Consider the following 72089-nt stretch of genomic DNA (forward strand, 5'->3'; position numbering starts at 1 on the left):
GATAAACTAACTTAGAGTTAGTTTAGGACCAAAAAGGAAAAGGTAACCTATTAAGGACCTTCTTTTGTCCAAATCACCAGCATAGTCAGCATCAACATATCCATAAAGCTCTAGTTTTGGTTCAGCTGACCTTTGATAGACTAACTTAGAGTTTTTAGACCAAACTAGATACCTTAGGATCCATTTAGTAGCCTCCCAGTGTCTCTTACTAGGATTAGACATACATCTACTAACTAAGCTAGCTAAATATGAGAGATCAAGTTTAGTAGAAATCATTAAATACATTAGGCTTCCAACAACTTGACTATAGGGTATGACAGCTATCTTTTTTTGGTGCTCTTGGTCAGAATCCTTAGGAGAGTTAGCTGAGGAAAACTTAAAGTGTTAGGCAATGGGTAAACTTGCAAGTTTGGCATCATTCATGTTGAACCTTTTAAGGATCTTCTCACAATAATTGGACTGACTGATACTTAGAATAGACTTCTCTTTGTTCCTAAGGATCTCTATTCCTACGACCTTGCTTGCTTCTCCTAAGTCCTTCATATCAAACTCTCTTTTTAAGAGGTTTTTAACATAGGTTAGATCTTTTTTAGGCCTACCTACCAGCAACATGTCATCTACATATATGAGTAGGTAAACTTTGTCCTTGTAAGAACCCGTGTTTACATAAGCACATATGTCAAATAAACTTCTTTTGAACCCAATGCTAGAAATATAGTCATTGAATCTCTTATATCAGCATCTAGGTGATTGTTTAAACCCATATATAGACTTATTGAGTAAGCAAAAGAGATTTTCTTTTCCTTTAACTTCCAATCCTTTAGGCCGCGTCATATAGATTGTCTCTTCTAGATGTCCATGAAGAAAGGCAGTTTTGACATCTAGTTGATACAATTCTAGATTATTTTGAGCAACTAAGGATAGAAGAAATCTTATGGAAGTCTGTTTTACAATAGGAGAGAAAATTTCAGCATAGTCTATTCCTTCCCTTTGAGTGAACACCTTTGCAACCAATTTAGCTTTAAACCTAGGCTTTTGATCACAGGATACTCCTTCTTTTAGTTTAAAAATCCATTTAGATGCAACAGGTTTATACCTTTTTGGTAAAGGAACCAAGGACCAAGTGTCATTCACTTTTAGTGAATGTATCTTCCCATTCATTACCTCAATCCAATCCCTTGTATTAGCACAACTTGTTGCTTCCTCAAAGGTAGTTGGTTCTTGGCTAGTAAGAGCTACTACAACATTTAAAATCATATTCATATAATTCATTTTAGTAGATCTAGCTGGTGGTGTGATAGTTCTTCTTTGTTTATCCCTAGCTAAGACATATTGGCTTAAATCAGGTTGCTCACATGTTGTCTCCTCATGTTCCTCTACATTTTCCTCAGTTTCTCCTGTGTTACTAGGTTGGCTAGACTCATTTGGCTGCTTCGAAGGTAGCTCCACCTCAAAACCGGTGTTGGATGACTCTCCCTCATCCTCTACCTTTTTCTCCTTTTGCATAAACATCCTATCTTCCCTAAAGGTGATGTCTCTGCTCACCAGGAACTTCCTCTCAATAGGATGCCACATTTTGAACCCCTTGACACCCTCTGTAAAGCCTACAAATATACACTTGACTGCTCTAGCTTTTAACTTTCCCTTATTTTGGTGTACAAACCATACACATCTAAAGACCTTGAGGTTATCTAGGTTAGGAGGATGGTTAGTCCACTTTTCCTCAGGTGTAAGCAAATCTAAAGATGTGTGAGGGCACTTATTTAAGGTATACACAGTATAGGATGCAGCTTCTACCCAAAAACATTTCCCTAAGATGGCATCAGAGAGCAAACACCTAACCCTTTCCATTATGGTTCTGTTTAACCTCTCAGCAACCCTATTTTGTTGAGGTGTATACCTTACTGTTCTATGCCTAATTATACCATTCTCACTACAAAATTTATCAACATATTCATTGCAAAACTCAAGCCCATTATCAATTCTAAAATATTTTAACCTTTTAGATGTTTGATTTTCTATCATGGCTTTCCATTCTTTAAACTTCTCAAATACTTAGTCCTTAGTTTTAAGAAAGTATATTTAGCTTTTCCCTAGAAAAATCATCTATAAAGGTTAGAAAATACCTTGAGCGACTAAGGCTTGGTGTAGGAGATGGTCCCCGTAGGTCAAAATGGACATAGTCTAAAACTCCTTTGGTGGTGTGCTGATATTTTGTGAAGCTTTGCCTGGTTACTTTATCTAGAATGCAATGTTCACAAAAGGAAAGGTACTCATTGATACCTTTGGGCAGTATTCCTTGCTTGGACAGAGCTTGCATCCCTTTCTCACTAATATAGGAGACTCTTTTGTGCCACACGTCATCCTCTATTAAGCTTAATGTTGAAGCTGTGTAGTCACTTGTCATCATCTCTACTCCTCTTACAATGTAAAGGTCATTGACCTTTTCACCAACAAACACAACTTTGGAATCCTTGATCACTTCAAGAACTCACCCTTTTCCTCTGCATTCACACCCAATGGAGTCAAACATGCCCAAGGATATGAAGTTTCTCTTGACCAAAGGTACATATCTAACATTTCTTAGAAGCTTGATTGATCCGTCCTTTAGCTTCAAGGACACTGAACCAACCCCCCTTATCTTGCAAGCTTCATTGTTGCCATGTACATTGATTCTCCATCTATTTCCTTATAAGTATTAAACAAAGGTCTGAAAGGTGTCATGTGATAGGTACATCCAAAGTCTAGCACCCAATCATGCTTCCTAAGAGGACTGATTTGGTTGGTTTGATTTTTGGTGGAGGCTAAGGCATCATAGTAAAAATAGGAACCTTCAACCACTGATGCTTCTAGTTGTTTCCCCTTCTGATCCTTTTCTTTTTCTTAGTTTTTCCTTTTCAGAGTAGCAATCTCTCATCACCTGACTGGTTTTTGTTCCCCTTAGACTAGTTCTGCTCGTTCTTCCCCTTAGCAAACAGCCCCTCTACACTAGGTTGCTTCTTCTTGATTGACTGAAGCTCTAACTCTCTTGTTCTTAATGCTGAGATGATGGCATCAGTTGTGACTAATTCTCTGCCATACTTTAGAGCATTCTTCACCTCTTTATAGGCTTCGAGTAGAAAGTTTAATAGCATGAAAGCCTCATTCTCGTCGTCAATTTTTTCACCGAAGGCTCTTGAACTCTGAGACTATCTACTTGAATTCATCCAAATTGTCTGAAAAAAGCTTGGCAGAATCCATCTTGAACGTGAAGAACTTATCCATCAGATACATCTTGTTGAGGAGATCCTTGGTAGCAAAAAGACCTTCTAGCTTGACCCACATCTTGTAGGTTGTGTCTTGATCAATTACTTGCCTCAGAATACTATCACTAAGATTCAGAACCAGAGTCTCATATGTTGTGAGCTCCATGTCTTCTCTTCTTGTGTTGATATGATGGTTGGCAGTGTTGATGGGTCCAAAAAGGCCTTGTGTGCTCTTTGTTGTACAAGAATGGCTTTGATTTTGCTCTTCCATAGGCCAAAATCGCCCTTCCCATCAAACTTCTCGATCTCATACCTTGCAATGGCCATTTCTGTTCAAACGAGTATCAAGTCTTGATTTCTTGAAAATCTTGAAGCTTCAAGAAAGATGATCTTGATGACGTTTAAATGCTCTGATACCAATAATTGTTGGGCTAATGACCCTTCACAAGTCCCAAATACTCAAGATCAACGTTGAAGAGATGAAGAAATGGCTCAAAACAATTCTACCAAATCCTCGATGCTCGATTGCTTGCTACTCGATCCTCGATCAGAATTCTCTTTTTCTTCTGACTAGTCTCTGTTAAATCCTCGATGTAACTCGATGACAACAGAGTTAATACTCGATGTACTCGATCGTTCTTAAACGATACTCGATGTGACTCGAAGGTGAAAACGATGTACTTAGAGCTACTCGATAACGATGAATTGATGCATGATTGACTCGATAATCTGATTACTCGATGTGAATTGCAATGTAAACGATTGATGTGCAATTTTGCAGTAAAAAATTACTCGATTGGAACAAGAAAGATAAGGGAAGAAGAAATAGACATAGTGTTTACGTGGTTCAACAACAATGGCTACATCCACGGGAAGATCTGAATTCTTTTTCTTAATGAAAACTGCTTACAGATTTGTTGTTTGTAGGAAACTAAGAAATGATGATAACTCATTAATTTGAATTCGAAATAAGTGGTATTTATAAGGATATACTAGCTGACTGTTACAAATGTTAGTTATAAACAAAACAGAAATATGAGGTATTTGAGAAAAAACTTCTTAAAAAATTACATAAAAATTTGGGTTATCACAAAAACAATTTTTAATAAAAGCTCAAATATAACCTACAACAAATTTTAAACTCAAATCTCTAGGTTGAATTCCATTCACCAAATTAACCAACTAACTCTAAGTAATTTTACCCAAAGCGAAGCTTGACCAAGAAAAATTACTTCCAAAGTGTCACTCAACGGCCTCCACCTAAGCACACGAATACCCAATTTCTAGCAAGGAATAAACAATCCAATGGAGTTTTAAGCCTTAGAAACTTACTAAAATCCACCAAAATCAAGCTTCACCTCCACTGGACAGCAGCCTCAACGCCCTCCAAACTACGAATCCAACCCAAAAATCCATGGCATTAACAATTTGGAACAAAGAATTATTGGGTACTAAAGATACACCAAAATATCCTTCAAATAACTCAAAACATGGAGTTACCCAACTCAAACGAAACAAACAGCGGGCTCCTGCGATGAGAACAGCGACGCACCGCGGAGTCCAGCAGCTCGGCAGTGGCGACAGACCTGTGCGACTGGCAGCTTGAAGGACAGCTTGAACGGCGGCAAAACTCGAGCGGCTGAGAGATCGCGCAACTAACGGCGATGACGACTGCTAGTAGATCTGGCACAAACGGCGATTGATGGGGCCGACGAGCGGCAGTTGACGTGCGACTGGGCAGACGGGGCTGAGAGAAGAAGTCTGACGTGGTTCTCAAAAAGGTGTATATATATACACCCTATGAAGCACAGATACTTCATGTGAGGGAAAGAATCCATATCAGACAGTATCGGATAATACTTCTCCCCTACGTATCCTACTCTTATTTTTTGTTAAAGAAAAAAGACAAGCAACTCATCTAATCTATCCCAATCTAAAACTAGGACAACCTATTTAAAAAGCTTACTACTCGAGTCCAAAACTAAAAGGAAAAATAAATAAATAATTGATCAAACCCTAGACTAGAATCATCTCATCTCCATCTTCACATTTAAGTCGCCACAAAGTCCACCAAAATATAAACCATTGGATATGTATCAATGAAGAAGTTCTTTGTTCATCTTCATACTTCTCCCTCTAATCTTCTTCTTCTTTGCAATATAAGTCACTTTTCTATTGCATTTTATTAACTATTGTACTTCAACATCTTAATGTTGTTTTTTTTTTATTGTATTTCAATATTTGTATTCTATTTTGTGCTATTGTTATTACTTATGCTAAATTTATCTATATCTTGGATTTTTTTTTTAAAGAAAACGAAAATGTATCTACAAAATATCAATATCCTTGTTTTTTAGAAATATATATATATATATATATATGTGGTGCATCCTTAGACGTATCCATATTTTAGTGTTTTGGAAATTGACGTATCGCCGTATCCATATTTTAGTGTTTTGGAAATTGACGTATCGCCGTATCCGATCGTATTCATATCGTGTAGTCGTAACTGTATTTGTGCTTCATAGTATACATCTTTTCCTTCATCACATCAACTTAAATCACTTATTTATTATATATAAACCTATATTTTCCTTTGTCCTTCTCAAATTCCCATAAGTCCACCACTAAAACAAACCCAAAACTCAAACTAAACTCAAATCTTCCCTCAAATAAATTTCTATCAATTAACTTCTTAAATTATCTTAGTTTTGACTCTGAATTAAAAATTAAACGAAACACAAAACTAGGAGGTTGAAGTAAATTAAATCATTCTCAATATTTAATTTAAATTAATTAACTTCTCAATTATTTTAAATTGGTTCCAAAATCGAAACACAATCATTAAAGATAATTAACCTCAATTTATCCAGAATTTGAGATTCTATATCTTTTTTAAAAAAATCTTTTACTATAGTCAATCTAAATGTACCCTAAATCTACTCTGGTTAGTTTTCCTCTTTAAAACATTTATCTCTATATATTCTTTATTTTTTTATTTATACGTCTCTAAATATTTCTCTCTGTTAAATATGTCTTCATCTTTCTAATTCTTTTTAAGAAAATCACAAACAGTTATGGGCAAAGTTTCCTTTTTTTTTTTTTGTTTAAAATTAGAAAATAAAATAATTATATTTGAGTTCTTAAATTACAAAAGATGAAATAAAAAAATAAAATTAACAGAAATCTGAAGTAGTTGTCAAAACTTGATTCCCCCACCCCAAAACTGACCAGGGTTTTTTAAAAACAGTTTTAGAAAGAGATAATAATTAAAAAATAAATAAATTCAAATAATTTTATTTTTTTAAGAAATTATTTTTATTTGTTTTAATAGATATAAAATAGGCTTGTTTTAAAATATAGGAAAATAAACCAAAATATTTACAAATATAACAAAATATCACTATCTATATGTGGTTGATCACGATAGACTACTATCTTTATCTATCTATGTCACGATAGACACCGATAGTAGTCTATTTCGTTCTATCGTAAATAGATGGTGATACTTTGCTTTTATTTATAAATATTTTTAACAGTTTTGTCATTTAAAATAATTTCTCTATAAAATAACTAATTTGTAAGAACTAAAGGATTGTTTGAAAAATATGTTTTCAATTTTCTATTTTTGTTTCTCAATCTTTATATATTAGAGTCATTTGATAACTGGTTATGACTTTTGTTTTATTTTTTTAATGTTTTTAAAATTAGTTGACAAAATGTATATATTGCAAAAGTTTAACTGATCCCAAATGTCTTTTAAAAATTAAACTAATATATAGATATACATATTACAAAATTCAAAATTTTAAATTTTAAAAATATATAAATATACGTATAATAATTTGAAATTTGAAATTTGAAATTAAGATAATATAAATATACTTAATAGAAAATTTAATATCGTCAACATGAACATAGCTCAATTGGCATAGTGTTTGTACTATAATTTCGTAAATAAAAATAAATAAAGAAATAATTGTTAATTGTGAGATACTAAATGTTGTCTTGGTAGACCATTAGATTGAATGTAGTCCTTTCAAGACAAGAAACTTTCTTCCAATATTTCAACTTGAAGTAGAGTGTGATTGGAATACATTTTCAATTGTATAATTTAAAAAATAAGTCATTTTAAAAAAAAAATGGAGTGTTTACCATCCACTTAAATAGTTTTTGAAGTGTATTTTAAATCGTTTTTATCAAAAGTGTTTAGATAAAAATGAGTCTTTTGAAAAATATTTTTTCTCAAGTCAATCCAAACGAACTCGAACATTCACATGCTTAATCTCACTAGTGAAACATACACATACAATAGAGAGAATTCTCCAACTATCAGACGACTCAATTCCTAAGCTTATGATGGTTGAATAATAATCATCGAAGACTCGAGTCATTTTGAAGATATGAAAGCTTTCTTCCAAGACTTCAACTACTTCATCTTCCGATTGAAGCTCTCACATATAAGAGAGAGAATCAGATGATTGAGTTTTAGAAATGGAATCGTATCCGTATAAATCTTTTAAGAAAAAAAAACTCAAATTCAACAACATGGACAACATTTCTGTGGAAACCTTGTGTGAACAATAATAAAATAAAAATATAAAATTGGTGATGATATATGAAATTCAAAAACAAAAGAGTTAATAGCTACTCCTGTTAGTTTTAGTTGAAAATTTTGTTTGGGAAGGAATGTATATATATAAGGTATAAAAGAAACATAACAGAAACTATTTTTAATAGTTTTTAAAATTTATTTCAAATTTTGAAAACAAAGATGAGATGAAACTGTGGGAGGTTGCATTATTTCGGCCGGAAAAACTTACTTTGTTTGGCATGAAACGGAAGAGATTTTGTTTCTCCCACGTTTTTGTTCAATGATTTGTTTGTTTTGTTTTGTTTTGTTTTTTGTTTTTTTTTTCTTTTTAAGGTTTTTTTGTTTTTCTTATCAATATACACAAGCTTTATAAATGGATATTTTCAAGATTTTTACGAATATCAATTTATAACTTTGAACTTTGGGTTGTATCAATTTAAACTCTAAACTATCATTGTATTAATATAAATCTCAAACTAATAATTGTATCAATTTAAATCTTATACTTTTATAAGTATATCAATTTAAATTTATCAACTTACGAAAGTTGAGGGTTTAAATTGATACACTTATTAATTTGGAGTTTAAATGACATACTTATAAAATTTTAGGATTTAAATTGATACAATTATTAGTTTAAGATTTAAATTGATACATCCCCAAAGTTCAAGTATATAAATTGATTTTAACCCTTAAAACAATTGTGAGAAAACTTTTAAAAAAAATAAAAAAATCTTATTATTCTTTGGGCTTTCTACATATATAGCCGGAATAAATAGGTCTAATTATATGATTATCTAAATTTTTCTATTTTTTTGTATTAATAACCTATTAAGCTATTAATTTACAAAAAAGTCACACCTTACCATTAAGTTAATATTAATACCCAAATAAGCATGTAAGGGAAGTTTATTGTTGTTATGTACTTTCCAAGACGGTTTTCTTTTCAAAACCTACACAAGTAAGGAAAGTTTGTCAAAAAATTCAAAAATGGCCCTCATAATAGAAAATAATGTATATCTAATATGTACAACACTATATATTTAAATTTTCTAAAACTATGGTATATTTGTTAAGTGCATGAACATGACAATTTATGTACAATATATTATTGTATATACCAAACAATATAAGCTGTATATATTTATAATTTTCAGTATATTTGTAAACATGCAAAAAATAAATAAATAAACTACGGTATATGCGATGTGTATTTATATTTTCTAGCATATTACTAGTATATTTGAAATATACGAATGTGGAAGAAAATAAGCGACATCTCTTCAAATGAAGGAAACAATAATATGAAATATTTTCATCAAATTAATATCAATCCAAATTAATAAATAAGGAAAACAAAGTCAAAATTCGAAAATGATGTTGATAAGTAAAAAATAAATATTTTAAAAATTTATTGATGAGAGATAATGAAATTAATGATATTCCAAAAAATACATTCCTAACATAATTAATAGTAAATTCTAAAATCATATATTTTTTTAATAAAATGATACAAAATTAAAAGATTAGAGATTTAAATCGATATACTTGTGAATGTTTAGAGTTTAAATTGATACAATTATTAGTTTGGGGTTTACATAGATACATTTATGAAAATCCAAGGTTTAAATTGATACGATTATTAGTTTAAGGTTTAAATTGATACAACTCTCAAAGTTCAAGGGTATAGATTGATATTTGCCCTAATTACACTGGAAAAGAAGTAACCTAACACACATTAGCTCTTGTCAAACATGAAAATACATCAATACAATGAACATTAGAAAATAAACGCAAAAAGCATTAATAGAACACAACGTATGGTAACCCAGATCAGTGAGTTGTTGCCTACATTGAGAAGGCAATGTGTCCGTAGAAAGATATTTTCATCAACATAGGAATTAAGAGGAAATAGGTTTAATTTTTTTAAATAAAAAAAAAAAATAAAAGATCAAATAGTTACCAAACAAGCTTTAACTTTAAAATTATTAATTAGTTAAGAAATATAATTCCTCAAAATTAAGTAATTTTCATTTTTGTGGCTATTTTGGGTAAAATTGAAATTATATTATAGTTTTTAAAATATTTATGAAAATGTGGTACTTTAAAAATATTTAGAAAAATATCGTAGTTTTCTAATAACTACATTCTCTCTATTCTCTTCTCTTCCAAATTCCAATAATCTCTACTCATAACTCATATTTTTCTATCTTTCTTCTTTCCCTTTCTCTTTATATCCTCACTCAATGTGACGTTCCAAAATTCTTAAGATAAATTCAATTTTTTTCATCTTGGATTAATTGAGAATTTTGTTATTGAAAAAAATGGAATTTTATTCCGGGTTTAAAAATATGTGATGAGTGATTTGGAACTTGGAATTAAGTTAGTTTTTGGATTTATCTTGTTGTAGGTTATTTAATTTAATGGGGGGGATTAAGTGGTTTTAAGGGGAAAAAAAGAAGGAAAAGAATAAGGTTTATTTAATTTAATAAGGGAAATTAGGGTTTCTTTGAAAAAGGAAATTGATTATAAATTAGGGTTAAAGTGGCCTCGTTATGCATGCAAGGAAAGAATTAAAAGGAAATTCTTTTCTCTTCTTCTTCCCCTCTCAGCCGTATAGTCGCCCCCCTGGTTTTTTTCTTCTTTCATTCACACGCCGCCCACGCCGCCAGTGAGGTCCAGTCACCGGTCTCGTCTCCAACCGCGCGTCGTCGAGACTACACCAGCCGCTCACGTCGGATACAGTCGCGCGACCTCCAATTGTCCACGTCCCCGCTGCTTCCTCCAGTCGTCCACGCCACTTCCCTCCTTCGTTCGCGCATGCTCGTTGAGCTAAATACTAAATTGTTGTATAATTAGGTTCTTGGTTTCACTTAGGAGAGAGAGTTTATTGCTTGGATTAAATTTTCTGTGTCTAATTCTGAGGTAAGCTGGCTACTGCCGTTTCGCCCTCAAACATAAGTTGGTGTAAGGTATTGGATGCATTCTGTATGTTGAATTAAAAGTTATGACCTGCTTTGTTGGATTGCTTGGCAAAATTATGGAGGCCTATATTTATGCCTTGAAACTATGATATTATGTGGTGTTTGATTGATGAATGGATCATGAAACTGTTTTAATTTGAAACCTCTAAAGCAAGATTTAAGACTAAGAATGTATGCCTATGACTATATTAGTGACTGTTAGAATTTCTATTGGACCATGCACATCTTATGTTTTGAGCCTTTGGGTTCACACCTTATGTCTATGATTGTGTCCCTCTAGAGTTGTTACTTAAAAAAACGTGCCTTTGGGTTCGCTTCTTATGCTTTTGTCCATGCCTATGATGTGTACTATGCACTCAAGTCCCGATAGGAAGATTAATAGTTCATCTAGAGGGCCCAATAGTGGGTCATTTATAGGGTATATTTTACTCATTCTTTTCTTTCCACCTTTTTCAGGTAAGGGAAAGGATCAGACGACGAATAACAAGAAGAATTTGTGACTCGACCGTTGGGACATGACGTCACTTCCACATTTGTTCATTTCTTTAGTTTTACATGATTTAGTTTAGGAGTTTAGTTCTTTAAAACCCTTAGTTATTTCATTTATTCATTGATTAATTTATTTATTGGCTCAATTTATTCTAAAATTAGGTCAGGGGTACCCGATAGTAGCATTCCTAGAAGTATAGTAGAAAGTTGGGTGGTTACAATTGGTATCACCGACTTACCTAGTAAGTCTGGATTGTCTCATTGGCCATAAACGGATTCTGTCTTTGCTAGGTATGTCCCTTAAATTAGATGCAAAATTTCTTGTAAGGGTATTTGATAAAGTTATGTGTGTCATTAGGCGATCACACCACGACAAAATTTCTTGTAAGGGTATTTTGATAAAGTTGATTGTGTGTCATTAGGAGATCACACCACGAATGAGATCAAGGGCCATTCGAGGCAAGAATGTTGCAGAAGAGCAGGACCCGCTTGCACGTGAGGACCTCCCACCACTTATAGACCCTTTTGTGTGATGGAAAATAAGTAGAAACATGCTCAGTGAAGAATCATAACGCTCTAATTACAAATAATTAAGGATTAAGCATGCAAAGAGAGTTAGAGATACAACCTTTATAGTTTCCTCGATAAACTTCATCTCCACAAGCAATCAGCACCACCAACGGTGAATCCTCGCTATTCTCCGTGAAGAACACGGTCTTGGGGCCGAAACTTTAGTGAAAAAAAAGGGAATTTCACTAATTAATTTGGAGAGTCGAGGAGAATTTGAGTAAGATTAATTTCAAAAATTACGGAAGCATTAGTATTTAATTTTTTAAAAACAAAACCTATTTATAACCAAAACACGTGCAAAGTCTCTTCTTGCATGGCCTCCAACTCATACTCCATTAGCATGTTAAATATAGGTGTCAAGCTTAGCAAGAAACACTTCATCAACCACTTAGTTAGTGGAAAAATCCAATAATTGGATTTTTCCACTAATTAATGTTTTATTAAAATAAAAATATAATACATCAATTTTTGACAAAAAAATATGAAATACAATTTTCTTATTTTAGAATTTATTTAATTAAAACAATTTTAATTAAATAAAAAAATTAATATCACATATTAAATTGTCTTGTTCATAGTTTTGTTCAAGAGAACCCAATGATTCAGAAAACCCAATTTTTGTTCTAGCAAACAAGAGATGGATATTAGATTCTTTTTCATAGAAGGAATTCAATAAACATTTTTAAGTAAAATGTATCTATCTCCTATAAATAACTTCATATCTCTCCCATCATATCTCCCTATTATTTTTCACTAAACACACTTCGACAACAAGTGTCTTGTTGTTCGAATTTTATTTTCTCATCTATTGAGTTCAAAACTTTAGATGAGTTGGGAGATCGAGGAAAATCCTCTGGAAGAATTCGACATGCTAAAAATTTTAAACAAATTCTAATTTAGTAAAATTGCACCAAAATCCAAAATCAAATTTTATCAAAACAAGTAATAATGTACTCATAACTATTATTTATTTGCAACGATACTATAGTGAATCAAAATAAGTGCTACCAAGGGGCAGTCAAATACTCCTTCACTAAAACAAAAAAAAATTTTGATCAAACACTACCTCGAGAATGACTATTATTCCTATAGTCGTTTAGTTACCGTTTTCGGTCAAAAATTACTAACACGTTAGTAATTCTGTAAGTGTAACCCTCCGTTCTCAAACCTTAGAGATCGGCCCCAACGATACTATCGAAATGGAGAGTTAAGGTTGAGAATGGACTTAAGAAATCTTATCCATTTCTGGAGTTTAAGTTGTTCTGAATCCTATGTTACAACCCTCCGAGGGGATAGTCGTCGTTAAACGACTAGCAAGGGCTGCCTAGCAAATCAACAGTAGCAACATATGAATCTTACAATCTAAACTAACAGAAGAGACTGCAGGACACATTGACACATATCCTTCACCCATTTACTCTTGACTACTTCCCCCATTCACCTTGTTCTTGACTCGTACAAACACTTTTCGAATGGAGGTCACTCCTAGGGTGACACGAAGCGTCATATGAATCTCACGGTGTGAACTTTGTGGGGACATGAAATTTGTAATCAATGTATCATATACTTGATTTTTATTTGAACGACTTCCCTTTATTCACTTGGATCTTGATTTATGCAAATATTTCCGAATGTAGGTCATTCCCAGGATGGCACAAAATACCGCTTAAATCTCGATTATAAACTCTTAGGATGAAGTTGGGTATCTCATCCTAGTAACACTATTGAATGCGGCCTATTTTGTATATTGATACAAATGATGTGATCCACAAATCATTCATGTAGAGACATGTGAGTAAGGGCATCCTATGTAATGAGTCTGCATAAAACTGGATCTTCAAATAGTCACTTTTCTTTATAACAACCGTTTACTGTTAAAACTGACTATTTCATACTAAAATAACCTAGGATAACTCGATCTTAATCCTGAGCTAACTATGATCTCCTGTTTATTAAGGATTATCCTTTGATCGGCATAGGTGAGAGTAGTCCAACAACACTGCTCATAAGCCTCCCATTTTAGGGATACGACTGGATAGATAGCTGCGGATATAGCCTTGCAAGAAGAAATTCGCTCCCATTCATCTTAGGGTTAGCAGATAGGTTGTTCTCTTAAGTGTTGATTTCTGGTATTGAACAACGGGGGCCCACCCTCTCCTGGTAAAGAGGGACATGATTCATAAGTGGTATTATGAATTAGTTGTTTAATAGAGGATCAATGGGAGCTTAACGAGCAAGATGTATTCACAGGGGTAAAACGGTAATTTTGACCCAACTATAAATACAAATGACCTGTGAAGGATCGACTTACTTATTATGGTTACAATTGACAAAAATACATCTACAGTGAGGAGAGTGCAACTATCGAGTTATAGTGATATGTCTTGATAGTTAACGAATAGTAATCAATTCGGTTTACAGAGTTTAACCAATTAATTACAAATCATTGGAGCTCATGATTTGTAGGTCCATTAGGTCCCTCTACTAACTCATAAATTGGATTAATAAATTGAGTATTATTGGTTGAAATTTGAAATTAGGGTTATAAATTTGAAATGTTCAAATTCATGTTTAAGGTTTCAATTAGTTGTATATGATACAATTGAAACGTTTAATTTAATTGAAATTAAACAAAATTGGAGAATCTATTAACATTTAAATTATGATTTAAATATTAATTATATGGAATTGAATCACATTAGTGGAATTGGTATTTTGTTAATTTAATATTAAGATATTAAATTAATATTTTAATTAAAAAGTTTAATTAAAATAAAAATTGGTTTTATTAAAATTAATTAATTTGAATTAATTTTATAAAACTAAATATTTAAATAAACTAATTTATTTAAATAGAAAATTATTTTTTAAACATTTTAGTTAAAAAAAATGATTAAATGAGATTAGTGGATTTTTTTTCCCTTTTTTACGAAAATCCACTATCTCATTTAAGTGGTTAATCATCAAAATCCATTTTAATCTCATTAAATTGTTGAAGCTGGAGCTGGCCTCCATGCTAACACCATTTCCATGCATCATTTGAGCCTATAAATTGAAGTTGATAATTGAGGCATGCATGCTATGGTTTGAACCAAACCTCTGCTAAAGTAAGAACCCTCTTCCCTCTCTCAAATTCATCCAAATTCAGCTCAATTTGAGTGTTTCCTCCACACAATCTTCCTTGAGATTAGTAGAGAAGATCTTGATGGTGGTCTAATTGAATATTCAAGCTCAAATTTGTAAATATCCTGCTGAATTCGTGGAGGTTTCTTCAAACGTAATGTGTAACTCAAACTCTCTTGTAAACTTGTTATGAGTAGCATGTTTTGAACTCAAAGTAAGAGTAGTTAGAGTGCTTATTGATTCTGAATTCTTCTATTACATATTATCTAACTCTTTTAATTGGTATCAAAGCATGATTTAAGCACTTAATTATCGTTAATTTGAGTTTGGTGGGTGAATTTCCAAGCATGTTTGAGTTTATGTCTGATATGATATAAATTCAACTTTGACATTAGATTTCTCTTTGATTCTTTTGTTACATTTGTAATTGGCTCTTGTTTGATGAGCTTATATGTGTGCTCGAGAGTCTGTAATTTATTTAAAGTCATTAGAATTGAAATTAGGCTGTAATTTGGAGATTGAAGAAAGCAAGCAAGGTCGAGCAGAAAAACTAAGCTGAGGTTTTTGTCCAAACAGCGTTGCGATGTTGTTCATCGAGCGTGGCAACGCCATGGGCTCGCTGATGAACAACGTTGCAATGCTAGAATGCAGCATCACGATGTTCATCCCAGATCATTATAGTTCGTGCACTGCCAGTCCGGTTCACAGGTTGAAGAAGTCCGATTTGACCATTTCTTCCTCAAACCAGTTTGGTTCAACCCCTTAAGAAGTCTTGGTGGTCCGGTTCAGGTCGTTCGGGTCCGGTTTAGGCAGTTTGGGCCAGTTCAAGCGGTTCTTCCCCAAATTGAAGTTGTGTTTATACAATTATGTAATAATTTAGTAATTTTGATTTCTTAAAATGCCGAAGTTGAACCATATTAATATTACTTAATTATTTTATGCATATGATGTGTATTATTTTTTAATTAAACATGTTTGTGCATATAGTATGCTATTTTAGATTTAAAATCCGACCATAGGTAAACATGTTACATATATTATTGTATGTTATAATTCGTTATAATATATAGTATGTATGTTTTAGGATTTGTTAAAATTGATGTAATGTTGTATTAATTTTGAATACCTTTGAAGCATGTTATAGTTTGGTAAAGCATGTTTATTTTATAAGTTTGTTATAAAATGAAAATAGACTTTAAAATCCATAAGAAAGATGAACACCACGATCGTTTAGGTTAACAACTTGATTTAACAGTTAAAATAGATTGTTACCTTATAAAATTTGGTTACGAACTCAAAATGGTTCATAAATCTGTCTAAGGCTGGGGGGTACTTTAGTTAATGGTTTATGTAACACCTCCTACCTGGAATTGTTGAGTGCTGTTAACTGCTTTTATGAGTTTGCATGAGTAGTGTGAGGTTTAAAACTGGTTTAAACACTTAAACATTGTAGATTAATATTCAAATATAAATGTTGTACTTGGATAAAAATCACATAGACTTGGGTTGTTTAAAATTAGCCATTTTGAACCTAAGTAAATGAATACCCAATCATTTAAAACACTTCAATGGGAGATTAACAATATATTTGATATAGTTATTAGCTCTCACGTCCCCAAGAGTTCAACCCATGCTCGGCTTTGTGTCGCTTTTACCGCGACTACTCTATTTGGAAAGTGTTTGCATGAGTCAATAACAAGGTGAATGGGAGAAGTAGTTCATAGTAATTGGGTGAAGGAAATGTGCCAACATTGTCCTACGGTCTCCTCCATTAGTTTGAACTATGAGATTCCTATGTTGCACCTGCTGTTGTTTTTAGGCGGCACTAGCTAGTCGTTAACCATGGCGATCCCTATGAAGGGTTGTAATATAGGATTCGGAACAACCCAAGATTCATAATTGAATAGGGTTTTATCTTTCCACCTTGGATATCGTCTTCCAACTCGGGGGTTGAAGGAAATCAGACATGAGGGTTTCCATGAGCAGTGGAGGGATCATTCCAAATTCCATTCGAAATTGAACATCAACAATTACAGTACAAAAACAGAAAAAATAGGTCATGCATAACAAGAAATTACAGCATGCTTACTAAAAGTGTTATGGAATAGAGTATGTATACCTTTGAAGAACCATTCTTCAAACTCTCTCGGTCAGTCTTCAAGTGTCCAAGAATAGCAATGCTCGAACACAACAACTGATACAACAGCACAATCAACAATAAACACCACATGAACAACACGAACATCCAAAAGCTCCTTTAACACAATCGAGTTGAGTGAGAACATCACCACAATGATTACCTTGGTATTCTCGATGTGAGAATCCAAAAGTTGTGGGCTCTATATAAACTTGGTTAGAGGAAGAAACAGGAGGACAACGATCATGTAGACGATTGAGCAAGTGGGAGATAAGAATTGTCTATCGTATAGACGATGTGCTCAATCGTGTAAAAGATGGCAACCTATCGTATAGACAATGCCACGCAATTGTTTAGCTACGACCAACTGAATGAACTATCATATAGTTAATGTCCACTCATTTAGTCTCTCTATTAGCTATCGCTTAGTGAAACATTTTCACTTGATAGCCCTGTTCGTGAGAAAATTTTCGAATCAAGTAACTCTCTTTTTAATGTTAGGAAAATATTTTTCTTTTTATCTCATGGTTACCATACAACCACCAATAACCTCCCACTCAATTGGTTATTAAAGAAAAAGAGATAATTATCAAATAATTAATATTATTATGAATAAATATGATAATCAACTTACCATATTATATTTATAACCTATAGTTTTAATATTTCATCTCATGAAACATATAAACCATAGTTTTTTTTTCTATTTTATGGTACTTAATGTAAATCATATTTACATTAATCCTCTACTTTATGTATTTCATACATCACACCAATTATATCATATATAATTGAATTTTCTCATGTTAATTCGAACATTTCAAATCAACCCCAAGAACTAATTCTCAACTTGAATCCACTGAGCTACCAAGGGGACCTTAGAGATTTGTAGCTTGAAGCTCCAATGGTACGTGAATAACTGACTAAACTCTTTAGCCACGGGATCCACCATCCGTTAACTATCGGGCACTTCACTAAAGATCGACAGCTGCACTATCCTCACTACAGATATATTTCTGTGTCCATATCAACCAATCAACAGTGTGATAACCCTTCACAGAACGCTCATAAGTACAGCTGGACCAATTAACCTTTTTGCCCCTGTAGTTACATCTAACTCCTTAAGTACTAATGATTTCTCTAATGAACAATAAGTCATAGTTCTACTATGATTGGGTCCTCTCTTCCAAAGAAAGGATGTGGTCACTATGTTTAAGACCCGGAATCAGTTCTTAAAAGAGAAATCTATCTACTTACCCCTGCTACGAGGAAGGAGTGAATTCCGTCTTATGTAACTAAGTTCCCAGCTCCCCAATCAGATAAATCCCCAAAAAGATAGGCTTGTTGAGTTGGTAATCTGGCCACTCTCACCTATACTAATCAAAGGAGTGCCCTCAAAGGCAAGAGTTTCCAAAACACTCAAGATAAGGTCATGTCACCTATGGTCATTCAAGTGAGATGTAAGTTTCAAGTATCAATGGTGTTATATAAAGAGACTAGTCATCTTGTGGTTTGGTCTTATACAAACTCTTTGTGTAGGACACCCTCGCTCGTATGTCTCCACATGAACGGTCAAGATCAGACAATCTATAGTAGTTTACAACACTTATAAACCTCTACAAAGCGAGTTGTATCCGTAGTGTCATCAGGATAAGGTATCCCTCCTTTATCCTTATAGTACAAATCTTTTTAGGTTATTACTTAAGGCATGATCCACTTGTGTATCTCAAATACATGTTTAAGTTTACATACAATAACCACGGATCTTTATTTATTGGATATGAGTAAATGCATATAAAATAACTCTTATTTTATTCACAACAATGTGTACGATGTTTAAAAACTAGAGACTCTGAGAGGATTAGGACACCAATCCCAACAATCTTCTACTTGTCCCAATGCCTTGGGAGCCTAATGTACAATACAAGAAAAAACAAGTATAATATACAATAAACTAAGGCATATTCTATACCCCAGTATCATCTTCCACTTGCCCTAGATAAGATGCCTTATGTCCCGTAGACCTAGACTCTCCAGATGACCCTCGAACACTTTAGTCGTGAAAGCCTTTCTAAATGAATCAGCAACGTTGTGCTCCGATGCGATCTTTGTGACTATCACATCACCGCGATGCACAATCTCCCTGATCAAATGATATTTCCATTCTATATGCTTACCTCTATGATGACTCCAAGGTTTCTTTGAATTTGCCATAGCCCTGCTATTATCACAATAAAGAGTTATCGACAAAGACATATTTGGAACAACTTCCAAATCTATAAGAAATTTCCTCAGCCAAACAGCCTCCTTAGCAGCTACGTATTCGGCTTCTATAGTGGAGTCCGTGATGCATCCTTGCTTGATGCTTCGCCATATTACAAACCCTCTATTCAGAGTGAACACTGACCTTGATGTCGATTTTCGAGAATCTCCATCAATCTGAAAGTCAGAGTCTATGTATCCTGTGAGGATCAAATCCTTATCTCCATACATGAGCATGTAGTCCCTCGTTCTTCGAAGATACTTGAGGATCGTCTTCTAGTGATCTATTCCTGGATTGGACTGATAACAATTGGCAATCCCTACTGCATAGCAAATGTCAGGTTTGGTACATAACATTGCATACATTAAGCTTCCAACAACTGAAGCATAGGGAATCTGTCTCATCTCCTCAACCTTTTGAGGTGCCTTAGGACATTGATCCTTAGACAAAATTATTCTATGTCTGAAGGGTAATAAACCCCTCATGGAATCCTACATCCTGTACCTGATCAACATTTGATCAATGTACGATCCCTGAGACAAGATCAACCTATTATTCTTATGATCCCGAATGATCTGCATCTTTAGAACATATTGTGCCTCTCCCAAATCTTTGATTTGGAATTGGGCGGCTAGCCACTTTTTAATGTCAGTCAGAAAGCCTACATCATTCCCAATGAGTAGGATATCATCCACAAATAGTACCAGGAAAGCTACTGAGCTGTTGATGATCTTCTTGTAAACACAAGGCTCATCAACATTCTAATAAAAGCCAAATGATTTGATCGCACTGTCAAATCCAATGTTCCACGATCGAGACATTTGTTTCAGCCCATAAATGGACCTATTAAGCTTGAAAACTCTTTGCTATTGATCTGGAATGATGAACCCCTCTAATTGAGCCATGTAGATGATCTCCTCAAAATTACCATTAAGAAAGGTAGTCTTGACGTCCATTTGCCATATCTCATAATCATAAAATGTGGCTATAGACAGGAGTATCTTGATAGACTTCAACATGACAACAGGTGAGAATGTTTCTTCATATTCACTCCCGTGACCTGGGTATAACTCTTTGTCACGAGTCTAGCCTTAAAGGTTTGCATCTTTCCATCTACACCTCGTTTTCGCTTGTAGATCCACTTATACCCTATAGATTTTACCTCATCAGGCTGATCCACAAGTTTCGAGACATTATTGAAGTACATACACTCCATTTCTTGGTTCATGGCCTCAATACACTCATTCTTGTCAACATCCTCTATTGCTTGCTAATAAGACAATGGATCTTTGACTCCATTATTAGAAATGATGTTTTGGGCTTCAATCAAACCGATGTAGCATTCTGGTGGGTTCACAGCCCTCCCACTATGTTAAGGCAGTCTCAATCTTGAGATTGTTGACTAAATGTACCGACATCAACAACTCTTGTTAATCTGTCAGTCTGTTCAACAACTCTTGTTGAACCCTCAGTAGTCTCACTAGAAGTCTCATGTAATACAAGCTTACTTCATGGTTTATGATCCCTAATGTGGTCTTCTTCCAAGAAGATTGTTGGGGTTGATGCCCTAAAGTCTCGTGTCCTGTAGTTTGCAAACAGTTTGTACGAACGCTTGTGATGTATAATATATGATATTTACTTCACTTCTTGATTTTGCTCATCTGGATGTTTTATTTGCTTTACCACAAACCAATAAACTAAAATCCCTGGTTGTCTTCTTGTAACTTAAGCATGTATGTGGTGACATACAAGTGGATCATGTCTTAAGTGATAACCAAAATGGTCTGTAGTATATGGATAAAGAAGGGAAACCTTATCTTGGTAATGCTACGGATGCGGCCCGCTTTGTGGAATAGTTACAAGTGTTGTGACTTGTCACAGATAGTCTGATCCTGATCATTCATGTATGGGTCACCTTCATAGTATGGGTCTACGGGACCGCTCGTGGCTAGATTAGAGCAAGTTGAAGATTTTTGTACAAGGCCTTAGTGCCCTAGTTTATTATCTAAACTTTCATTGGTTCTGTAGTTTGTAAACACCTGTATTGAACAAACGCTTGTGATGTAATAATATGAGATATTTTCTTCACTATTGTCTATGAAACATGAGATGTTTTAATTGTTTTACCACAAACTAATGAACTAAGATCCCTAGTTGTCATTGTAACTTAAGCATGTTGGGAATGTCCTAGAACTCGCATTTCGTGTTAAACATTCTATTTATCAATAATAATGACTTGTTGATTTTGCCTCTTATTATGAAAATCCAATAAACATATCCATGGATATAGTCTGAATACTGTAACTTTATGTAGTGATATAAACAAGATCAAGTTGACAGTATATAGCCTAAATGGTCTAATAAGTATATGGAAAAAAATGGGTAGCTCATCCTAGTAACACTATTGGATGTAGCCCACTCTATAGTTGTTACACTAAGTTGAAAAATGCTACAAACAATGTGATCCACAAATCGTTCATGTTGAGACATGTGAGTGGGGTCATCCTATGCAATGAGTTTACATATAGACTGGACCACGAAAATAGTCATTTTTCCTTATAAACAACCGTTTACTATTAAAACTGACTATTTCATTTATCAAATAACCTAAGTTAACTCGATCTTAATTCTAAGCTAGCTATGAACTCCTATTTGTTCGGGATTCTCTTTTGATCTGCAAACGGTAAGAGTAATCCAACAGCACTGCTCAATAAGCTTCCCATTTTGGGGATAAGACCAGATGAATAGCTAAGGACATAGCCTTGCAAAATGGAATTCACTCCTACTTCCTCGCAAGAAGCTTTATAGTCAGGGGTGACACAGCTTGTTTGCCTTTCTTCTTTCTTTTCCGTACGTTAGGGTCGTTCGGGCGGAAAACCGAGTTGCGCCCAATTTAAGGTTAGCAGATAGGTTATTCTCTTAAGTACTGATTCCAGGTCTTGAACAATCGAGGCCCCACCTTCTCATGATAGAGAAATGATTTGATTCATAGAGATTATGAATCAGAATTGTTCATTAGAGGGTTAGTAGAAACTTAAGGAACAAGATGTATTCACAAAGGTAAAACGGTAATTTTGACTTAGCTGTGATTACAAACAACCTGTGAAGGATTGACTTACTGATTATGGTTATAAAGTGGACATAATATATCTACAGTGAGAGGAGTTCAACTATGGGCTATAGTGGAGTGTCTCATTAGTTAACGAATGGGGGTTAGATCAGACTAATGAATTTAGTCGATTAATCTTGAATCGTTAGAGCCCATGATCTGTAGGTCCATGAGGTCCCCCTACTAGCTCATAAATGGTTATGCTTTAGAGTAGCTTGAGAAATTAATTTGAAATGTTCAAATTAAACGGATTTGGAGAATATATATTTAAATATGATTTAAATATATGAAAATGATTATTGTGCAAAAAATAATTTAATATTTGATATTAAATTAATTAATATTTTAAATTAATTTATGAAATTAATTTTAGAAAATTATTTTTCAGTTTTAAAAAAGTAAAATGGTTTTTAATATCAAATTTTGGTTTTAAGGAAAAATTGAAAAATTAGTTTGCATGCACAAAATGGAAAAACTTGGTTTTCCATGATCATCTTCTTCATGCTCACACAAAGCTCACTTCTTCTTCTTCATTAAACTCCAAGCATGAGCTGTAAGCCATGTACATCTCTTCTTTGCATGTTCATCTACAAGAAATAAAAAAGATTGGAGTGAATTGATGGCATGCATTACAGAGAAATTTTGTGAGAAAATTTATGCTGGAAGAAGGGTTCTTCAGAAGTGTGTTGCTGTGAACTTTTCTCTGTTTTTCATCACTTCAAGCTGTTCTTGAGTCCCACAACTCGATCTAAAGCAACAAGAGGGTGAGGAAAATCTTGAGGTAGTTCATGGTGATCTTTGGTGAAGACTACTGCTTTTGATCAAGTTCTTGAAGAATTCTACAAAGGTATGATCTAAAACCCTCTTATTTAGATGAGTATGCTTTAATCTTTGTCAAAATTAGTGAATTTGAATGCTTTTGGATCCTTGATACTTCCGCTACATGTTATCTTATGTAACAAAGCATGTATGTGGAGACATACAAGTGGATCATGTCTTAAGTGATAACCAAAATGGTCTGTAGTATATGGATATAGGAGGGAAACCTTATCTTGGTAACGCTACGGATGCAGCCTACTTTATAGAATAGTTACAAGAGTTGTCACTGGCTATAGATGGTATGATCCTGATCATTCATGTGGAGACATGCGAGCGGGGGTGTCCTATACAAAGGAGTTTGTATAAGATTGTACCACAAATTGTTTAGTCTCTTTATATATCGTTGTTCATGACAGAGACTTCACTTCACTAGGATGACCATAGGTAACATAACCTTAATCCTTAGTGAGTTGGGAACTCTTGCCTTTGAGGGCGGTCCTTTGATTTGCATTGCAAAAAGAAGGAAGCCCCAATTCCAAGCGAGTAGCCAGATCGCCGACTCAAACCTACCACTTTGAGGATTCATCTGATTGGGGAGCTGGGAACTCAGCTACACAAAATGGAATTCACTCCTTCCCCGAAGCAGGGGTAAGTAGATAGATTGCTCCCTTAAGGGTTGATTTCAGGACTTGAACGATGTGGCATAACACACCTTCTCAAGGCCCGAGAGGTGTCCACTCATAGTAGGACTATGATGTATTGTTCATTGGAGGGATCAGTGGTGCTTAAGGAGTTAGATGTAACTACAGGGGCAAAATAGTAAATTAACCAAGCTTTATTTACGAGCATCTATGAAAGGTTATCGTACTGTTGACTGGTTATATCTGATTGACATAGAAATATATCTGTAGTGAGAAGAGTGCAGTTGTCGGGCTTTAGTGGAGTGCCCGGCAGTTAACGAATGGTGGATTTTGTTACTAAAGAATTTAGTCAATATTCATGTACCGTTGGAGCTTCAAGCTACAGGTCCATAAGGTCCCCTTGGTAGCTCAATGTATTCAAGTTGAGAATCAATTTTTGGGTCAATTTGAAGTGCTCAAATTTACAAGAGGATTTTATATGATATGATTAAACTGGTTCAATTATATATGATATAGTTGACATGATGTATGGATACATTAATTGGAGGAATTTAATGTAAATATGATTTATATCAAGTATAGGAGAAAAGGATTGTAGTTTAAATGTTGCATATGATGTGTTGTTAAAACTATAGGTTATAAATATAATATGATAAGTTAGTTATTATATTTATTTATAATGAAAATAATTATGAGATAAACGATCGTGTACATGAGCATTTGTCTAAACGATCGTGTAAACGATCAACCTGTTTTACTAAACGATCATGTACCTTTACTAAACGATCAAACACCACAGTCTATATGATAGACAGAAACCTCTCCCACTTGTTTGGTCATTGAGTGCGATCGTTGTTTCCTCCTTCCCTCTACCAAATCCAACAGAGCCCACACTTCCTGGATTCTCACTCCGAGAATACCAAGGTGAGTGGTGGTGTCCCAGTTATTACTTGTTCATGGGGAAGGTTGTTTGTGATTGACCAGGTGATATACTAGACGATTGCATTGGTGCTCGTAGCAACAGTGAGAGGTGTTGATCCAAGGCTTCACGAGAGCGAGAGAAAGACAGAAAAAGAGTTCTTCAAAGGTAAGTCTCTCGTCCCTTTGTATTTATTTGTGAAAGCATGTCGTAATGTGTTCTGAAATGCATAACTTCTTTGTATGCTTGTGAATGCTTGTAATTCTGTCACAATGAATTTGGAACGATCTTGCTTCCGCTCATAAGTTCTCTTTGATGAGAGTTCCTTCAGGGGCTCCATGTTCAAGACTTGGATTCAGTACTTAAGAGAACAACCTTTCTTCTATCCCTAAATCGGATAGACGTGAACTCTTTATTGCACCCTATGTCCCCAGCTATTTACCCAATCTTACCCCTAAAATGGGAGGCTTATGAGCCGACGTTGTTGAACCAACCCTTACTTATGAAAATCTAAGGATAATCCCGAATAAACAGGAGTTCATAGTTAGCTCAAGATTAAGATCAAATTACCTAGGTCATCTAAGCGAAATAGTCAGTCTTGAATAGTAAACAACGTTATAAAGAAAAAGTGACTTATTTCTTGATCTGATCTTATGTAAACTCATTGCATAGGATGCCTTCGCTCCTCATGTCAATACATGAACAAATCATGATCACTTCATTGTAGCACCTTTACAAAACTTATAACCGTTATAGAGTAGGTCGCACCCAATAGTGTTACCAAAATAGGGCACCCAACCTTATTCGTATACTACAGATCATTTTAGTTATTTACTCGAACTTGATCCATTTTTATGTCTCTACATAAAGTTTAAGTAATTATGTAATAGCCATGGATATTAGTTTATTGGTTTTAGACTTTATGTATGCAATTTAAAGATTCAATAACAACTTTATTGAAGAAATGTTGAATAACATCTTTATTGATAATAGAAAATGTTACTTTACAAACTGCGAGTTTTAGGACATACAACCCATCAAATAACAATTTCGAACTGATTTTAAATAATGTGGGGTTGTAATCACTTACTGATTTGAAATATTGTAGCCTCAAGTGCATCCACTCATATCAATCTTTAGGAAGAATAACTGTTTTTTTATGATCATACCTCTTTTTCAAAAATTTTCACAAGATACGGGGATCTTTTATTGTAAGATACTTCATTTTCAATCCTCGTGGATATGATAATGAAGGAAAAACATAGTTTTTGCTTTGTCCTGACTGGATGTCGCATTTCCTTCTTTAATTATTTCTCCCAAGTTCATAGCATCCAGGTGAATTTCGACATCAAATACCCATGACAAATAATTATTGCCGTTAATATCAAAGGCGGCAAATTTTAATTTTTTGAGATTTGTCATGGTAGTACCATCATAAAATATTGTACTTATGTTAGAAATTTAATAGATATTGAATATTCAAAATAACATTAAATTTATTAATTATAACGAAGAGGGAAAAACTGACATATTTTTAGGGAGTACCTTTAGCGGAAAAAACGACAGAAGCTCGTGTTGATAACGTGTTGTGAATTTGATGAGTACAACGGGAATACGGATATAGAGAAAATATAATATAATAATATTAAATATATAAAATAAAATAATTAAAATCATGAAATTGGATAATATGAAAATTAGTGGAAGTAGAATTCTCCCATGTATGATTTTAAGATCTACCAAATGTCACTATTTATAGACAAAGTGGACTTACATAGACACCAAACATGAATAACTACAAGCCATATGGACAATATGAAGGGTGACACATGGCTTTGGGACACTAAGCAATAGACATCTATTTATTATTATAATATTCATAATAGATATATAATTTTATGAATTTGTTTTATCCAAAGTCCTTACAAGTTTTTGTTTTTTCCCCATAACTTTTTATTCCTTTTTTTGTAGTTATTTGGTGTATTCTAAGTGTTTATTTGATCATATACATTCATTACATAGAGATGAGCTTTTAAAAATCAACGATCTTTGGGTATTGAATTCAATTTAAGGGCCTATTATTTTCAAATTGTTTATTATGTTTACCGTTAGTCTATTTTAATTAGTTTATTATTTTCTAAAATTCTTAGTAACTCTCTATAGAAAAAGTTGGTAGAGGTGAGAAACATGGAGAAAAGATGAAAAGTAAAAATGGAAAAAGATGGAGATATAGAGGAATGACATGAGAAAATTAGGTATGGAAGAGATAGAGAGAGGAGCTTAGAAATTTAGAGAGAAATTATAAACAAAATATCTATTTTACATTCTTTTGAAAAAAAAAATATATTTATTTTACATTTTAAATACAATACAATATCAAAATCGTTGTAAAAAAATCTTTGATGATCACAAGATTTTTTTTTTCAAAAAAATTAATTTTTCGGGTATGATTTTAACTATAAAACCTGTAAAATATATTTTAGAAAAAGGATGCTTGCAAAAAAGGCAAAGCAAATTACAATAATTAGTCTCCTAGTCCACACATATGTTATTTGTAAAAATGACAAAAAAATGTAGCCCAACTCACATATAAAGATGTAAAATGTTGCAAATGTCCTCACTATTTATAGAAATAGATATACATTTGATATACTTGACCGATATACTTGATAATGATACACTTTACTGAAATGCTTGTTATACTAGTGAATTATGAACTCATTTATAGTGTTGATAAACTTGATACACTTGATTGATATACTTGATAATGATGCACTTGACTGATATATTGTTGATAATTTTGTCAATCATGCACTTGTATATACTACTCATAAACTTGATGCACTAGATTGATATACTTGATAGATATATTGTTGATAAACTTGATAATGATACACTCCTTCATCCTGTTGATACATTTGATTGATATACTGCTCATAAACTTGATAATGATGCCCTCATTCATACTGTTGATGCATTTGTTTGATATACTATTTATGAAGGTTAAAAAAATAAAAACGACACTAAAATTTCTTTTCTTCGTGCACAGTAGACCCCTCCCTAACATTTTCCTCCCTTCGCCATTCACTGCCAGCCACCGCTCCGCCTCCCCCGTCGTAACCTCGTCGCACGTCCGATCGTTGTCACGTGAATTGTCACCAATAAGGCTCCTCTCGTCTATTTCTCTCTCCTATTTTCTCTCTATCTTTCTTTTCTCTCTGTTGCTGAAGAGGAATAAAAGTGATTCATTAAAAGAACAAAATTGGAATACAAAATAAACAAAACATCAAATTTGAAAATTTTGCCATATATGCAAATTTTCTTACATTGAAGACATGTTTGCAATTAGACATTCTAAATGTGTCACCATTGTAAATACCATAGAAAACCCAACAAAATCTTTTTTTAAAAAATTAAGTAGCTCAATGAATAAATATATTCTGAATGAATACCTAATATGTTAGAGTAATTGACGTTATTTAATTTTATTTTTTTAAAAAAATTTATATTTTTTTATCAACAAACTATGATATAATTTTAAAATTAGGATTTCATTAATCTTGGAAGTAACAAATAAGTTTAAAGTAAATACCTAATCCCATACAAACGTAAATAATTTTAAAATATTAATATCTTTTAAACTAAATAATTATAAAGATGGGGTTTTAGTCAAATTTGTGGTTAAAAAAAAAAAAAAACTTTACTAAAATAAATTGGCATATTCACAATTTAAAAAATAAATAAACTTTTAACATTCACACAACAAAACTCATAAACATGTGCATCCCACATAATTCATTCCTAATTAATACAAAAATGAAATGCAAAATTTTTTTTTTTTTTTTTTTTGACAATATGAAATGCAAATTGTTTATATAAATAATATATACCTATGAAGCATATCTTATCGCTGCCCATTCTCCTGTCGTTGTCGGTACATTTTGTGTTACATTTAAGTTGGTTTACATTATTTAGAGGCGTTGACAGGATACATTATTTGAATAGTTATATTTTCTTGGGCTGATAATATAAATAGCAAATTTTAAATTTTCATTTGAAAGTTTCAAAATATTAAAAATAGTAAAATGAATTTAAATAATAAAAAATATTAATTAGTAAAGGACCAAACTATCCTAAAAACTAACAAAATGAGTACAAGTAGATAATGTTTAAAAAAAAACTTGAAAATCGCAAATACACTCTATCTAAACATTCTAAAAGCAAAAAAAGAAAAAAAAAATTACAATCTCAACCAAAAATTAGCTAAAAAACAAATAAGATGACCAAAATCTTAGAAATGGTTCCAAAATCCAAAAACCAACCAATATGGTCCTCATCGACAACCAATTGACGGTTTCTTTTTCGGTGGACGACCACGATGGTGTGCCTACAATACGATAATCACAGGTGATGGCATGTGGCTATTTAGAGAACTAGTTGGTGATGAGCAAAAGAAGACTTGACAGTCTTGCAAACTGAAATGTAGCAGAGATGGTGATGATGATAGTGAGAGAAGAAAGAATAGAAGGCTCTAAAAGAGGAGACCTAAGATGCGACTGTGGTGAAGAGGGTGTGTTGATATCAATTTTAAAGGAGAGGTTGTGGAGATGTTATGACTACAAGTTTGATGCAAATGGGAAAATAAGAGAGAGAAAAGGGTGGGATGAGAGAGAAGTAGAATTAGTGTTTTTAAAAAATATATATATTTATAAATTTGTAAGGTGGAGAGTGCTTAGATTTTTTTTTTATTTTCCACAAAAAATTATAAATATATTGAAACTTGGAATGAGAGTTAGGTTTTCTTTTTAATGGAACAATGGAGAATAAATCTTATTAAAATAATAATTAGGTATATAAATATGTTTTATATACCAATGATATATTATTATATCACTGTATTACATTTTAAAAAGTATAAAATATATAAATAGTAATAATATAAAAAATATGGTTATGCTAACAAAACATATAAAAAATAAAACAGAATCCGATAAAAAAAGATTTATTCAAATGGATATTAACTTGAAAAATGATAATTAAAATCACATAACTTCATATTACAATTATAGTGTATATTAAATGTAGATTAATTAATTTCATAACTTCATATTACAATTACACTGTATGTGAAAATTTATATTAGTTAATTTCCAGAGTTGACCGAAGAAAAACTAGAAATACGTTTAACTTCATATCACATTTTGAATCTGATAACATTTTTAAACAAATGAAAGAAGATTTAGATAAAATTAAATCTGGTAACAAAAAGTGAAATCAATTTAAAAAGAGTTAAATAAACCAAATTTGATAATAATGTTCTCAGAAGGTTGGAGAGAATGATATGTTTCTATTGAATTATTACTCAAATGTATATTTGAAAGATTCACAATAAAGAGTAGTCAACCATCACGTAAAAATTATAACTTCTGATTTTCTAACGTCCAAGTTGTGGAAGTTTCAATTTATTATAATATCAAACTATGGTTCTCTCTAATGAATAAGATTTCATCTTCTTTTATGAGAAAACGAAGAAAGTTGAATATAATAATAAAGTAAAAGAAGATTGGATCGTCATACAAGAACACATGAAGAGGAAAATAGGAAAATCAATGGATCAATGGATAGAATCGTTTGGTAAAATCAAAAGATGAAGATGAAAAAAAAATTGAAATTAAGAAGAAAAAAAAATAAATTTGTAAATTCAATCTTATTTATGCGTCAATAACAAATACATGATTTTTAGATAATGAAATGTAAATAATTAAAATTGTATTTCGAAACGCTAACAATGGTAATATAATAATAAAATATAACATAAAATAAGATAAAAATAGTGACTAAATATAAAATATATACAATTGAATCTAATAACATATGCAAAACAATTTAAACCTTAAAAAATATGGAAAAAGATCTAATTAATTTATCAAAAATATGTATAAAATAATGAAAAACAATTTATATATCTTTCCCTTTTTTAGTACTGAATGTAATACTTATACTAAAAAAATTTGTGGATCCTCATATATGCCTATATCATTTAATCTAATAGATATAGTTCGTTGGATAATTATTTTGATTTTTGGATTTTGATTTTTAAAATTAAGTCAACAAACACTATATCTATTTATTAGTTTTTTTATTACTTTTATTTTGTTATATACATCTCGTTTTAAAAAGCACGTCAAATTCTAAAAATTAAAAAGAAGAAAAAAATCAAAACATATTCTTGTTTTGTATGATTTGATTAAGAACTCAAATGTTTACTTGGAAAAAATAAAAATATGATTAAGAAATGGTGGAAAAACAAACACAATTTTAAAAGCAAAAAATTAAATTATTACCAACCGAGTTTAATTTACATGAAAAAACTTTCAACTTTGAGGTTAGTTTAAATAATATTGCATTTCAAAAGGTTTAATTTTTACCATTAAACTTTAAATGGTCTTCCAAAAATACATTTTAGAGAGTTTTGTTTTTGTTAAAATTAGATGAAAATTGACCCAATGACTAATGTGTAAACATTGAAATGCATTATGTAAATAACCTAATAAGTGAAGCATAAAAATTGATTATGTAAATAATCCAATGATGTCTATTGAGATCAAAACAATCCTTTTAATATTTTATATAGTTACAAATAATATCACATATTTTTTTTTTATTTTTACATATATATAAGCTACTTGTTATCACGTCAATTTTCATCTTTTTTTAATAAAAAACATATATGCAGTTCGAAGTTTTCCCGTCAAAATGAAACTTTTCAAAATCTATCTATATTATTAAAATATAACCCAATGTTTAAGGCTATCTTGTATAATTGGATCATCATAATAAATACACACACAACCTAATATCATTCTAAACCCTATATTAAAAGGGTTTAATTTTAATTCTTATATCTTCCATAAATCTTAAATTTAAAATTATTTTTAAATAAAAAAATGAGTCAACTTATTTACAAATATAACAAAATTTCACTATCTATCGCGGTCTATCACCGAACAGTGACAGTTTACTATACTTAAAAATATTTTCAATAATTTTATAATTTAGAATAATTATCTTAAATTTAATTTTATTACTGATTTTTTATTAAAAAAATTTTATTATCTATTAGCATATTCACTATAAATCTTGTATTTTCTTTTATGAAAAAATATTTATAGTATTTAACTAATTTCGATTAAAATTAACTTTAGGCATTAAAACAAAGTGTAAAGTACAAGAGCCAAAATGAAGTTTTAAACTAGATAGGTTTACTCCAAATACATAATATTATATAACAAATTAACAAAAAAAAAAAAAAAGGTTAAAATTGAAAGTTATAGATTTATCACAAGAAAATGTCAACTATACATGGAAAGTTAATCATTCTCACTCTATTTTCTAACACAAATCACCAAATGTCCAAAAGGAATCTAAATTTAAACCCTATTTACATTAATTTTCTACAATAAAACCCAAAAAAAAAGGACAAAATTGTTTACAAAAAAAAAAATTCACAATAAAAAAGAATTTACCTCCAAAGCATAATTCATTTTCAACTTCATCAATTTCCTCACAGCTTCTCCATAGACTCCAAGTTTCTCCCGTTCTTCATCATCAAATTCATCTCCTATTGAATCTAATCCATCCAATCCAATTCCTCCACCACTTGGCCTAATCACCACCAGCGTCGCAGCCGTCATTACGAATCCGGCCGCCGGCAGATCCAACACCGGCACATGCCACATCTCCATCTTCAGATCTGGAATTACAGTCCTCTGTACCGAAGAAGCTCCAATCGAAGAACTCAAAGACGATTTCATCGATTCTCTGAGTTCCATCACTTCTTTCTCTTCCATACACAATCTTCCTTGTTTTGTTGAATCAGTAATCAACACAGTTTTTAGCAACGGAAAATCATTCACCATCTGTTTCACTAAGTAATGTCTCATGGAAGCAGCAATTAACGATGAAATCGTCCATATAATTCGTAACTTAAGCTCTTCATCTCCCATTTCCGATTCTGAATCTAAATCTAATCGATTTTCCTCTGTTTCTTTAACTTCTAAATCAGATTCAACAATCGATTTCCTCCGTAAAGACGACGCTCCGAGAACAACGCAACTCTTCAATTCAGAACCAAACTCGGCTTTCCATTTGAGTAAAGCACCGCCGTTATGATTCGAACCGATTTCATCGCCGCAGCAAGGGAGTTCCATATGAACGAACTTAATTCCTTTCAATTCCTTCAACGCAACGCTTGGCCAGTAATACCACTCGCTGAATCCAGAACTGGATTGCGAAGTACGAGCAATCAGACGGCGAATCAAACGAAAAGGCGTAAACAGAAACCTACGAACGAAAAACCTAATCGTTGAACTGGATTGCGAAGTACGAGTGATTCTGGATTTCGACTTGGAATCGAGGAGGAGACGAGGAATGGCGAGGAAAACGGAATCGGATTGTGAAGTGAGAGAGGCGAATCGTTTGGAGACGGTGAGGCATCGAATTAGAGAAGGAGCGTCGGTTAATTTGGTGAAGATGAGATGAAGAATTGCATCAGGTAGAAGATCAAACAAGTCTTGGTCTACATGTTGTTCTTGATGATGATTTTGAATTGGAATTGGAATTTGATTGTTGGTTTGATCCATGAGGAATATGATGATCTTGATTTTTGATGTTGTTGGTGGGGATTTGGAGAGGGATTAAGAGGAAGTTGGGTGAAGAGTTTGATTAGATTAGACGGCTTATAGAGAGAGAAAAAGGGATACCGTGGGTTTTGAGTGGGTTTCAGTTTGACCGATTTTCTCATAGATTTGTAAGAAAGAAGTTTTATTTATTTATTTATATTTGCTGACTATACACAAACATATCTCTTCGTCTTCCCCCATTCCTTAGGATATTCTCTTTCCTTCAAATAATAATAATAATAAATAAATAGAGACATTCTCGCTTCTTTGGAAAGTGCCTTTCCAATCCGGGCCAAACCATATATCTATAACCATGCAACTAATCATGATGTTTGTTGTTCGGATCTTCATCTTATAAAAAAACTACATACCTCTAAGTCACTAATATTAGACATTCAAATAATTTAAAATAACAAAGATAAGAGTTAGGTTGGATTAATTTTGTTCTTGGATTAGGTTAGGTTAAGCTTTTGGATGAGTTGTATAAATGGTATTCAAATACAAAATAATAAAATATGTAGTATAAAAATAAAATAATTGTATATATAGAAAAAAAAAAGGTAAAAGACTAAAAAGCCCATCCCAACAACCATTTCGAACGTTGCTTCTCGGTTTTATCAAATTGAAAGTTATCACTGATAGTTGCTATCAATGGTAAGTTTAAATTTGAGAAATGTGCTATTAGTGAATATCACTGATAGCTTCTATCAATGATATCTTTTGATTTGAGAAATGTGTTATTAGTGAATATCATTGGTAGCTACTATTGGTGATGCTGCATCAATTGCTATTACTAATAGCTCCTATCAGTGATAACTTTTAATTTGAAAAATGTGTAATCAGTTGCTATCCCAAACACTGCCAAAATCCTCCATCATTTATGCTGAAATGCTTATCTTTTAGTACAGTTGCAACTTTTGTTGAAATAAATTATTGATTTCAAGTTATTGGTATATGTGAGAGAAGACATTTATATCATTTAGAAATTCATAAATTAAATTGATAGTTAAAGTTGCTTAAACGAATTCTTCAACATGTTGTTCAAAAATTAAACACTATCAGGTTGTTCAAACATTAAACACTAGAGATTAGTGATAGAAGCTATTACTGGTAGCATGATATTTGTGACAGAAGCTATCATTAATAGCATGATATCAGTAACAAAAGCTATCACTGATAGTACGATATCCTTTTTTTTTTTTTTGCTTAATCCCGTCAGTTTCAACGTCGTTCGATCCAATCGTCTGATCGAGATCTTTGTCGTGCAATTCGGAACCCTAACAAAAACACGTTGAAGTCTTCTGTCTAGTTTAGTTTTCTTAGAGCCCACAAAAATGGAAGCTCTGAAAGCTCCACTCCATGCGTGATCTCGTGAATTTGATCCCTCGTAAGCTTGCGTTCCCTTCCGAATTCGAAAGTTAACACCATCGATTGGGGATTTTTGTTGATCGAGCCACACAAAGGTAGACTTCCATGGAGAATCGCCCTTGTACCCTAATTTTTTGGGGCTTCTCTAAAGGAAGAGCTATGGGAATCGTTCATCTCAAAAAATCCAACACGAACTTTGGCCACTTCATGCCGTAGGTATGGTTACTTTGTATTGATTAATTTGTGAATATCAATATTTTTTTTCTTTTAAAATTGTTATGATATTTGTCTTTGTCTAAAGTCTGCAATAAATATCATAGATGTTTGGTATTTAGCATTTGAATTCTATGAGTTTTTAGTTATTAGTCATGTGTTATATATAAATTTATATATTATTAATTTTTTTAAAAAAAGTTATAACCCGACAACCCAACCCAAATTTTAAGGGTTGGCTTAGGTTCGGTTGAGATTTTATTTAGGTTCTTTGGGTTGTCAATCGCAATTTGAATTTTTAGGTTGGTCCAAATTTTCGGATTGGTCAAAAAACACCCTCAACTCAATTCAATCTATGTATACTCCAAACTAATATATGTTGTATTTTAGATGATTATGTTTGTTTGGACAAATTTTACACAATCTGTTGACGAGCGTTTCATTAATTAAATATATTGATGGCAAAGAATAATAAAAATAAGTTAAACTAAAGAACAAAAAGACTTGAAAATTAAAAACATATTTGGTGATTATTTTGTGTTTTAAATTAAAATGTAAAAATTTTATACAAGAATAAGCTTTTAAAATTAAGGAAAAATTGCTCCAACCACCATGAACTATGGGCTTGGGTAATTACACCCATGAACTTTTAATTTGACATCTTATGAAATTTTTTTTATAATTGTAATCAATCCATTTTGTTAACTTAAATTTTATTCGTGGATAACTCACACATGGATAAGAGGACAAACTTATCATATTGAGAAAGAAAAAAAGAATCTTGTTGAGGAAAATTTACGTTTACAAGAACATATATTGTGGCCATCTATTCCACACTTACTATATTGAATTCGACTTGATCTTCTATTGGTTTTAGATGCTAATGACTCATCGACATATTTTTTACGTAATCTCTTTGATCTCTTAGGTGGTCTCTTAATGAGAGGGGAAGTATGGGTTCTATACCGACATAATTTTATCCTATTTACTGGTTTGATGTAATATGAATAAGCAGTCTCAAATGTAAGAATATGGTAAAATATATACACATTATTATTATAGACTTGGTAAATAAATAAAAACAATTATAACTTTTGTTATTTGGTTGTAACAGAGTTATTGCAATTAGTTGGAATTTTGGTTATTTAGTTTTCATTGTAACAAAGTTGTTGCAATTGATTTCATATTGGTTATTTCTCAGTCCCTATATATAAAAGGGTTCTGTGTACTATATTTAGTGTGGAATAGTTATTTTTCTCTCAATAAAATAGAACTTTCAACTCTTATTATGGTATCAGTCCACTAGAAGAATTTTGGGTTTTAATGTCGGTTAACAACCGACATTAAAGATAGTGTTATTAAAGCCCTTTAATGAAATTTCAACCGACATTAAAGCCCATAATCTGTCCATTTTATCAATTATTGTCCGTTTTTTTAATTTTGTTGCCAAATCCATTTTTTTGGTAAAAAAGTATAACAGGACACATCATCATCGAACACTATGGCTATGACATATTATTGGATTGCAAATCTATTACATTTAATCCACAAATTCTACTATAAAATTATAATTTAAAAGGTCGTACAGTAATTCAACCCTTGAAAACACAAATTATAAGTAATACAAACAATATGATTTTACAAACATTATGAGTTTAGTGTCCCTCTCCAATTTGTAAGTATGGATCCCTTCATAAGTATTTTTTAACAGACCCCCCAGCACAGTGTCTGGTTATAGGCATCTTTATTGACCACTGTTGTTCAAGGATCACAAACAAAAAAGGTTTAAGACAAAGGATTGAAAGTGAAAATGTGATCAAAATTCATATTCAACTAATCATGTTTATTGGGAATGTGTATAAATGGTACATTCATGGCAAAATTCTTTACTAGAGTTCCACAAGAAAAAGCATAAAGAGGTTACGATACCAAATCCTTATTCCTTTGTTGCACCTACAAAACAAGAAAACTCAATAGTTGAATAAATGAGAGAATCTTCTTTTTAAAACTGTGAGTCATCAACTAAAACTTATCAAAACTGTGAGTCAAACATTATTTTAGTGTATTTAATTAGCATAATGCACATGTTCTCAAGCCAATCAATCGTTTAGTTCCTGCATCTATCGCTTAGCTCCAGCGGCCCATCGTGTAGCTCAATCGTTTAGTAAACGATCTCGAGCATAGGCTCTCTTTTAGCTACCGCGCCATCGTTTACCTCCATCGTTTAGCGCTGATGCCTTATCGTCTAACGCATTTGCCTATCGCTTAACGTCATCGCCTATCACTTAACGTCATTGCCTATCACTTAGCATTTCACCTATCGTGTAGCGCATCTGCTCATCATCTAGCGCAGCATGGTTATCGTCTAGTGCTCATGCTCATCGCATAGCGCCATCGTGTAGTCTATCGCTTAGCGCTCGCGCATCTGCTATACGATCGTCCAACGCTCATCTACACGATCGACGATCGTCCAGCACCCACGCATCTGCTATACGATCATCTAGCGCCCGTCTACACGATCGACAATCGTCCAGTGCTCGCCTACACAATCGTTCAGTGCTCCCGTATATCTACACGATCGTCTAGCATCGCTTAGCTTCGCGCATCTGCTATACGATCGTCTACCTCATTGTTTAGCTCCTCACGTTGCTACACGATTGTCCAGTGCCCGCCTACACGATTGCCTAGCTCATAGTTTAGCTCCCCGCATTGCTACACGATCGTCTAGCGCCCGCCTACATGATCGCCTACCTCATCATGTAGCGCTACCCATTTGCTACACGATCGTCTACCCAGCGCCTTGCACTCAACATTTCGCTTTCACTGCTCTTGCTCACACATACCCAACGCAGGAGCAACTCTTGGCAACGCCTCTTGCCAATACTTCAACAATTATATCATATACAACAAAACCATTAATCAAATCGAATTTTAAAGACCATAGACACGTAAAAAGACCCAAATCTAGGAGTAAAAAGACATATTGAAGTGAAACTGCAACTGGCTTTCATTGAGACATTTACACAAACAATTGAGAGGCGTAACATAAGAACAAAAATTGCTGTGAGTTTAAGAAAGGAAAGAGAAGAAGAGCATACTGATATGGATGAACGATGAATGGTAAACTTCAGATCTTCAAATCTGGACTTCAGATCGAACGACGAACGGCAACACACGGATCCGGGAAACTTCAGATTCGAGTGATTGGGTGCGGCCGATGACGGACGAACGAGAGGATCTACACCACGGACAATTGGGTGCGACTTCAGATCCGAGCCAGATCTACACCACGACAGACTCTTCACCCACGATCGACGAACGAATGGCAGACTCTTCACCCAAATCTACACCACGATGGTCGATCGACAGACGGGGATCTACACCACGGACGACTGGGTTTGGAAGAGAGAAGTGAGAGAGAAGAGGGAAGTGTGAGAATGAGAGGAAAAAGAAAATAGGGGGAGAGTGAAGAGGGAAAAATTAAGCAGGTCTTTAATGTCGGTTTAAAACCGATACTAAAGGTACCCCTACAATGTCGGTTTAAAACCGACATTAAAGATCCGCTTTTAAAAAAAAAAAAACCGACATTATACATCCGATTTCACTTTTTTCAATCGACATTATACTATTTTGGTTCATTCCGCAATTGTGTTGATTTGTTTGACGTCTTCTTTATTGGTGCTTTCTTCGTTCTTCCTCTTGGATTTTTCAATCTAGATCGTCTTCCATTCTTGTCAATTTTTATTTGTTCGGACTCTGGGACTAGCGTATCGTAACCGCTCCCAGTCCGAGCAAAGATAATTTATTTTCACCGATCCAAGACTTATACTACCAACGAAGAAAAGTGGTAAGATCGGGGTCGAATGACTGTTGAATTAACTTAGACCAATTTATTTATTCTAAATAAAGGGGTTTTCGATGGTTCTTGATTTTGTTTATAAAAATAAATTAAAAACCAAACCGGGAAAAATAAATAAGAGCTAGCAAAGAAAAGTTGATTGAATTAAATTGATGGAAAATCTGGGGATTAGTTTGTATGCTTTTTTATTTTCTATCATTAGATACTAGTTAATTTCTTCAATTATGTGAATCCCTCAACCTATTAGAAAGTAGAATAACTCAATTAGCCAATTTTGATAAAAATCTAAATCAGTCCTAATTCAATTTAAAACTTTTCTTTCTCGACATACAAGTTAAAACTAAAAAGCAGTGACCACATCTTATAGCATGATTTATTTGGGAAGGATTATACTAGGGCATGCATGAATTTGATTAAACAAAGTCTAGACCCTAAACATGCGATCCTAATACGTGCAACTTAATCAATCAATTATGCACATGCTAGAATGATTTTGCATACAAGAAATTCAATAAATTAATTTGTCAGAAAAATTTACCGAAATTCCATTATTAATAAATTAAATTCACCCAAAGGGTTCACAATAATTTAATAAATTAAATAGTAAACTTCAAGAATTAAGACATACAAACTATCCCAAGAAAATCAAGGCATATTGGAATTACAATGATCAAAGGAAAGTGTCGAGACTGACTAAGACGATGATCGGTCGGCAACTTGGCTTCAATGGCTCCCAAAACTAAATTAAACTCTCAAAATTAACTCTATTCGGAAGTATTTAGCAACAGGAACGCGTTGGAAGGCTACTTGATTTCTTCCTCTTCGAATGTTGAACACCAACGTAATATTTATAAGTCGCGCGCATCATCGCGATGTTGGGAAATAGCATTGCAATGCTGCGACGCGCATTGGAAAGCGTTGTAATGATGCATCCAACGCTTGCTTGTGTCGCACGCTCAATAATTTTTCTTCAACCGTCGCAGCATTGCTGAGAGTTCTGCCTTACAATGTTGAAGCTCAAGCGTTGAAATGCATTGCAACGTTGGCAATGATTCAATTCCGAAGCGTCATGACGTTTGGGACAACATTGCAATGCTGCCCTGCACTTGATGCTACTGCCTTCCAATGTCGAATGAGCATTGGACTAAGGCTTGTGAAGAGTGTTACGGCGCTGAGTGTTCTGCCAGAAATTCGCTACTCATTGCTTGCTTACTCGATACTCACTACTCGTTTTCTCGGTGCTCAATGCTTGTTTACTTGGTAGAATTTGACTCGATGATACGATAGCTGACCATACTTGATGGCAATTTGGCAATCTCAATTCCTTTGAATCCCGGATGCTTAAATCAACTCCTAATTGCTTCAAATTGACCTCGTTCGGCCTCAAATCGTCAATTCTACCTCATGATTGCTCAGTACCTATAAAATAGGGAAATAAACATGTAAAATCTGATAACAAAACCAGAATTAAGCTAGGAATAATAACTTTTTTTAGAGCTAACAATGACTAAACTAGAGAACACAACGATTTCTATAACTTCAGTTCCTGCATCTACCGATCTTGAAGTTCAGTTGAATCCTTATGTGTTGTATCACTTGATCATTCTGACTACCAATTAGGTTACATAGCCTCTTGTCGGATCGAGCAATTACTCCTCATGGAGTAAGGTGATGTGTCTTGCACCTTCTGCTAAGAACAAATTAAAGTTTATCATTGAAACTATCAAGAAGCCTACAATGGAAAGAAATCTCCTCCCAGCTTGGCACTGCAACAACTTTGTTACAACCCATCAATAAAATTTACAATTATTTTATTTATTTACAAAGTTCTTAACAAATTATCTTCTCGTTTTCCTCGTGAACCAAATACATTGTATAAAAAAAAAATCAGCCTAAGTTGTACACTACATACTTCCATTGTGAGCGATTGGCTTTGCATGTGACGGGTTTTCCACGAATCTGCTAAGCCAAACCTTTGTCGCTTGAACTAAACGAGAATGATGTCTCACTACTAAACGTAAATCCCTTCATCTCCAAGATTGTCTTTTTTTTCTTTTTTTCTTCTTTTTTTTTTAATGACAAATTTACACTCCTTATATACTGAGTTATCCACAAATAAAAGTTGATTTAACAAAACAGATTGATTGCTACTATTAAGAAATGGTAGAAAGATAATTGATCGAATTGAAAGTTCAACCCTCCATAATGCAGAGGTAGTTTATCCAATGTTTTCTACCACCAAACCTTGAAAACTTCTATAATGTATTCATTTTTAGATTATTATTACAGATTTTAGTATTATAGAATAATTAAATAATACTTTTTTATGTTCTGGAAAAAAATTTGGAAAAGAAAACACAATGAGAAGATTTTGTTGTTTCTACAATTTTTATATAATTTTGGCAAGGTTTTTTTAAAACATTTTCGGAAAATGTAAAACTAGAGTAAAGAAGTAGCGCGAACAAATATATTTCTAAAAAACTAAGAATAAAAGAAAAACATCTATTTATACCACTAAATTTAGAATGTTTTATCTATCTATAACTGTATCTCGAAAGTATATCAATTTTATATTCTCCATATTATGTTCAGTTTTTATCTATTTAATTTTCATAAGTGAATCAATTTAGATTTTTAGTAAAGATTTTAAGAGATCACATATGAATGAGAGAGATCCTGAGGATATGCATGATTTAAAAAGACTTAAAAGAATTTAGAGCTACTACGTATACCAATAAGATGCACCTTATTTTTCGATGCCTCAATCTTATGATTTCCAAGAAAATTTCTTAGCAAACATGTGAATTGAGGATAAAATATGTTGAAAGGATTCCGATTGGTTTGTAAGGATAGTTTTCACGTTACAATGTATAGACAATTTTCAAAGGTATATTTTTCAAATGCATAAATTGATACGCTCGCAAAAGTTTAAAATTTTAATTAATACAATTATTATTTTAGTGTTAAATTAATATAATCCTAAAAGTCAAAAATATTAATCGAAAATTTTGTAAAATAAAAATAGAAATGTTATTAAGCGGTCGAAACTAAATAACCAAAATATTGAAATTAGAGAATTACTAGGTAGTTTAAGACGACGTCGTTTTTGGGTTGACAAATTCAAATAAAGGAAACTTAATTGTGTTGACAAAGTTTGTATAGGAAATTTCGAAGAAGGAGGGAAAGCTAGCGTATGTGGACTGCTAAACATTAACTTTAAGGGCTCATTCTTTAAAAGTTGACTTTCAAGTTGACTTTTGTAATACCACCTGAACAATGATTTTAAATTTCAACTTCTTAATCTTACACAAATTATATTTATTTTAATTTTTTTAAATACTATTTTAAGACTTGTTTAATTTTAGTCCATGTTCTTATAATAAATCTTAAATTTAGTCTACTACTAGGACCTTTTTTTTTTTAAAAAAAAAAAAGAAAAAATTATGATCTATTAGCATTTTTACTATAAATTTTAGAAATGTATTCACATATTGTATTTTCTTGCATTAAAGTTACTGTTGTAATTAATTTTTTTTTTTTTTTTTTTTTTATCAAAATTAGCTTTGAATGACTAAATTTAAGATTTATTGAAAGTATAGAGATTAAAATTGAACATTTAAAATTATAGGAACTAAAATTGAACAAACTCTAAAGTATATAAACCAAAATGATATTTTAACCTATTAGAATACTCTGTGGAGATGTATAGTTTGTGCTTGGGGTATAAATGATTTTAATCTATGTTTGTTTGGGGTACATACTATTTTAGCATGGGTTCAAGAAGTGTATGTTTGATGTGAAGATTATTTTAGTCCGAGTTTAGAGTTTATGTGTCTTTGTGTTACTGATTTGTTGAACATGGAGTTTTTACTAAAATATTAAAATTATACTTTGCAAATAGAAATAAAAACAATTCACAAATTTTTAAAAATGTTTGGACTTTAAGTTACGTTATTCTTGGTCCACATTTTGGCCATTTTGGGATGTGTCTGTTGGGTTTTATGTCCTAAAAATCGTAAATAGAAAATGTAAATAAATGAATGTCATCAATAAGTTATCGATGTTATTTCAATAAGTGTTATTGATTATATTATTTTTGTTTTGTCTTAATAATCCTAAATCCGATAAACTAATATTTTAGGTCATCTTATGAGTCTTGAATTGTATGTGGAGACATACGGGGATTAATCTTCAAGATACAACCTAAATGGTCTACAGTATAGGAGAAATGATGGGTATCTTATCTTGGTGATCTTGGTGACACTACAGATATGATCCATTATGTATTTGATACAAATACAATGATCAATCGCGTTCATGTACGTGACATGTGAATAGGAGTATCCTATGCAATGAGTTTGCAAAAGACAAGACTGCGAAATAGTAACCATTAGATGTATCTCCATTGACTAGTTAGATTTTTATTTCAAAAGGATGACCTAGGCAATTTAGTTTTAATCCTGAATGTATTATATGAAGGAAAATCGATGAAGGTCCATGTGCGTAAACGGGGATCGTTCCCAATTTTAATTTTTTTACATAACTTTAAATTGTAGAAACAAAACAGTTATACATTATCAAAATAAATTACAGCATGCTTTTTGGGAATAAATTATGGAAGAAAACGATGTACTGTTGAAGCCAATTTTCTTCACGTATTCCCTCTTGATCACGATCTCTTTCAATTCAATATTTCCAATTGGACATCACCACTTGAGAACCCTCTAGTATTCTCTTTAACGATTAAGAATTCAAGCAAGAGTTGTGGGCTTTGCTTGAATTCTTAAAACTGGGAAAAGAGAAAGGAGAAGGATTTTTCCAGAGGACTTTTCTCTCTTATCCCTAGGAAGAAGATGAAAAGTACACCAAAAAAATAATGTTCAGAGAAATTAGGGGGAGGGAGTTGATTAAATTAAATTAAAATTAAAATTTAATTTAATTTAAATAATATATATACAATTACTACCTTATTATATATATACAATATGTTATATCAAATAGAACATATAACTTATAATTTTATATTGTATCAAATACAATATAACCTATAGTTTTATTTTCTCTCAACAATACATGGTATTTAATATAAATCATATTTATATTAAATTTAATTATATGAACCTCATCCATACAATTAATGTTTGAATAATATTCAAATATTTAATTACTTTCAATTATTTATGGTATTTAATATAAATCATATTTATATTAAATTTAATTATATAAATCACATTCATATAATTAGTATTTGAATCATATTCTCAAAATACTTTATTATAATGTAACAAATACATTATATTAGTTATATAACATAAATTAATTTAATTAATTATATCTTATATAATTAATTCCCTCAATTAATTTGAACAATTCAAATTAATCTAAAAAATAATTCTCAATTAAAATCCTGTTGAGCTATAGAAGAGACCTTATTGACATGTAGATTGAAGCTTCAATGGTACTTGGATAATTAATTAAACTCTTTAATTAAATTACCCAACTTCCATTAATTGTCAGTCATTCCGCTAAAGATCGACAGCTATACTCTTCGCACTATAAATATATTTCTATGTCAATTGGATATAACCAATCAACAGTGTGATGACCCTTCACAAATTGCTCGTAAATAAAGCTAGGCCAAATTACCGTTTTGCCATTGTAGTTACATCTAACTCCTTAAGTACCACTGATCCCTCTAATGAGCAATAAGTCATAGTTCAACTATGACCAAGTCCCTCTCGGGCCAAGAAAGAGTGTGGCCACATTGTTCAAGCCCCAGAATCAGTCTTTAAGGGAGCAATTTATCTACTTAACCCGACATCAGGGGATGAGTGAATTTCGTCTTGTGCAGCTATGTTCTTAGCTCGCTAATCAGACGAATCCTCAAAATGGTAAGCATATTGAGTTGGAAATCTGGCCACTCTCACCCATACAAATCAAAGGACCGCCTTTATGAGTAGGAGTTCACAACTCACTCAGGATTTAGGTCATGTCACTTATGGTTATCCTGGTGAAATGTAAGTCTTTATTATTAACGGTGTTATATAATGAGACTAATCATTTCGTGGTCCGGTCTTATAAAAAAATATTTGTATATTATACCTCCGCTCACATGTCTTCACATGAATGATCAGGATCAGATCATTCGTAGCACTTTACAACAGTTGTAACATCTACAAAGCAGGCCGTATCCGTAGTGTCATCAGAATAAGGTACTTAGTCTTATCCATCTACTACAGACCATTTAGGTTTTTATTTAAACAAGATTCACCTGTATGTCTCTACATACTTGTTTAAATTACATAAAATAACCTAGGATCTTAGTTTATTGAATTGAGTATATGCTCATAAAATAAAAATTTATTATTAACAATTTGTTTATACAATGTTTACAAATTATGAGAATACAAGAGATTTAGGACAAAATCCTAACAATCTCCCAGTTGTCTTAAAGCTTAGGGAGCTAATGTACAATACAAATAAAGTACAAAATAAAATAAACAAGGGAATTCACTATACCTTAGTAACATCTTCCACTTGCCCTAGAAAATATGTCGTATATCTCGTAGACCCTGACTTTCTAGATGATCCTCGAACACTTTAGCCATGAGAGCCTTTGTAAACATATCAACAATGTTGTGCTCCAAAGCAATCTTCATGATAGTCACGTCACCTCGATGCACAATCTCCCGAATTAAGTGATATTTTCGTTCAATGTGTTTGCCTCTACGATGACTCCTAGGTTCCTTAGAATTTTCCATAACACCACTGTTATCATAATAAAGTTTGATGGGCAAAGACATATTTGGAACAACTTCTAAACCAGTAAGGAACTTCATAAGTCAAACAACCTCTTTAGCAGCTTTACAAGCAGTTACGTATTCGACTTCCATAGAAGAGTCTGTAATGTATCCTTGCTTGATGCTTCGCCAAATTATAGCTTCTCCATTCAGAGTAAACACTAATCCTGATGTGGATTTCTGAGAATTCCAATCAGTCTGAAAGTAAGAGTCTGTGTATCTTGTAAGAATCAAATCCTTATCTCCATACACAAGTATATAGTCACTTGTTCTTCGAAGATACTTGAGGATTGTTTTAACCGCTGTCCAATGATTTAATCCTGGATTGGATTGATATCGATTGATAATCCCTACTACATAGAAAATGTTAGGTCTGGTACATACCATTGCATACATAAGGCTACCAATAGCCGATGCATAGGGAATTCATCTCATTGCCTCAACCTCTTGAGGAGTCTTAGGACATTGTTCCTTAGATAATACAATTCCATGCCTGAAAGGTAATAAACCCTTCTTGGAATTGTGTATCGAATATTTGACAAGCATCTTGTCAATATACGATGTCTGAGACAAGGCCAATCTTTTGTTCTTACAATCTCTGATGATATGGATCCCTAAAATAAACCGTTCCTCTCCAAAATCTTTCATTTGGAATTGGGCGGCTAACCAATTCTTTACATTAGTCAGAAAACCTATATCATTCCCAATGAGTAGGATATCATCCATATATAGCATGAAGAAAGCTACTGAGTTGTTGATGATATTCTTGTAGACACAAGGCTCATTAACATTCTGATCAAAGACATAAGATTTGATCACAACATCAAATCTTATATTCCAAGACCGAAATGCTTGTTTCAATCCATAAATGGACCGATTAAGTTTGCAAACATTTTGCTCTTGATCTTGTTCAATGAGTCTTTCTGGTTGTTTCATATAGATGGTATCTTCAAGATTACCATTCATAAAGGCAGTCTTGATGTCCATTTTCCATATTTCATAGTCATAATATGTGGCTATGTAGAAGAGAATTTTGATAGACTTTAACATGACAACAAGTAAGAAAGTTTCTTCATAGTCCACTCCCTCAACCTGGGTATAACCTTTTGCCACAAGTCTAGCTTTAAAAGTCTGTACCTTTCCATCTATAGCTCTTTTTCTCTTGTAGATCCATTTACAACCTATAGGTTTTACCCCATCAGGTTGATCTACAAGCTCCAAGATAGAATTGAAGTACATTAACTTCATTTCTTGATTCATGACTTTAATCCATTCATCTTTGTCAATATCTTCCATTGTTTATTTATAAGACAACGGATCCTCAAGAGCATCATCAGCTATGATATCTTGGGCTTTTGTTAAACCCATATAGCATATAAGCGGGTTCATAACCCTGCCACTACGTCGAGGCAATCTCAACTCTTGAGATGAATGACTAGATGAACCCACATCAACAACTATTGTTGATGTATCAGTTCCTTCAACAACCCTTGTTGAAGTCTCAATAAATTCATTAGAAATTTCACTTAAAACAATTTTACTTTGTGGCTTATGATCTCGCATGTTGTCTTCTTCCAAAAAGGTAGCATTTGTCGACAAACACTTTATTCTCACTTGGATCAAAGAAGTACCCACCTCTCGTTTCCTTGGGATAGCCTATAAATAAGCATACTTTTGAATGAGGTTCCAACTTTTTGGGGTTTGCCATTAGCACAGGGTTGGGGATTCCCAAATTTTGAAGTGGCATAAACTACCTTTATGACCTCCCTATAACTCAAAAAGTGTTTCAGAAACACTCTTTGAGGGAACGTTGATCAAAATATAAACTGCAGTCTTTACTATATGTCCCCAAAACGGGCCAAAAAGTGGAGCATAGCTCATCATCAGCCAACCATGTCTAACAGGGTTCTGTTTTTCCTTTCCAATACACCATTCTATTCAGGTGCACCAGAGGCTAAAAGTTGGAACATAATTCCATGTTCTATCATATAGGTTTGGATTCTTAAGTCCATATACTCTCCACCACGATTAGATCGTAGTGTTTTTATCTTTTTGCCTAACAAGTTTTCAACCTCAGTCTTGTACTCCTTGAACTTTTCAAGTGCTTCAGACTTATGTGGCATTAGGTATAGATACCCATATCTAGAATAATCGTCTATGAAAGACCCTCCTCGTACTCTTACATTCATCGGACCACAGGGGTCTGAATGTATAAGCTCCAAGGTCTCTTTAGCTATATAACCTTTTCTAGTAAAAGGTCGTTTCATTATTTTGACTTCAAGGCATGACTCACATATAGGTAAAAAAATTTTCTTCTAAACCATTTAGAAGTCCACTTTTTACCAATCTCTCAATCTTATTAAGATTGATGTGACCTTACCTTAAATGCCAAAGATGGGCATTTTCTTTTGGAGAAACTCTCGGTCTTTTAACAGTTGTCGTTTTGAACATTTCAGTATTTAGCATGACTTTTGTAACTAAAGACCTTAGTACATATAAGTTATTTTCCATTGAACCAAAGCCTAATTCCATTCCATTCTTAAAAAGAAGCACTTTATTTTCAGAAAAGGATAAGGAATACTTTTGTTCAATCAGACAAGAAACTGAAATTAAATTCCTTTTGATTTGAGGTACTACATATATGTCATTCAATAACATATATCATTTCTTGTCCAAAAATAACTTAAGCCTTTCTATGGAAATAGCTGAAACTGCCGCACCAGTACTGACTGTAAGAGTCATCTCTCTAACTACTAATTGTCCCTAGGAATTATATCTTTGATAAGAAGAACATACGTAGCTCATGAATCAATTATTCAGGCAGAATCATCATTCTCTACTAAGCACGCTTCCAAGACAAATAAATCAGATTTATTTTCTTCGGAGTTCTTTCTTTTCTAGAGAGTAGTGGGATCAACTCCACAACTCATATCATAAACTTCAAGTTTTATCTTAGAGGACGATCCTCGTTGGTAAACTTCATTAGATTTAGCAACAGTTATTTTCTTTATTTGTCCCTTGACATTCAATATGGATTGGAGTTTATCTAAGGAGCTGACATTACTGGTTTCATTCTCATCAACCCTATTTTTCTTGAATTGTGAGAACTTTCGTTCAAACAATTCTTGCATTGATTGCATGATCTGATGTGTAGTGACCATGCTCTCAAATCTTTTGGCTAATGTATCAGGTATGCTTGCCAAAATGTAAACTCGGGCCTTTTCATTAGCCTTCGTCCATATTTCATATGCATCACGAATATTTCGTGTTGTATCAAGGGTTGGGACTTGAGGATAACCCTCAGTATGATAATGTTGAGGTCGTTAATCACGAAAAAAGTTTTAATTGAATCTTTCCACGTTGTATAATTAAAACCGGTCAAATTAGAGGCAACTAACGGGAAAATATTGTTTAACATTTTTGCTAAAAAATAAACAAATTGATCTACATTAGATTTTAGCATAACTCTAAAACATCTAATCAGTTTTAGCAAAATCTAAATAAACCCCATTTAACATTTAATTTTGCAATTATACTTCAATGATTTAGAACAAAAGCCACCGAAGAGTAGTCAGTTGTCCCTTCATTGAACTAGGACGCTCTCAACCAATCATTATACTAGAATTTTTCTTATTCCTATAAAAATCAGTCATCATTTATTTGGTCAAGAAATCATTAACTAGCTTAACAATTTCTCATAAGTATGATCCTTCATTTTAGACTCTAAAGTTTCACCCCAATGAGCCAACCAAAGGGAAAAACTGATTGAGGTAAAAATTAAAACTATCATATCCATTCCTAGAGTTCGCCTTGATATTGACCTACTGCACAAACCATTCGAAGGGGAACGCTCCCAGGGTGCCTCGAGACCATTCAAGAAGTTCAAATCAATGAAGGCGATCGTAGGACATGTTAACACATATCCCTCTCCCATTTACTATAAATACTCTCTCCATTCACCTTGATATTGACCCATGCAAGCACCATCCGAAAGGGGACGCTCCCAGGGTGCCTCGAGGCCAAGCATGAGTCTCACAGTGTGAACATAAAGTATCATATACATCTTTTTCCTTCCATTGAGTATTTTAGTAACTAAGTGAAAAATACAGCTAATTATTTTTACTAAGTGACTGTTTAAGTTTGCCCAAAAGTTTCACTTACTTTGGATAGTTAAATTTTTTTTATTAACGTTTGTTAAACACTTTAACAAACCTTAATCAACAATTACATGCTTGTAGAAAATCTATCTAATTCACCTTTTCAGATCAGTTCCCAGGTAGGAGTGTTCCGTTTCTGTCAACTTAAATACTCCAGCCTAAACAAAACTAACCTTAGACAAAAGGTCCCTTATAGATATGTTTACTACAATTTTATCTTTTATTAGAACCAATTTAATCCTATTAAACTAATTTCTAATCTCATTAGAAATTTATGATCTTAGGTCTATATGAATCAAATTTTAAAACTATTTTAAAAAATGATTTTACCTAAGTTTGCATGCAATTCTGAATTATTGATTTTAATTTTTAATTTAATTTAATTATAACTATTATAAAAAAATTAAACAAATTAAACAATACATTGCATCGTATGACATACTTTATAAAATATAACATTTATAAAATTTTCTAATGTAATATCATGCATCATGCAATTCCCATTTCATTACTATGTATATATAAAACCTATATACTAAAGTAATGAAATAATAACATATATTGCAACCATATATCCAAACTATATATTATAACTATTATAATATAAATGATGCATGACTATGTTATTTATGCATGCAAGCATATTAACTCTTATATTATATATGTATGAGCATGCTATAAAATAAAATCATGCAACTATATATTATAACATTTATAATATAAATAATACATGAATTAAATGCATAACCTATGGTGGGATTTTACTATATGACATACTTTATGACATATATTTCAAAATTAAATCATACATCATATGCATAATTTAAACAACAATTGTGGACCAGGATTGGACTTCTAAAGCATTAATTAAATTAATATAACGTTTATATTAATTTAATTAATAAAAAAATTACCTATTACAAAAATAAATAGCTCAATCGGTTCGAAATAAGTGAACCAGGTCTTGAACCGCTTGACCTAAATTGCCTAGCAACGAACTCTCAGGAGCAAACGTCCAATGCCAATGCCTAATGCTTAGTGCCATCACCTAGCAATGGTCGCCCAATGCTATCACATCGATCGCCTAGTGATATCGTATAGCAACAATCTCTTAGTGTTATCGCAGAACAACAATCTCTTAGTGCTATCGCATAGCAACGATCACTTAGTGATATTGCATAGCAACGATCTCTTAGTGCTATCGCATAGATACGATCACTTAGTGGTATCACATAGCAACGATTGCCCAATGCCATGCCTAATGATCGCCTAGCAATCTATAAACGATCGGCTAGTAATTACTCATCGATTGCCTAGTACACATCAAGCGATCGCTGAACAACAAGATCTTCCTCCTCGTAGCGTTGCTTTGTTTTTCCTTTGAAAGACACTGGAAACAGCACGAGCAAATCAAAACACAAAAAAAAAAAAAAATAATTACAGACTCGATAACTTTTAAAGCCCAAAACAACGGCCCTTTACAAATCGAATTTGTAAAAACAAAGTAGGAAACAGAGAAATCCAACCCCGAAAACATCCATAATTATAAACTATTCAATAAACATTCATCAACCATGAAAATTTTTATAGAATGCAACCCGCCACTTGTAATTAATTTCTGGAAATAATAAAAATTGGGATTGAAACTTATACAATCTGGCTCTAATACCAATTGAAGGAAAACCGATGAAGGTCCCTATGCGGAAGCGGGGATCGTTCCCAATTTTATTTTTTTACAAAACTTTAAATTACATTAACAAAACAGTTATGCATTATCAAACATAAATTAAAACATGCATTTTGGGAATAAATTAGGGAAGAAAGCGATGTACCCTTGAAGCCAATTTTCTTCACGTATTCCCTCTTGATCACGATATCTTTAGTTTCCAATTCGAAATTCCTAATTGAACACCACCACTTGAGAACCCTCTAGCATTCCCTTTAGGGATTAAGAATTCAAGAAAGAATTGTGGGCTTTACTTGAATTCTTGGAAGCGGGAAAAGAGAAAGGAGAAGGATTTTCCCCGAGAACTTTTCTCTGTTATCCCTAAGAAGAAGATGGAGAGTACACCCACTGTACGTAATGTTTAGAGAAATTAGAAGGAGGGAGTTTAATTAAATTAAATGAAAATAAAATTTAATTTAAATAATATATATACAATAACAACCTTATTATATATATATATATATACAATATGTTATATCAAATATAACACATAACCTATAGTTTTATATTGTATCAAATACAATATAACCTATAATTTTATTTTCTCTCAACAATGCATAGTATTTAATATAAATCATATTTATATTAAATTCAATTATATGAACCTTATCCATACAATTAATATTTGAAACATATTCAAATATTTAATTCCTTTCAATTATTTATGGTATTTAATATAAATCATATTTATATTAAATTTAATTATATAAATCTTATTCATATAATTAGTATTTGAATCATATTCAAATTCCTCTCAAAATACTTTATATTATAATGTATTAAATACATTATATTAATTATATAATATATAATCGATTTAATTAATTATATCATATATAATTAATTCCCTAAATTAATTTGAACAATTCAAATTAATCTAAAAAATTAGTTCTCAATTAAAACCTTGTTGAGCTACTGAAGTGACCTTATGAGCCTATAGATTGAAGCTCTAATGTTACTTGGATAATTAATTAAACTCTTTAATTAAATTACCACCATTAACTACCGATCATTTCGCTAAAGATCGATAACTGCACTCTTCGCACTACAAATATATTTATGTGTTCATTGAATATAATCAATCAATAGTGCGATAACTCTTACAGCTGGGCCAAATTACCGTTTTGCCCCTATAGTTATATCTAACTCCTTAAGTATCACTGATCCCTCTAATGAACAATAAGTCATAGTCCAACTATGACCAAGTCCCTCTCGGGCCAAGAAAGGGTGTGACCACATTGTTCAAGCCCTAGAATCAGCCTTTAAGGGAGTAATTTATCTACTTATCTCGACATTAGGGAATGAGTGAATTTCGTCTTGTGTAGTTGTGTTTCTATTTCCCTAATCAGAAAAATCCCCAAAATGGTAAGCATAATGAGTTGAAAATTTGGCCACTCTCACCCATACAAATCAAAGGACCGCCTACATGAGCAGAAGTTCACAACTCACTCAGGATTTAGGTCATGTCACCTATGGTCATCTTGGTGAAATTTAAGTCTTATTATTAACGATGTTGTATAATGAGACTAATCATTTTGTGGTCTGGTCTTATATAAACTCTTTGTATAGGATACCCCACTCACATGTCTCCACATGAATGATCAGGATCAGATCATTTGTAGCACTTTACAACACTTGTAACATCTACAAAGCGGGCCGTATCTGTAGTGTTGCCAAGATAAGGTGCCTAATCTTATCCATCTACTACAGACCATTTAGGTTATTATTTAAACAAGATCCAACAGTATGTCTCTACATACTTGTTTAAATTACATAAGATGACCTAGGATCTTAGTTTATTGGATCGAGTATTGATTTTATTAATAAGAATATGTTTATACAATGTTTACAAACTATGAGAATACAAGAGATTTAGGACACCACTCCCAACATTATGGACTCTTATTCATGAGAGATTGTCCATTTATTTGTACGGGTGAGAGTGGCCAGTTCGCCGACTCAATATGCCTTCTATTTTAGGGACAAGATCGAGTGGGAAGCTAGGAACATAATAATACAAGATGGATTTCACTCTTTCTCGACTATAGGGTAAATAGATAAGTGTTTCCTTAAGTTATGTCTCTGGGACTTAAACAAAAAGCCCTACCCTCTCACTAGCCCAATAGAGGTTTCTGTTTATTGGTTGGACCATAAACAAGTTGTTTATTAGTAGAGTACTGGCACTTAAGGATAAAGAAGTAACCCAGGGGTAAAACGATAATTTTGACCCAGTTGATGTTATGAACACTTGTGAAGGAATAACTTGTTGTTATTGGTCTATATCCATGGACACAGAATTATATCTACAATGAGAAGAGTGCAGCTGCAGGTCTTTAATGAAGTATACTCACAGTTAATGAATATTGATTAATGTGGTTAATGAGTTTAACCAATTAATTTCATATCGTTGGAGCTTCATATTTGTAGGTCCATGAGATCCCCTTCCTAGCTCATAAAGGGTATTGAAGTAATTATGTCTTGAATAGAATTGGAAATGTTAAAATTTACTTAGGGAAATAATATAATGTATAACGATACACTATAATATAAAGTTTATACTTTTTTAAAATATAAATTTAACTTTATTTTGGATATGATTCAAAATTAATTTATGAGAGAATTAAATACTTGAAGTAGTTCAAATATTAGTTTAATATGATTTAAATTCATATTAAAACTATAGGTTAAAATTAATGTGTATTAGATGCACATTAAAACTATAGGTTATGAGAGAAATACAATTGAATATGATTCAAATGTAGGCTAAATTGAATATTAGATATTTAATTTGATAATTAATTAATTGAAGAATTAATTTATTATTTAATTTAAGTTGATTAAATTAAATTAATTAAATTAAAACTATAGATTATGTGAGAGATGTTCATTTAAATCTGATTTAAATAAAATTATTAATTAAATTAGATTTAATGAATTATTAAGTATTTTAAATTAATTAATTAATAAAATTAAAATGAATATTAGATATTTAATTTGATAATTAATTAATTGGAGAATTAATTGATTATTTAATTAAATTTAATTTAATTAATTAAATTAAAACTATAGGTTATGTGAGAGATGTTCATTTAAATATGATTTAGATAAAAGTATTAATGAAATTAGATTCAATTAATTACTAAATATTTTAAACTAATTAATTAATAAAATTATTTATTTTATTAAATCAAATAAATAACTCCCACGTAAGGGAGTTATCAGAAATGTGGGATAGCTCCCATGTTTTCCTCTCTCTTCATTGGTTGATAAAACCTGCAAAAAGTATAAAAAAGAAGAGATTTTTTCAGAATGGTTTTTCTACAAAAAGGTTCTGTGTGAAATTCTCTCTAAACTTCTCTTTGAAAATCACAAAATTCTGTTGATTTTCTTTTTCCTTCTCGAGATTGGTTCCCACAAACTAATACCACAATTACTCAGAGAATAGGAAGGTTCCCAAGTGGTGGTGTTCGAGATATACATCCCAAAGGAGAATTGGCGATTTTCCATTCGAATCATCAACAAAAATAAGTGACTTTCTTTTTTCTATAGAATTAAATTCCTAATTTTTAAAGTATGTTTAATCTAAATTTTGTAGTAGCTTGAGATTTTTAGGTCTATGTGTTATTCTGTAATTTTTTCCAATGTATTGGTATTTTGGAATTTAAAATAATTACAAGTTGGGTCTTCATTTTATCCGTTGTATTAGGGTTTTTATCCATACAATTAGTATCAGACCAACTCGTATAATTAATTTAGAATTTTCAAAATTTACATTGGTTTGGTGGGTTCCATTGCATTCTGGAATGCGATTTTCGAATGAATGTATACGATATTATTTGGCCTTCCTTCAATGTACATGTTTTGATTTGATCAATTTGTAAAGGTGATAGCTCTAAAAAAGAGCTATAATTCCTAGCCTAATTTAGGCTCCTTAATTGATTTTTATATTAATTATCCTATTTTGTAGGTATTGAGCACCTAATAGGTAGAACCGAGCAATTGGAGTCAAACAAGGTTAATTTGAAATAATTTGGAGGTGATTTGAGCATCCGAACTTCAAAGGAGGAGAAATGACCAAAATGCTCTTGACTGGAGCACTGCAACGCTCATACATGTATAAATCCAACGCTCGCGCAACGCTGAGAGGTAGAACCTCAAGATATAGAGTAGCGTGCAACACTACCCTTAACATTGTAACACTACGATGATTAATGGAACGCCAAAACATCCGCACGTGTGTGCCCATCGCAAGCAAATGTCGCACGCAACGTTGAACCTCTGCTCCAATGCTCGAGGGCTATTATCGACAAAAGCTTTGCAACACTGCACCTGTGGTATAAATGCTTTCTTTCTGAATTAGGTAAAGGGGAGGATGCAAAATCTGATGGAGCCTGAGGAGTGGCTGCTAGTTTTTCCTCTTCCTTTATATTTTTTGTATCTTTAGGATAGATTTTATTTTCTTTTGGATTGTAAACGATGAATTGGATCTTCTTCTTCGATTTTTCTATGGATTTCTCGTGGTAACGATTTTTTATTTAGTTTATGGAGCTTTAATTCTTTGCTAATTTCTTGAGAATTATGTGTTCTTGAATAAATTGCATGCTGAATTTGTGTCTTCTTCGAATCTTTTATAATTTCTAAAAGCGTGATTGTGAGTTTGATATTCACATCTTGAACAATGTTCACTCAAAAAGTGTGTCAGAAACACTTTTCAAGTTATGAAGGGAACGTAAACCTAGATTGCACTGCATCGGAATTTGGGTTTGTCCTACACATGTTCTAGTGACAAATCCTAAGAAATTGGAACCTCATTCAAGGTTATGCCAATTTGTTGGTTACCCTAAGGAAACAAGAGGTGGTATTTTCTATGACCCACAAGAAAACAAGGTGTTTTTATACACAAATGCTACATTCTTGGAGGAAGACCATATGAGAGACAATAAACCATGAAGCAAATTAGTATTAAATGAAGTTACTGAAGAGTCAACAAGGGTTGTTGATGAAGTTGGTCCTTCATCAAGAGTTAATGAAGAAGCTAGCACTTCAGGTGAGTCTCGTCCTTCTCAATCGTTGAGAGTGCCTCGACATAGTAGGAGGATTGTATCACAACCTGATCGTTACTTGGGTTTAACTTAAACTTAGGTTGTCATACCAGATTATGGGATTGAAGATCCATTGTCTTATAAACAGGCAATGTATGACGTAGACAAGGATCAATAGGTCAAAGCCATTTACCTCGAAATGAAGTCTATGTACTAAAGTTCAGTATGGGAACTTGTATATCTACTTGAGGGGGTTAAACCCATAGGGTATAAAAGGATCTATAAGAGAAAGAGAGATGTAGCTGGAAAGATACAAATCTTCAAATCTAGACTTGTGGCAAAGGGTTATACCGAGAGGGAAGGGATTGATTATGAGAAAACTTTTTCCCCTCTTGCTTTGCTTAATAAATAGAAGTTCATAGTTAGCTCAAGATTAAGATTAAGCTACATAGGTCACTGTATTGAAATAGTCAGTTTTAACAGTAAACAGTGTTATAAAGTACAAGTGACTATTTCTCGGTCCGATCTTATGCAAACTCATTCCATAGGATGCCCCCACTCACATGACTTCATGTGAACAATTTAGGATCACATCATTTGTATCAAATACAAAGTGGGCTGCATCCATATTGTTCTCAAAACAAAGTACCCAGCCTTATCCCAATACATAGACCATCTTGGCTATTGCTCGAACTTAATCCACTTTTATGTCTCCACATATACTTCAAGTATTCATTCTATAGCCAAGGGTTCTTAGGTTATTGGATTTAGTATTTTTAAATGCAATTCATGTATTCAATAACATCTTTACTGAGTAAACCTCAATAATAACTTTATTGTAAAATAGAATCCACTTATTGTTAACCACGAGTTTTAAGAAATAAAACCAAACATGAACAACTTGTTTATGGTCCAACCATTAAACAGAAATCCCTCTCGGGCCAATGAGAGGTTAGGGCCCTTTATTCAAGTTCCAAAGACATCACTTAAGAGAACACTCATCTACTTACCTTATTGAGAAGGAGTGAAATCCATCTTGTATTATTATGTTCCCAGCTCCCCACTCAATTTTGTCCCCAAAATGGTAAGTATATTAAGTTAGCATACTGGCCACTCTCACCTATACAAATCAAATAAGAATCCCTCACGAAGAGGAGTTCATAATTCACTCATGATTAAGACTAAGTTGCCTAGGTCATCCTTTTGAAATAGGAACCTAACTAGTTAACGAAGTAACATCTAATGGTTACTATTTCGCGGTCCAGTCAAACTTATTGTATAGGATACTCACACTTACATATCACCTACACGAGCGCGTTGGATCATTGCATTTGTATCAAATACAAAATGGGTCGTATCTATAGTCTCACAAGGATAAGGTACCAAGCCTTGTCCCTATACTATAGACCTTTTAGGCGGTACCTTAAACATTGATCCCCGTATATCTCCATATACAGTTCAAGACTCATAAGATAGCCTAAGATGTTTGTTTATTGGATTTAGGGTTATTAAGACAAAACAAAAATAATACAATCAATAACACTTATTGAAATAACATCAATAACTTTTTATTGATGACAATCATTTATTTACATTTTCTATCTACGAGTTTTAGGGCATAAAATTCAACAAACTCCCTCTTGAACTAACACTCTAGTTGGTAGGATGTACATAATATCATGAACCCAAAAGAACGAGAATGGTAAGTAAATACAATAAACTAGGGAATCCAAATACTCATTACACATCTCCCACTTGCCTTGCATTCTATAATGTACATGTCTCGTAGACCTAGACTCTCTAGATGACTCTCGAACACTTTAGCTGAGAGACCTTCGTAAATGGATCAACGATGTTGTGCTCCGAAGCAATCTTTATGTCAATCACATCTCCTCATTGCACGATCTCCTGTATTATGTGGTATTTTCTCTTAATATGTTTTCCTCGTTTGTTGCTGCGAGGCTCTTTTGGGTATGGCCCCATTATTGTAACAGTATAAGGTGATAGGCAAGTCCATGTTTGGAATGACTTCCAAATCACTTAGGAATTTCTTTACCCAAACTGCTTCACAAGCAGTTACATACTCAGCCTCCATAGTGGAGTTTGCAATGCATCATTGCTTGATGCTATGCCATATTACAACTCTTCCGTTCAGGGTGAACACTGATCCTAACATGGATTCCTTAGAATCCCCATCAATTTGGAAATCAGAATCGGTGTATCCCATAAGGATCAAATCCTTAGCTCCATACACTAGCATGTAGTCCCTTGTTCTCATACTTGAGGATGTTTTTAACCGTAGTCTAGTGGTTTAAATCTTGATTGGACTGGTACCTATTGACTATTCCCACTGCATAATAAATGCCTGGCCTAGTGCAGGGCATAACATACATTAAGCTGCCCACAGCTGAGGCATAGGGAATACGTCTCATATCCTAAACTTCTTGAGGTGTCTTAGGACACTATTCTTTAGACAAGTGAACTTCGTGCTTGAAAAGCAATAAACCCTTCTTAGATTTCTGCATCGAATAACGGGCCAACATTTTGTCGATATAAGTTGCTTGAGACAGAGCCAACATTATGTTCTTACGATCCTTAATAATTTAGATCCCAAGAACATACTACACCTTTCCCAAATCCTTCATTTGGAATTGGGCTGCTAGCTATTTTTTAACATTAGTAAGGTACCCTACATCATTCCCAATGAGTAGGATATTATGTACATAATGTACCAAGAAAGCTACTTCATCGTTGTTGATTTTCACGTAGATACAATGTTCATCAACATTTTGGTCAAAACCAAAAGATTTGATTGCAGTATCAAATCTAATGTTCCAAGATCTAGATGCCTACTTATACCCATAAATGGATCGATTCAGCTTGCAAACGTTTTGCTCCTAGATTTGGGCTATGAATCCCTTGGGCTGAGACATAAAGATGCTTTTTTCAAGATTGCCATTTAGAAAAGCAGTATTGACATCCATTTGTCATATATCATAATCGTAATATGTGGTTATGGATAAGAGAAGTCTACCATTTTAGGGATAAGACCGGGTAGATAGCTAGGGACATAGTCATCCAAGATGAAATTCGCTCCCACCCGATTCTAGGGATAGTAGATAGGTTGTTCTCTTAAGTACTGACCCAGGGTCTTAAACAAGGGGCTTCATCCTTGTTGGCCTGAAAGGGATTTAGTTTGATTGTTGGACGACAAACAAATTGTTCATTAGAGGATCAGTGGGCTTAAGGAACAAGATGTAATTATAGGGATAAAATGATAATTTTGACCTGGCTGTAATTACAAACAACCTGTGAAGGATCGACTTACTAATTATGGTTATATCTACATTGAGGAGAGTGTAGCTACTGGGCTATAATGGAGTGTCCCGGTAGTTAATGAATGTTGGTTAATTAGGTTAAAGAGTTTAGCCAGTTAATCTCGGATAGTTGGAGCTCATGATCTGTAGGTCTATTAAGTCTCCCTGCTAGCTCATATCGAACCAAACTTTAGAACAATATGATGAGAAAATTTGAACCGTTCAAATTTAATTTAGAAAGTAAATGTTAATTATATTTGATATATTTAACGTATTATCGTTTAATTATGAATTAAATAATATGGAGAATGAGAAGTATTTAAATATGATTTAAATAATGTACACATGAATAAGGGAATTCATGATTGAGATTGGTGTTAATTATTAATTTAATATTTGATATTAAATTAATATTATTAATTAAATTGTTTGATTAATTATTTAAAATAATGATTAGAATTAATTCTATTTAAAATTGTTTTTAAAATTAATTATTTGAATTAATTTTAAGAAAACTAATTTTCGTTTAAAAATTTGATTTTTGAATATTAGAAATTCAAAAATGGAGTTAGTGGATTTTTCCCACTTTTCTCCTTCATAAAATACCTCAATCCCCACTATAATTAAGCTTCAATTTGCTGTCACTTTAAGATGTTTTTGTTATATAGGATTTCTTCTTTAAATAGAGGAAGGAATTGTTGAGATTGGAGTTGGAAAAATTGGCTTTTGAAGCTGAATTTTATCTCTCAAAACCATAGCTCTAAGTTTTCTCAAACTCCATTTCCCATTAAAATTCATCACAATTTTTTATTCCACAATCCGTTCTGGGGCTAAAGAATAGTGGGGAAGACTCTAGCGATGGTCCACAAAGTGTTCGTGATATAAAACATCCAGAGGATTGCTTCAATTTTTAGCTACATCAAGGTTTGTTATTCAAAACTTTGTTTTGCAGTTTTGAACAAGCTCGCTTCCATAAAATTAATGTAATTAGAGTACTTTAGATCCAATTTGCTTTCGCTTGCATGTTTTTATTCTTACAATTGATATCAGAGCATATTTTAAGCAGTCAATTTGCATTAATTTATGGTTGGTGAGTAAAATTTCATGAGATGAATGATATGGTTGCTAAAGTTGGATATATTATGGCCTTGGCATCAAATTAAGTTTCATTTTGTTGAAATTATTGTAATTGCGCGCTTGTATATGGGCTTTAATGTGTAAGGAATGATCTATAATTTTGCTAGTCATTAGAGTTGAAATTTAGGTTTTAATTTAAAGAAATTTGGAGCAAAGCTGAAACAGGGAGCTGGGACCCGAGGCGGAGCATTGCAACACTCTTCAACAATGTTGCGATGCTGTTTTTCATTTTTTCAGAAATGCACATTCGAGGAAGAATGGTTCAATAGGATCGATTCGGATCGGTTCAACCTAATTCCAGTCGGTTCTGTCCTATTTGAAGCCGTGAAGGTTTGGTTCAAGCTATTTTCATCTTGTTCGGGACGGTTCGAAGAGTTCGGGAGCAGTTCAAGTCAGTTTTTCAATTATTACTGTAATAATTTAGTTGTTTGATAGCCTAGGATGCCAAAACTGGTCCACTTTAGTGTGTTTAATTAATTATGGATTATGAATTTATGTTTTAATTAAATTAAATTTGTTTGTGCATAAAGTATGCCATATAGGTTTAAAATCCTACCATAGGATAAACATGTTTCATGTACTAAAAGTATGTTATAAGTGATATATATATTGTATGCATGTATAGGTAATCATGAGAATGAATATAAGTTGTTAAATTAATTTATGAAATGTTTGATGTTTGTTATAGATATTGTCTAAGTTATAAGTGATGAAATGAATTAGACTTTTAAAATCTATAACAAAGAAATTTTCATGGTCACATAGGGTCAACAAACACAACCTTTTTTAATAGTTAAAATAGGTTGATAACTTGTAAAACCAAGGTTACAAGAAAACTCACCCCACAAGATCTTGTCTAATGATAGAGGTACTTAAATTGACAGTTTACGGAACACCTGCTACATGGGGATCGAGCTGGTACTTGAGTTAGGTTAACCCGGTTTTATGAGCATGCTTAAGTAATGTGAGGTTTTAAAGGGTTTATCACTTAGACATTATATGTTAAATCCAATATAAAAGCTATACTCATATAAACACCTAAACTTGGATATATTTACTTAGTGAGAATATGCCTAAGTAAAAGTATACCCAAATCGTCTAGAACACTTCAGTGGGAGAAAAATGGTATATATGATATATTATTTTTAGCTCTCACGTCTCTAAGAGTTCACGCCATGAGATCCATGCTCAACTTTATGTCATCCTGGGCGCGACCTTCATTCGGAAAGTGTTTGCATGGGTCAATAACAAGGTCAATAGAGGAAGTTATACATAGTAAGTGGGAGAAAGAAGCGTGTCAACACATCTTATAGTCTCCTCCATTAGGTTGCACCATGAGATTCCCGTGTTTCGCCTGCGTGTCATCCTAGAGTGACCACCCATTCGAAGGGCCATAACATGGAGGTCAGAACAATGCAAACTTCAGAAATGAATAAGGTCTCATAGGTCCATTCTCAACGTTGTTTCCATTTGGTAGCTTGCTGGGACCGATCTCTGGGAACTGAAAATGGAGGGTTACACTTATAAAAATTACTAAGTGTTAGTAAGTTCTTGACCAATAGAGCGATAACTAAATGCTATAGGAATAAGAGTTATTCTGGTATTAGTATTTAGTAAAAAATGTCTTGGTTTAATGAAGGAGTAATTGACTGCCCCTCGGTAGCAGTTATTCTAAGTCATTTAAGTATCATTGAAAAATTAATAAATTATATGGGTACGTTATTACTTTTTCTAAAACCTGATTGGAATTTATAACAATTCACTAAAAGAACTTGTTTATTTTTTTAGCATGTTTAGCTTATTAGTTCAACTACTATCTTTTGAAAAGTTAAACGAAGACAACTAAGCAACTTGGAAATCAAATTTTGAACACAATACTTGTAATTGATGATCTTAGGTTCATTTTAACAGAGGAATGTCCTCTGAATCCCGGCTCGTCAACTAATCAAAATGTTTGAGAATCCTATGACAGATGGAATAGGGCCAGTGATAAGGCCCGAGTCTATATCTTAGCGAGCATATCTGATGTTCTAGCTAAGAAATACGAGAGCATGGTCACTGTTGAGGGGATCATGGATTTGTTACAACCGTCCTCATTTGTCAGGAACGATGCTCTCAAATATTTTTACAACTCCCGCATAAAGGATGAAACCTTTGTTAGAGAACATGTTCTAGATATGATGGTCCACTTCAATATACCAGAGGTAAATGATGCTGTCATTGATGAAAAAAGTTAGTTTAATTTCATCATGGAGTCTCTTTCGAAGAGTTTCCTACATTTCCACAAAAATATAATGACGAACAAGATTGAGTAGAATTTGACTACTCTCTTGAATGAGCTCTAGACATACTAGTCTCTCATGAAGACTAAAGGACAAGAAGGGGAAGCAAATGTTATTACCTCAAAGAAGTTCCAAAAGGAACCATCCTCAAGAAATAAGTTTGGACCTTCCACTTTAAATAATAAGAGTATTCAAATGAAAAAGAGGGAAAAGGGAAAGGTAAGGCTCTTGCAACTTGCAAAAGCAAGGAAAAGCTGCAAACAAATAAAAATGTTTCCACTGGAACGAAGACGAGCATTGGAAACATAATTGCCCAAAATAACTTGCCAAGAAGAAAGTTGAGAAAGCAAAACAAGGTGAATATGATTTACTTGAAACATGTTTAATGGAGAATGATAACTCTGAAGGAACTCTTAAACAAGAGAACCATTAGCGGAAGTAGATTATTCCAAACCCATTGTGAAAGAACAACACATTTACAATCAAACAAAAATAATTATGCATTATCGAGTAAATTACAACATGCTCTTAAGTTAAAAACAAAAGGAATTGAGTGATATACCTTTGAAGAACTATTCTTCGAGTATTCTCTCAATCAACACCAGTCAAGCGTCCAAGAAAACTCGATCAAGTGCACGAATGCAACGAACAACCAGTGAATAACACGAACTGTCAGATCCTCGAACACAATCGAGTAACACTCAATCCTCGACCCTCAAACAACAAACTCGACACTACCAAGAGGCTACCTTGGTATTCTCGATGTGAGAATCCAGGAGGTGTGGGCTCTGTGTGGATTTAGTATAGGGAAGGAGGAGCTATATGATTGTTTAAACAATCGAGTAAGTGGAAGAATGAGAAAGTCTATCGTATAGACTTGGTACTCGATCATAGAGTAATGAGGAACTAACGTCTAGCAAACTCGATGCCTCGATGCTTGATCGTTCACTCTCTCAAAGGCTATCGTATAGCTATTTTCTTTACGCAATTGGTGAATGCATTCCATTATGAAAAATGATTTTTTTTTTTCATTTTTATCCATCAGTTATCAAAGCTGATTAAAAAACTTCCCACTCAAACGGTTAAAGAAGAAAAATTAACCACCAACAATTATCTCATAATTGTTTTATTATAAATAAATATAATAACTAATTCATCATGTTATATCTATAACCTATAGTTTTAATATCACATCATATGTAATATTTAAACCATAGTTATTTTTCTCCTTTATTGCAATTAATATAAATCATATTTATATTGATTCCTCTAATTAATGTATCTAATACATCAAATCAATTATATCACATATAATTGAATCAATTTAATGATATCATATATAATCAAATTTCATCTTGTTAATTTGAACAATTCAAAATAACCCAAAAATTGATTCTCAACATGAATCCATTGAGCTACCAAGGGGACCTTATGTACCTGTAGCTTGAAGCTCCAACGGTACGTAAATAGCTGACTAAACTCTTTAATCATGATATCCACCATCAGTTATATGCCAGACACTCCACTAAAGACCAATAGCTGCACTTTCGCACTATAAATATATTTTTGTGTCCAACGGATATAACCAATCAATAGTACGATGACCTTTCATAAATCGCTCGTAAAAATAGCTGGGCCAATTTATCATTTTGCCCCTGTAGTTACATCTAACTCTTTAAGTACCACTGATTCCCCTAATGAACAATACGTCATAGTCCCATTATGAGTGAACTCTTCTCAGGCCATGAGAAGGTATGACATCACATTGTTCAAGCCTTGGAATCATCCCTTAAGGGGACAATTTATCTACTTACCCTTGCTTTAAGGAAGGAGTGAATTTCGTCTTAATTTATCTACTTACCCTTGGTTTGAGGAAGGAGTGAATTTCGTCTTGTGTAGCTGAGTTTCGAGCTCCACAATAAAAGGAATCCCCAAAGTGGTAGGTTTGAGTCGGCGATCTGGCCACTCGCACCCATGCAAATCAAAGGACTGCTCTCATAGGCAGGTGTTCACAACTCACTCAAGATTAAGGTCAAATTACCTACGGTCATCTTAGTGAAATGAAATTCTCTGTCATGAATGATGTTATATAATGAGACTAAACATTTTGTGGTCCGGTCTTATACAAACTCCTTTGTATAAAGTATCCCTGCTCGCATGTCTAATACATGAATGATCAAGATTGGACTATTTGTAGCACTTTATAACATTTGTAACACCTACAAAGCGGGCCACACTCGTAGCGTCACTAGGATAAGATTTTCCTCCTTTATCCATATACTACAGACTATTTAGGTTATCACTTAAAGCATGATCCACTTGTATGTCTCCACATACATGCTTAAGTTACAACGATAACTAGGGATCTTAGTTTATTGGTTTGTGGTTAATGCAACTAAAATAACTCATATTTCATAGACAGTAGTGAATAAAATATCTCATATTATTTCATCACAAAGAGTTTGTTCATACAGGTGTTTACAAACTACAGGACTCTATGAGATTTAGGGCATCAACCTCAACAATCTCTATCTGGATACTAGATCTAGGGACCACTAACCATGTTTGTATTCTTTTCAGGAAACTAGTTCCTAGAGTAGCTTAGAGAAGGCGAGACAACTCTCAAAGTTGGAATAGGAGAGGTCATCTCAACTAAAGCAATGGGAGAGTTAATATGAGAAGGAATCTAATATCTATCTCTTGTTTGTTAGAACAAATGTACAAAGTATCTTTTGAAGCTAATGAAGTATTTGTTAGCTCAAGAGGTGTTCAAATTTGTTATGCAAAACTTGAAAAAACTTATATGTGTTAAGACCAACTGATAACTTATAGAAATACAAGTTTTTGTAGCATTTTTCTTAGAATAATGAGGTTAGATAAGCAAAATATGCATTAATAATACTAGAAATTCATGCTAAAAATATACTTGCGCTGAAGTACATTTTAAAATCCCTATTGATCGCATATCATGAGTTAATTTGCACCGAAGTGCTATATCTTGCAGTTGATCGCAAAAATTGTCTGCATGCGTCAAGCTCACACCCGAGGAAGAAGCGGTTGATCGCATGTCTTGGGATCTCTAACGTAATTGATAGCTTTTAGAAATACAAGCTATTGTAGCCTTTTATGTAGAATTATGAAGGTCGATCTGCAGAATATGCACTGATATTGATAAGAATTCATGTAGAAAAATGAGCTTGCGTTGATTAGTATTGAAAATCTCCGCTAACCCTATATCATGCGTTATCTTGCGTCAAAATGTCTATTTTTGTACTTATCGCAAGAATCGACCATATGCATTGATCTCGGACTATTGTAAAGTTGATCGCATGCATTGATTTTCATGAAGAAAGTTCGTCGCATGGAATGCTACAACTACAGAGTGATAGCCGTGATAGAGGATGATCACAAAGTGGGTGGGATGCGTTGATACTTCAGAAGACACAATCATGGCTCATACCTCGAGAATGTCAAAGAGATAAGGTCATGACGACATTTCACCCACCGCGACAAGGATGGTAGAGATTCAACATGAGATTACCAATATTGTCGGTGTTTAAGCTTTATAAATAGAGCCTTAGAGCCCAAATTCAAGGCATCCGAGTCTCTGCCTTAGGCAGATTCTTGTGATCACAGATGAGAGCATGAGTAGACAGTCTTTGAGAGTTCTTCATACCCACAACTCTTTCCAATTGAAGATCGGAGCTTTGCCGTAGATAGAGCTTGAGAGAGACTACTCTACCACCCATCCATGCACCACCGGCAACCTTGACACACATCTGATGGAAGCAAGAGATTGCCTACATCTAGCCATCCGCCTCTCTTCTTACCTCTGTATTGTATTACATTTAGGCTTAAGACATTAGTACATTTTGTAATCAATGCATTTCTTTAGTTCATTCAACACCATTTCCATCATCATCTTCTACTTTGTCATCTTTTACTTTCATCGCATTGAGTTAAGTACAGATTGCAAGAGTTATCGCATACTCAATTATGCGACATAGAGATATGACGCATATAGCAAACCACCGAGAGGTGTGCGTTGCAAAAGTATAATGAGTCAATCCTCTTTTCTTAGTGTAGGGCTATTGCAATGCTTGTCTATGAGCTGAGTAACTATAACCAACTACCTGAGAGGGTAAGTGGTGGAACTTATTAAGCAAAGTAAGCAGCGTTCCTAGAGATAGGAATAATCTTATGCTCAACGAAACCATGTGCTTTAGAGATATAAGCATGTGGTGACCACCGAGAAGTGTGCGATGCTTTAGTGTGGCGAGTTGGAATTACCCTTGTAATCAACTTAACGACTTTGTGAAATTTTATCCTCCAACCCTACTCCTCCATGCATCTTATTATGCGTTAATAGTTGTCTCATCTCTATCAATTCTCATAGTCAAACTTCAATTGCTCAGTTTGTTTAGCTAGGAGTAGGAGTAGGAGTAGTGCATGGCTAATTAACTTCTTTCTTTATATTTTTATTCACCACCTCAAACGCAGTACTTTACAAACATTCTTTAGTTACGAGTCCCTATGTTCGACCTCGAATCATCTCAAGAAACTTGCATTCTCGTTATACTTGGCGAGAGAGCAAGAAAACTTGTGACAGGAATGCATGGTCATCGCATAAATGATTAACACATAGTGCATGATCGTTGCATGACCATCGACGCATTTTAAATCATCATCAAAATAATAAGAATCATATTTTCCTCCCATCAGTAATCCAAGTGGATATTCTACCATAACTTAGAATGATGACCATGATAGCAATGCTGACATTCTCACCTACCAGGTCAGGGATAGTGACTAATCATTGCGGGACCCTTGAAGTCGTCAGCGGGTTCTATAAATAGAGCCTTGACGTCAATGTCAAAGGATCCAAATTCTTGTCTATGAATTCTGTGATCTCGAGCAAGAGCATAATCGAGCATTCCTTTGAGAATCCTTCACTCCCCAAAACCACCTCCGACTACCATCGGAGCTTCGATGGAGCAAAAGCTTCAAAAGGCCTTTTCCAATCCATACCACCATTTTGTCACCAGTAACCTTGACATTCCATCTATTTGATACAAGAGATGATTGGGAACTGACCTATCATTATTTTCTTCTTATCCTTATTGTTGTGTTACATTGTGTACTCAAGAAATTAATCATTTTGTAAACACCACTTCTATTTCGATCTATATATCATCATGCTCCTATTATTTCTTCTATCTTTATCATCACTTTTGTATTTACCATGAGTAATTAATCTCAACGGGATAAGAGAGGAGTTTAATGCTATGAGCTAAGTTGAGTATTTAAGGGTTAATCCTGTTTGCTTAGTGTATGACTATTCAAATGGTTGCCTATGATCACACATTGAGTCAAGTAGCTATAACCAACTGCTCGAGAGGGTAAGTAGTTGTGGATCTCACTAATAAAAATAAGAAGTATTTATAGAGATAGAAACAAGCTTATGTTCAACACAACATCATTTCATGCATCATAGAGATATGACAACTGTGGCTAACCGTTGGGAGGTGTGCGATGAATGAATGTTGCGACTGTTGGGATTGGTGTCCTAATTCTCTCGAAGTCTCATAGTTTGTAATATATATACATTGTTATGAATAAAATAATAGCTATTTTATCTAGCATTTACTCATATCCAATAAACAAAGCTCCATGGTTATCATATGTAAACTTAAGCATGTATATGAGATATAAAATTGGATCGTGCCTAAAGTAATAAACTAAATAGGTCTGTAGTATAAGAATTAAGGTGGGATACCTGATCCTGGTGACACTACGGATACGACCCGCTTTGTAGAGGTTTGCAAGTGTTATAAACTACTACAGATGGTAGATCCCGACCATTCATGTGGAGACATGCGAGCGGGGGTGTCCTATACAAAGAGTTTGTATAAGACCAGACCACGAGATGATTCGTCTCTGTATATAACACCGTTGATACTGGAGACTTACATCTCACCTAAACGACCATAGGTGACATGATCTCAATTCAGAGGCTGGCGTGGCGAGGACCCGCACGGCCACCTCCGAAGCTTTATTGAAATCTACAATACTTTTGTGTTCCTGAACATCTCTACCGAAGAAGTTCGACTGACTTTGTTTCCATTTTCTCTTTGTGATCAGGCAAGAAAATGAGCGTATTCCCTCGAGTCGGGAGAGATCACTTCATGGGAATAGGTCGTAGAGAAATTTATGAAGAAATATTTTGCGCCTACTGAGAACGCTAGACGAAGGAAACTCATAACAAAATTTGAACAAGACATGGACGAATCGCTTAGTGATGCCTGAGCGAGGTTTAAAAGGTTGGTCCGGGATTGTCCACATAATGGTTTGCTAGACTACCTTCAGATGGAAATCTTTTATCATGGTTTGAATCCCACTTCGCAGACCGCTGCCAATGCGGCAGCCACTGGTGGTCTGCTTGATAAAACATATGACGAGGCTAAGAATATCTTGGATCGCATCTCTAAGAACCACGAAGATTAGAGGGAGAGCGATCAGAGACTGAGAATCAAAGATAACGACGCAAGTATTGGTGCTATTACTTCACTACAGAATCAGATGACCGCAACGATGAACTTAATTCAGGGAATTGCGATCAGCAGCCCAACACCGCAAAATGGGCAACTCAACGCAATTGGTCAAAACACTGCAAGGTGTGTGACTTACAGTGATGGGCACGCAATGGAAGAATACCCACAGAATCCACAGTCTATTTACTTTGTGAAAAATAATCCCTTTTCGAATGCCTACAACCTCGGGTGGAGAAACCACCCCAATTTTGCATGGATGAATCAGCAACAGACTTCCAATCTGTGCCGCAAAAAGAAGGGCCACTAGGATTCTTCCCACGCAACAATGGTTAGATAAGTAATCAAGCAAGTAGCTTTCAACCACCGCAATCTTCCTCCCTGGAAAGCCTATTGAAGCAATATATAGAGAAAAATGAAACGGTTCTTCAAAGTCAGGCTACATCCATCCGCAATCTAGAATTACATATGGGCCAGATTGCAAGTGAGCTAAAGAACAGACCGCAAGGGGCTCTGCCGAGTTCAACAAAACTCCCACGCAACCCGGGGGGATAAGGTAAATAGCAATGTCAGGTTGTGACATTGCGAAGTGGGAAAACTGTGGAGGGAGAAAAAAAGGAGCTTACTCGGACAGCTTCTATTGCGGCAGAACTTGAAGTTGTAGTGACGAAAGAAGAAGAAGGAGAAAAAGAAGCAATAGAGCCAGAGGTTGCATCGACCTCAAAGCCAACTGAGACGAAGACTGTGAGAGTGCAGTTGCCACTTTTCCTGCAGAGACTAAGAAAGGAAACGAATGAAGAGGTATAGTACTAACGCTTTCTGTCTATGTTAAAATAATTACATATTAATACTTCATTCAGTGAAGCAATTGAGGAAATGCCTGCCTATGCAAAGTTTGGGAAGGATATGGTAACCAAGAAGAGGGGAGCTGGTAAGTTTGCCATGGTGGCTTTAATGAAAAGTTCGAAATCAGTCATTCCACCGAAGATGAGCGATCCTGGGAGCTTTACTATACCTTGCTTCATAGAAGGACTATACATCAGGCAAGCCTTGTGTGACCTTAGAGCCAGTATCAATTTGATGCCTCTGTCGAACTTTAAGCAGCTGAATGTGGGGCAACTTCTACCCACGACCGTAACTCTCCAACTGGTCGATCGATCTCTGGTGCATCCAGAGGGAAAGGTGAAGGATGTGCTGATCACCATTGATAAATTTATCCTACCAGTCAACTTCATCATCTTGGATTATGAGGCTAAAAAAGATGTGTCCATCATCTTAGGGCGACCATTTTTATCAACAAGTCGTGCCCAGATTGATATGTGTAAAGGGGAGATCACTTTGACAATCAACGGACAGAAGCTCAAGTTCAACATAATCCATGCCATGAAGTTTCTAACGAAGAAGACCTGCATGACTCAGATGACGACCAGAATTTGATTGAAGAAGAAAAGTTTGAAGAAGAGGATGCCAACGCATCCGTTGTTGCCTGTAATGCAATCATAACAAAACAAGCAAGGAAGAAGAGATGATCGCAAACCAAGAAGGAGAGCCAACAGAAAAAGAAGATAGAAAAATAACGCAACCATCCCTAGTAGAAATACCAACAGTGGAATTAAAGACCCTACCGAATCATAACCGCATTTTTGTGGAATAATAAGAACTAGGAGAATAAGAATAAGAAGAATAAGAAGCTGCCAGTTATTATTTCCTCTGCGCTTAACGAAGACTAGGAGAATGCGTTGATGAGCATTTTGAGGAAACATGTGCGAGCAATTGGCTGGACACTTGCCGACATTCGAGGAATTAGCCCAGCGTACTGTATGCACCGCATTCGTCTTGAAGAGAACCACAAGGCAACGATCGAACATCAACGCAGGCTCAACCCTGCGATGAAAGAAGTTGTTAAAAAGAAGATCATTAAATGGTTAGATGCGGGCATCATCTATCCTATAGTAGTTAGCACGTGGGTCAACCCCGTGTAGTGTGTGCCGAAAAAGGGAGGCATGGTGGTAGTCCCAAACGAAAACAACAAACTAATACCGCAAAGAAGCGTCAGTAGATGGCAC

The 72089-nt window shown here is 33.5% G+C and overlaps 1 protein-coding gene across 2 annotated transcripts; it reads right to left on the reverse strand.

Moving 5' to 3' along the window:
• Nucleotides 1–27715: 27715 nt before the first annotated feature.
• LOC120070746 (F-box protein At4g18380-like) lies at nucleotides 27716–33748 on the reverse strand. Of its 2 annotated transcripts, none has more exons than XM_039022621.2 (2): nucleotides 32420–33748; nucleotides 27716–28111 (listed from the first exon to the last, which is right to left on the reverse strand). In XM_039022621.2, exons 1-2 carry the CDS (start codon nucleotides 33533–33535, stop codon nucleotides 28049–28051), a joined length of 1179 nt encoding a protein of 392 aa, XP_038878549.2. In that variant the 5' UTR covers nucleotides 33536–33748; the 3' UTR covers nucleotides 27716–28048. The 2 variants fall into 2 exon arrangements, with proteins under 2 accessions (XP_038878549.2, XP_038878548.2); XM_039022620.2 differs by having other exon boundaries at nucleotides 27716–28117.
• Nucleotides 33749–72089: the final 38341 nt, after the last annotated feature.

The sequence above is a fragment of the Benincasa hispida genome, chromosome 2, assembly GCF_027475165.1.
Source record: "Benincasa hispida cultivar pf3 chromosome 2, pf3_genome.v1.1, whole genome shotgun sequence".
In the NCBI taxonomy this organism is placed as follows: domain Eukaryota; kingdom Viridiplantae; phylum Streptophyta; class Magnoliopsida; order Cucurbitales; family Cucurbitaceae; genus Benincasa; species Benincasa hispida.

Bases quoted from the DNA above. Each gene is read 5' to 3' on its own strand.
- LOC120070746 (XM_039022620.2), bottom strand. From the start codon at position 33,535: ATGGATCAAACCAACAATCAAATTCCAATTCCAATTCAAAATCATCAT. The intron at 28,118-32,419 runs GTAAATTCTTTT...ATTCCTCTTCAG, and splicing joins AAATGAATTATGCTTTGGAG to CAACAGAGAGAAAAGAAAGA.